This window comes from Scyliorhinus canicula, chromosome 12, assembly GCF_902713615.1.
Source record: "Scyliorhinus canicula chromosome 12, sScyCan1.1, whole genome shotgun sequence".
Lineage (NCBI taxonomy): Eukaryota > Metazoa > Chordata > Chondrichthyes > Carcharhiniformes > Scyliorhinidae > Scyliorhinus > Scyliorhinus canicula.
The window spans coordinates 57407033-57477676 of NC_052157.1; the positions used below are offsets into that span (position 1 = coordinate 57407033).

At 50.6% G+C, this 70644-nt stretch overlaps 2 protein-coding genes and 2 non-coding genes across 8 annotated transcripts; 3 read left to right on the plus strand and 1 right to left on the minus strand.

Annotated features, from left to right (window-relative positions):
* Positions 1–2276: 2276 nt before the first annotated feature.
* Positions 2277–14272, plus strand: LOC119974971. 5 transcript variants are annotated; one of them, XM_038814371.1, is made up of 12 exons: positions 2277–2345; positions 2880–2947; positions 3764–3836; positions 5531–5652; positions 6024–6090; positions 6663–6715; positions 8372–8620; positions 9320–9463; positions 10471–10519; positions 13476–13505; positions 13614–13648; positions 13985–14272. In XM_038814371.1, exons 2-12 carry the CDS (start codon positions 2893–2895, stop codon positions 14053–14055), a joined length of 948 nt encoding a protein of 315 aa, XP_038670299.1. In that variant the 5' UTR covers positions 2277–2345; positions 2880–2892; the 3' UTR covers positions 14056–14272. The 5 variants fall into 5 exon arrangements, with proteins under 5 accessions (XP_038670299.1, XP_038670296.1, XP_038670301.1 ...); XM_038814368.1 differs by having other exon boundaries at positions 9263–9463; positions 13985–14268; XM_038814373.1 differs by lacking the exon at positions 10471–10519 and having other exon boundaries at positions 9263–9463.
* Positions 14273–19341: 5069 nt separating this feature from the next.
* psmc4 (proteasome 26S subunit, ATPase 4) lies at positions 19342–49413 on the plus strand. The gene is made up of 11 exons (XM_038814357.1): positions 19342–19488; positions 20021–20119; positions 25925–26111; positions 29092–29238; positions 29876–29985; positions 30511–30604; positions 32110–32277; positions 32964–33040; positions 42514–42682; positions 47685–47740; positions 49177–49413. Exons 1-11 carry the CDS (start codon positions 19453–19455, stop codon positions 49288–49290), a joined length of 1257 nt encoding a protein of 418 aa, XP_038670285.1. The 5' UTR covers positions 19342–19452; the 3' UTR covers positions 49291–49413.
* Positions 49414–56257: 6844 nt separating this feature from the next.
* Positions 56258–56330, minus strand: trnar-ccu. The gene has a single exon. It is a non-coding gene; the product is annotated as a tRNA-Arg (tRNA).
* Positions 56331–58958: 2628 nt separating this feature from the next.
* On the plus strand, positions 58959–59031 carry trnak-cuu. The gene has a single exon. It is a non-coding gene; the product is annotated as a tRNA-Lys (tRNA).
* The last annotated feature ends 11613 nt before the right edge of the window (positions 59032–70644 follow it).

Here is a 70644-nt window from a genome sequence, read left to right on the forward strand (position 1 = left end):
AAGGAAGGAAAGAGAGACTGCAGAATATAATGTGACAGTTATAGCAAGGTGTAGAGAAAAGTTCAACTTAATACGAGATAGATCCATTCAAACGTCTGATGGCAGTAGGGAAAAGCTGTTCTTGAGTCGGTTGGTACGTGATCTCAAATTTTGGTATCTTTTTCCTGACGGAAGAGAGTATGTCCGGGGTGCGTGGGGTCCTTAATTATGCTGGCTGCCTTTCTGAGGCAGCGGGAATTATAGATTGAGTCAATCGATGGGAGGCTGGTTTGCGTGATGGACTGGGCTACATTCACGACCTTTAATAGTTGCCTGTGTTCTTGGGCAGAGCAGGCTCCATACCAAGCTGTGAAACAACCAGAAAGAATGCTTTTTATGGTGCATCTGTAGAAGTTGGTGAGGGTCGTAGCTGACATGCCAAATATCCTTAGTCTTCTGAGAAAGTAGTTGTTGGTGGGCTTTCTTAACTAGTAGTGTCGGCATGGGGAAGGACCAGGACAGGCTGTTGGCGATCTGTACACCTGAGAACTTGAAGCTCTCGACCCTTTCTACTTTGTTCCCATTAATGTAGACAGGGGCATGTTCTGCACTAGGCTTCCTGAAGTTGATGACAATCTCCTTCATTTTGTTGACATTGAGGGAGAGATTATTGTCGTCGCACCAGTTCACCAGATTCTCTATCTCATTCCTATACTCTGTCTCATCATTGTTTGAAATCCGACCCACTACGATGATGTCATCAGCAAATTTGAAAATTGAGTTAGAGGGGAGTTTGGCCACGCTCACAGGTGTACAAGTATAGTAGGGGGCTGAGGACACAGCCTTGTGGGGCACCGGTGTTGAGGATGATCGTGGAGGAGGTGTTGTTGCCTATCTTTACTGATTGTGGCCTGTGGGTTAGAAAGTTCAGGATCCAGTTGCAGAGGGAGCAGCCGAGGCCAAGGCCACGAAGTTTGGAGATGACTTTCGTAGGAATGATGGTGTTGAAGGCTGAGCTGTAGTTGATAAATAGGAGCCTGACATAGGTGCCTTTGTCGTCTAGGTGTTTCAGGGTAGAGTGCAGGGACATGGAGATGGCGTCTGCTGCGGACCTGTTGCAGCTGTGGGCGAACTGTAGTGGATCAAGGCAATCCGGGAGGCTGGAGTTGATTTGTGCCATGACTAACCTTTTGAAGCACTTCATGATGATGGATCACAGAGCCCCTGGACGATAATCATTAAGGCACGCTGCTTGACTTTCTTTGGTATAGGGATGATGGTCGTCTTTTTGAAGCAGATAGGGACCTCAGATTGTTGTAAAAAGAGGTTGAAGATGTCTGCGAATACCCCGCCAGCTGATCCACGCAAGACCTGAGTGCTCGTCCGGTACCCCATCCGGGTCAGTGGCTTTCCGTGGGTTGACCTTCGAGAAAGCTGCTCTGACGTCTGCAGTGGTGGTCTCAGATACAAGTTCATCTGCGGCTTCTGGGGTGGAGGGCTCGCTCTCACTGACCTCTTTCTCAAAGCGGGCATAGAATGCTTTGAGGTCATCAGGGAGGGGTGCATTGGAGCTGACGATTTTACATGCCTTCATCTTGTAGCCCGTTATGTCTTGCAGACCTTGCCATAGACGGCGAACATCCGTGTGGCTAGCCTGGGACTCGAGCTTGGTCCGCTACTGTCTTTTGGCATCTTTGATTTCTTTAGATCACATCTGACTTTCTTGTAGAGGTCAGGGTCGCCTGACTTGAACGCCTCAGACGTAGACTTCAGCAAGCAGTGGATATCCCTGTTCATCCAGGGTTTTTGGTTGTGAAACACGCAGATTTGCTTCTTTGTCACAGTCTTTGACACACTTACTAATGAAGTCAGTTACCGTCGTGGCGTACCCGTTCAGGCTGGTGGCAGAATGCATTACAATGTGGATTGCAGTGTGAATATATCTAATATCTGGAGGGAGAGTCAGTGTGGATTACAATGTGGATTGCAGTGTGAATATATCTAATATCTGGAGGGAGAGTCAGTGTGGATTACAATGTGGATTGCAGTGTGAATATATCTAATATCTGGAGGGAGAGTCAGTGTGGATTACAATGTGGATTGCAGTGTGAATATATCTAATATCTGGAGGGAGTGTCGGAGGATATGACAATGATTGTAGTATGAATGTACGTCTGGAGTAGAGGCGGTGCTGCGGAAGGGGCGGGGCCAGGAGGCGGTGCTCGGAAAGGGGCGGGGCCAGGAGGCGGTGCTCGGAAAGGGGCGGGGCCAGGAGGCGGTGCTGTGGAAGGGGCGGGGCCAGATCCTATATAAGCGGCCCACGCGCGGTCTGAGCGGCGGCGTTTGTATGGATGCAGTTATCGAAGGTAAGGAACCGCTCAGCGCCTCCCGGTGTCTCTCGCCGCGCACCCCTGCCCCACACCCCTGCCCCACAGCCCCGCCGCGCACCCCTGCCTCACAGCCCCGCCGCGCACCCCTGCCTCACAGCCCCGCCGCGCACCCCTGCCCCACACCCCTGCCCCACAGCCCTGCCCCACAGCCCCGCCGCGCACCCCTGCCGCACAGCCCCGCCGCGCGCCCCTGCCCCACAGCCCCGCCGCGCGCCCCTGCCCCACAGCCCCGCCGCGCGCCCCTGCCTCACAGCCCCGCCACGCACCCTGCCCTACAGCCCCGCCGCGCACCCCTGCCTCACAGCCCCGCCGCGCACCCCTGCCTCACAGCCCCGCCGCGCGCCCCTGCCTCACAGCCCCGCCGCGCGCCCCTGCCCCACAGCCCCGCCGCGCACCCCTGCCGCACAGCCCCGCCGCGCACCGCTGCCCGACAGCCCTGCCCCGCCCCGCCCCACCCCACCCCCCCTTCCTCTTCGGTCCCTCTGATTAATATTGCTTTTATTGATCCAGGGCTGACAGCAACATGTGTTTCTCGAAGAATTCACCGTCCTCGGCAACAGCATCACCAGATGACACAGGTACTTTGCTCTGTATCATCGGTCTAACAACTTTATAGCCAACGTTTTTTAATGGTGAAAGTAATGAACGAGGAAATGGATGACATGTAGGGTGGAGACAGAAAATCTATCAAATACATCTCTTGGATAAGTACTTGCAACCTGAGGACCATGGGCTGATGGTTCATAAATTGATGTGCACTGTGTGCACAGTGCATGGTCTGCATTTCCCTTGGTGAGACCACACTTGGGGCTTTGTGCACAGTTCTGGTCTCCATATTAAAAGTCTGATGTCCGCACTACGGAAGGAGGGAAAAAGCTTTTGGATGATGATCCCATGAAATGAGAGGTTATGATGATCAGGAAAAAGTGAACAGGCTGGGTGTGTGTGAATCTTTTCTCTGGAAAAGAGAAGGCTGAGGGGGTGACCTGATCGAAGACTTTAAAATTCAGAAAGGGTTTTAATAGGATCGACATGGAAAAGATATTTTGACTTGTGTCAAGGGAGGGACCAGAACTAGGGGCCATTGATGTGTGACAGTCACTAATGAATCAAATGGGGAATTCAAGGAGAAACGTCCTGCCCAGAGAGTGGGGAGAATGTGGGGCCCCCTCGCACGAGGGGAACAGTGTCCATGTGTTTAAGGGAGAGAGGAATAGAAGGATATGGTGATGGGGGAGGGTGGGAAATGAACAGTATGTGGGAGGAGGCTCAAGTGGGCAGGAACACCAGCATGGAGCAGATGGGCCGATTGGTCTGTCTCTGAGCTGAGATTCAGTGCGTATATCTTCTGTAAACTGTGTCACTTAACTGAATTGGCATATTGTATTTTTCAGGCTTTTATGCAGATGTTCAGGATCAACTGATTGAGGATTACCAAACACAGTTAGCGTGGCAACAATTTTGCAGGTGAGCTGTGAAGAGAGAATGGGATTGTCAGTTCGGTGAGCAACGTGTGGTGATGGGTGAGCAATACTCAGCATGAGCTAGAATGATGGGCCTGGGGAGTTTCGCATCAGCTCAGCTGAGAATCTGTACTGTTATAGATTGTGTGTTGCTGGTTATGCCTGAATTTATTGCTCATCCCTAGTTTCCTTTTGGAAAGTGGTGGTGAGCTGTCTTACCGCTGCAGTCTGTGTGGTGTAGGTACACCCACTGTGCTGTTGTGGAGGGAGTTCCAGGATTCTGACCCAGCGACAGTGAATGAACGGCTGACGTATTTCCAAGTCATGATGGTGAGTGACTTGGAGGGGAACCTCCAGGTGATGACGTTCCCAGGTATCTGCTGCTCTTGTCCTTCTAGATGGCAGAGGTCGTGGGTTTGGAAGGTGCTGTCTGAGGAACTTTGTTGAGTTCCTGCAGTGTATCTTTTGATGGTACACACGGCTGCCACTGTGTTGGTGGTGGAGGGAGTGAATGTTTGTGGATGGGATATCGATCAAGCAGGGTAGCTTTCTCCTGGTTGGTATCAAACTTCTTGAGTGTTCTTGGAGCTGCACTCATCCAGGCAAGTTCCTGACTTGTGCCTTGTAGAGGTAAACAAGCTTTGGAGAGTCAGCTGGTGAGTTACCACAGGATTCCTGGCCTCCAACCTGCAGCACTTCGGGGTCGCACCCTCAGTGACGGGGACCCGGGTTCAATTCTGGCCTTCGGTGTCCGTTATGTGCAGTTTACACATTCTCCCTGTGGGTTTCCCCGGGTGCTCTGGTTTCCTCCCCACATTCCAAACATGCGCAGGTTAGGAGTGGAGTTACAGGGATAGGGCAGGGGAGTGAGCCTCGGTAGGGTGCTATTTCAGAGGGTTGGTGCACAATCAATGGGCCAAATGGCCACATCCTGTACTGTCAGGATTCTGCTCTCATAGCCACAGTATTTATATGGCTGGGTCCAGTTCAGTTTCTTGTCAATGCACGCCCCAAGATGTTGATTGTGGGGGATTCTGTGATGGTAATGTGATTCAATGTCATGGGGCAATAGTTAGATCCTCTCTTATAGGAGATGGTCATTGCCTGGCACTTGTGTGGGGCAAATGTTACTCACCTCTTCTTCAGTGACTGCTTCAGTGTCTGAGGAGTCACGAATTGTGCAAAATATTATGCAATCCTCTGTGATAATCCCCACTTCTGACCTTGTGTTGGAAGGAAGGTTATTGAAGCAGCTGAAGGTGGATGAGCCTAAGACACTATCCTGGGGAACTCCTGCAGTGAGGTGCTGGAGCTGAGATCTAGGGGATCGGACATGGATCTGTTAAAGTAAAACATCTTCAGCCTTTTTAACATTTTTTTATTTTTCCAATTAAGGGACAATTTAGCATGACCAATCCACCTACCCTGCAAATCTTTGGACGGGGGGTGGGGAGACTGGACCCTAGGTAGGGTGCTCTTTCTGCATGGCATCCTTCTGCACCACCTGCACATTAGGGATTCAATAATTCTACAGAGCACCCAGAGGAACCCCACACGGACATGGGAAGAATGTGCAAACTACACATGGGTCCTCGGTACCGTGAGGCAGCAGTGCTAACAACTGCGCCACCGTGCTGCCCTTCAGCCTCTTTCAATGTTTTCTGGTCGACCCCCTCATGGTCTGGTATTTCTGTGCAGATCGTTGACAACTGAGAATGATGCCGGCCAAGCTCCGAGGGTTGACACCTGGACAGAAGATGCAAATTCCAAGTTGGAGAATGAATGTTTGGAGTCAGAGGTGCTGGAAAATACCCCTTCAGGTGTGTAGTTCTCCCTGACGTCCTGGGACCAATATTTATCCTTCAACCAACAATGTCGAAAAATAACCTGCATCATTATCTCATTGCTCTCTGTGGGATCTTGCTGTGCTCTAACCCAATGCTTTATTCCCTCTACTCCAATAACACAGTTCAGTAAAGATCTCTCGTTCTCTGTTAAACTCTTTGGGACATCCTGATGTGGAGAACGTGGCTGGAGAAACACGAGTTTGACTTTTTTTTTGGTTGTTGCTGGCGGGAGGTTTTTGAAGCCGCAACAGTAACTTTTATATATTATATATTTTATTTGAGGCAGCCTCTCAGCCTGAAGGTCAGTGCTCTCTCGCTAACACCAGTTTCATTCCATGTTGCAGGGCCACTTGTGCAGACCGCAACGACAGGACGCAATCTCAGGAGAGGGACTCCTAAAGGATCAAAATGGTAGAATCTAAATAATTTCTGTTGGGAATGCGGGGCGGGGGGAAAGCTATCGGGATGCACAGAACAGTGGGGACGGGTGTGACAGAACCTTCAAATTGGAGCCAGGCTATCCGGGGGAGGATGTCACAAAATGTTTCCTCACAAAAGGGAGAGTGACAATCTGCAACTTTCTCTCACCCCCACCCCATCCCCAAAATAAAAAGCTGTCAATGATGGGACAATTCATACAAATTTAACCATTTGCTGGGGTTGGTTAAATGAACAGACTCGAAGGGTCTGAATGGGCCTCCTCCTGTTCCTGTATAACAGGCCCGAAGGGTCTGAATGGGCCTCCTCCTGTTCCTGTGTAACAGGCCCGAAGGGTCTGAATGGGTGTCCTCTGGTTTTTTGTACCCCCTGGGGATATCTAGACTGGGTGGCGGGGTGTTCGCTCAGCTTTTTACCTGCGACAGAGTTTGGAATCTGGACTGCCTCTTCCTTCACTGCCCTCTCTTTAGCCTTGGTGTGGTTATGTGGCTTTGTACTTTGATCCTTCACAAATATACATAATTTGTTGCTTTTCTGCATTTCAGGAAACTCTCTGTCTTTGTCATTGTCATCGTCGCCTACATTTCAGGAGTTTCTGGTAGGTACGCCATTGTTTGAAAATGATCGTCTATTATTTTCCCTCTGGTCCGTTAACCCCCTCAGTGGCCTCTTTATTCACTCGGAGCCTGGTTTCTATTGTGGTAACGGGCCAGATCCCAATAGTTACTTGATACCGGACAGGAACCCGAATCTTTTTTTTATTTTGTAAGACAGTGAGGAAAGGATACTTTGTTCCAGGAGTGATTTTCACAAAGAAATGGGGATCTGGTATATTAAAACAAACTTTATCTACTTTTATTAAACTTCCTTGGACGGCGCGGTGGTACAGTGGTTAGCACTGCTGCCTCACACCGCCGAGGACCTGGGTTCGATCCTGGCCTCGGGTCACTGTCTGAGTGGAGTTTGCTCTTTCTCCCTGTGTCTGCGTGGGTCTCACCCCCATAACCCATGTGGAGGTTAGGTGGATCCGCCACACTAAATTGCCCTTTAATTGGGGAAAAAGGAATTGGGTACTCTAAATTTATTTTTAAGCAGCATGGTGTCATGCGAGGGAGATATTAGCAAATTGGGTCCAAATGTAGCAGGCAATTTAGGGGTTAAACAGACTTGAGGGGAGTCAGAGGGATATGTCTACATCTGGCTGAGTTACATTGTCCCAGTCAGACTTAAACTAGTTAGTGGGAATACACAGGTTGCCCCAGATCCATTGTCCTTCAGGGCACTCCTGTCTAACCAGCCGTAAGTCCATTAGAGTCTGAAGGCCTCTGTCTGTCAATGGGAGGTTAGTTGCATATCAATTGCATGGCACTGTTCTTTTATATAAATGGGAGTGGGCAATCAGCCAAGATAAATCTGATGGGTTCAAGTCTGGAAACGTCAGCAGATAAACTTTTGTTTGAGGGGCTAGGTGGAGCTTGGGGAGAAAGAGAAGGAATGCTGTTTTGAATAGTTACAGTGGAAGGATTTGGAAATCGACCGAGAACGTCATGAAAGTTGCCACCAAGACATGCTTTAGAAAGAGGTTCAGAACAAATGTCCCCATCAGAAGAAAAATCGTTTCTTAAATGCAAGTATTGCCTTTGTCTGCCTGTGAAAGTAGCACGAGAGCTGTTTTAATTTGTTTACAAAATAACTGAACCCTGTTTCTTTTATCACTCCTGGAACGAATCAATCTTTCTGCACAGTCTTAAAAAAAACTCATAAATGTTATGATCCTGGTTCAGTCTCTTAGCCACTGTTGAGCTTGACTAGGCGTCTGTAACACATAGAAATGGAAATACCAGTTAAACGCATTGGAGTTTGATCCTGGAGTCCCCCATACTCCCCCAGACAGGCTAAGGGCTGTAGGTTTCGTACGCCCGTTGAACATTGGGGACCTAGTGGGGTTTTCCTAACAATCACCCAGCTACATAGTCACTCAGCCATCCCAGATTGTTAATTGGATTACAATTGCTGGGGTGAGATGAAGGGGCCTCCTGTGCAGCAGCAGAAATGCTGGCACATAGAAGATGGGTCAAATGATCTGTTTGTGATCTTGTGTTTCCTGTATTAATAGCGCAGTGTGCTAAGTCGCATGGCACTATACTCCGACAGTGTATTTATACAAGTACAGTTAGGAAAGATACCTTGCTTGATATCTGATTTTAATCCCCTTCCCAGTCTGATAGATTTTTCTATAACTTATGTCTTCCAGCGGAGTATTGTGAACTTATCAACGCCAAGCGTCTGAAGTGCCCCTGTGTCCCACGGAGTGGGTGCAATGTCTCAATTCACAGCCCGGCCGCTGGAAGTTTTGACATTAAATGCAGTGAGAGTACTGTGAACGACGTGAGCTGCTGGAATGCAATGCTCATTGATGTCCAACCTAATTTCATGGTGCTGGAGCTCAGCGGAGAAAGTCCTAACAAAGTTTACGTCTGTGAGAATCAGTTTGTGACTACAGGTATACGCAAGGGCCTGTCTCAGAGCAATGGCTTTGGGGCATGGGGAGCGGAAGAGCATTCGGACAAAAAGGGAAACATACTTTTGGAGAAATTGTTACCTGACAATGGGAGAAAGAAGCAGACCACTGGGATATAGATTTACTTTGTATCTAACCCTGTGCTGTACCTGTCCAGGGAGTGTTCGATGGGAACAGTGTAGTGGGAGCTTTACTCTGTATCTAACCCTGTGCTGTACATGTCCTGGTTGTGTTTGATGGGCCAGTGTAATGGGAGCTATACTCTGTATCTAACTCTGTGCTGGGACTGTTTGTTGGGGACAGTGTAGAGGGAGCTTTACTCTGTATCTAACCCTGTGCTATACCAGTCCAGGGAGTGTACTATGGGGACAGTTTAGAAAGAGCTTTACTCTGTATCTACACCTGTGCTGTACCTGTCCTGGGAGTGTTTGATGAGGACAGTATAGAGGGAGCTTTACTCTGTATCGAACTCCGTGCTGTGTCTGTTCTGAGAGTGTTTGATGGGGACAGAGCAGAGATAGCTTTGTTTCGAGACTTGCTGTGCTAATTAATATTTGCCTTTCCCTATCAGTCCACCTTGTATATCTTTAAACAAATGTCCCATTTTGATTTTGTGTATCATAGATAATGCACCTCACTCTTTCGATGGAGAAATAGTTGATGAGATATCTGTTCCTCCAGAGACCATCCCAAATAATGGAACAGAGACCACCCCGAATAATGGACTGGAAACTTTAAAGAATGTTCCTCCAGAGACCATCCCAAATAATGGAACAGAGACCACCCTGAATAATGGACCGGAAACTTCAAAGAATCCTTGGTGGGGTCAGTGAAATGCTCACAGTTTACATCCTGAATCGAACAGTGCAGTGTGCCTCTGTCCTACCACCTTATTTACCTGAGTTGCATGTTAGCTGTTAAATGGAGGAAAATCGATTCTGTTTCCCCTTCATCCTGAGATACGGGACGGAGTTGGAGATATCGTCCTGGGTGGAGGCCCAGCTCAGATTAACCAGAATGTTCCTGGTGCTGAAAGGATTATATTCCAAGGACAGGTCGCACAGATAAGTCTTGTGGTCCCCAGGTCAAGAAGATGAAGGGGGTGATCCAATTCAGGGGTTTTAAGAATAATAAAAGATTGGACAGGGTCAACAGACGGAAACTGTTTTCGCTGGGGCAAGGGTGGGTGTGCGGTCTACAACAGAACCTTAAAATTGGAGCCAGCTCATTCAGGGATGTCAGGAAACTCCTTCACAGGAGAACTTGAAAACTGGAATGTTCTCCTTGAAAAACAGCTGTTGAGGATGGGGCGGGTGAATTGGAAATTTTCAAAACTGAGATTGATAGATTCTTGTTCAGTAAGGGGGTTTAAGGATCCAGGGCGGGGAGATGGGCTGAAGCTACAGGTCAGATATGATCTGATTGCTGAAATGGACTTGAGGTGCTGATTGGGCCTCCTCCTGTTCCTGTGCAAAAGGCTCGAGGGGATTGAAATAAGAGATATTTGTGATGGGAGCGGCACAGTAGCACAGTGGTTAGCCCTGTTGTTTCACAGCACCAGGTTCCCAGGTTTCATTCCTGGCTTGGGTCACAGTCGTGCGGAGTCTGCACGTTCTCCCCGCGTCTGCGTGGGTTTACTCTGGGTGCTCTGGTTTCCTCCCACAAGTCCCAAAAGTCTCATTAGGTGAATTGGACATCTTCCTCGGTGTACCCGAATAGGTGTGGAGTGTGGTGACTAGGGTCTATTCACAGTAACTTAATTGTAGTGTTAATGTAAGCCTACTTGTGACATTAATAATTATTATTATAATTATTGTTTTCTCTATTTTCAGCCTTTGTTATTGTTCCATGTTTTGGACTTTGCCTTGTTCCTGTTATCTGGTAAGCTCATCGACACAAATTCCATTTAGTTCCAGTGTAGATTCTGCAGAAACTTTAAAATACTGGCTCAGGGGCGGCACGGTGGCACAGTGGTTAGCATTGCTGCCTATGGCGCTGAGGACCCGGATTTGAATCCCGGCCCTGGGTCACTGTCTGTGAGGAGTTTGCACATTCTCCCTGTGTCTGCGTGGGTTTCACCCCCACAACCCAAAGATGTGCAGGGTAGGTGGATTGGCCACGCTAAATTGCCCCTTAATTAGAAAAAATGAATTGGATATTCTAAATTTATGAAGAAAAAAAAAATAATACTGGCTCAGCAAGATCACAATTATCACATCTAGAAATCCTCCACTGTCACCTTGCTCCGAGTCTCCAGTTCCTGTAACATCCCTGAACCCCAACAAGCCTCCCTATCCGTAACCTGCTCCATCTTTCTGACTTCCGGTGGCGGCCATGGAGTGAATGGTCGCATATTTAGCAGCACCCGCTCATGGTGGTCTTTCTGTGGCCTTGTTTGCCGGTTTGTTGCAGGACATTTGTCGGAACAACTTGCAGAAGAAAGTGACCCCAAGGTTATGGAGCTGTGGTCCAGAAGTGGCTGGTAAAAAACGAACCAGTTGCTTGAGGCGAGTGGGGAGTGCTCCCCCCAACATTATCGCAGGCATCGATTTCCCTTATTTTGAAGCAGGAAAAAGATCCAGAGAGTTGTTGGTCGTGTAGTCCAATTTCCCTGTTAAATGTGGATACGAAATTACTGGCAAAGATCTTGGCCACACATTTAGAGGATTTTGTTCCGGGGGTAATAGGGAAGGACCAGACGGGATATGTTAAGGGACGACACCTGACGTCCAACATAAGGCGGCTCTTAAATGTAATCTTAATGCCTGCGGAGGGCGCGAGGTCTAGGTGGTGGTGTTCATTGATGCAGAAAATACTTTTGATCGGGTGAAGTGGAAGTAATTATGGGGTATCCTGGGAAGGTTTGGGCAGGGATTTGTGGATTCGGTCTGGTTGCTATATCAGGCACTGGTGGCGAATGTAAAGACAAACTGGGTTCGATCAGAATATTTTAGTCTCTGTCGGGGGATGAGACGGGGTTGTCCACTCTCCCCACTACTGTTTGCCATGGGGATAGTGAGGAGGGGGGAGGGGTGGAACAGAGGGTCTCGCTCTATGTGGATAATTTGCTCCTTTTTATATAACTGACCCATTGGGGGGGATTGCAGGAATTATGGGAATAGTGGAGGAATTTGGTCGGTTCTCCGGTTACAAACTGAATATGGTCAAGAGTGAGTTGTTTGCGATCTAGGCAAGGGGGCAGGAGAGGAGACTGAGGGAGCTGCCGTTCAGAGTGGTGGGAGGGAGTTTTGGGTACCTGGGGATGCAAGGGACTGGGGTCAGCTTCATAAACTAAATTTGGGCAGGGTGATTGAGCAAATGAAAGGGGACTGCCGTCAGTGGGACGTGCTCCCGCTGTCATTGGCGGGGAGGGTACAGACTGTGAAAATGACAGTCCTCCCGAGATTGCTGTTCTTGTTTCAGTGTCTTCTAGTCTTCAGCCCCAAGGCATTTGTTAGGAAGATGAATGCAGCAATCTCTGGTTTTATATGGGCCGGGAACGCCCCGAGGGTGACGATGGTTCTTGAGCGGGGATGCGGAGAGGGGAAAGTCTTGGAAATATACAAGGAACTGATGGAGTGGGGAGGTGCAGAAGTGGGAGGAAGAGCTGGGAGGGGAGTTGGAAGTCGGACTATGGGAGAAGGCCCTGAGGAGAATCAATGCATCCTCGTCGTGAGCCAGGCTTAGCCTGATCCAGTTCAAGGTGGTCCACATATGACCCAGCGAGGGTGACTGAGTGCAGAGGTGGCAACATTTGGAGTGTCGGAAGATCTGCAAGCCCAGGGGAGGGAGAGGCTGACGTTTTGGCCTTTGTCTCCCTGGTGGCCTAGAGATAGATTTTGCTGGGATGGAGGGACTCGGAGCCTCCAAAGTCCGGGGTTTGGGTCAGTGACATGGCAGGGTTCCTTGGGTGAGAAAATTAAGTTTACCTACAGGGGTTTGCTTGGACGTGGCAGCAGTTCATTGACTTCTTCAAGGAGAATTGACCGTCAGCGGTGGGGGTGGGGTGCTGAAGAGGGAGGCATGGAAGTGACTAATAAGGGCAGTCAAATGTATGGATAGTTAGGGGTGGGGGGGAGTTGGGTATGTTATTGTGGGGTTATTGCATGTGTTGGATCTCTTGTTTAAAATGTTAAAATTATAAATGCCTCATTAAAAATATTTTCTTAAAAAACACTATCCATATGTCTGTAACTGCCTCTAGTCCCTACAAGGTTATTAGTACAACCCTTCCTGTCTCCGTAACCACCTCCTCCAGCCCCGACAATCCTTCCTATCTCTGTAACCACCTTGATACATGAGCAACCACAATTTCCTTTCACACCACTATTGGTGCAAAGTCCTGATTTACAGTTTATTTTTATTTAGAGTACCCAATGAAGGGGCAATTTAGTGTGGCCAATCCACCTAGCCTGCACATCTCTGGGTTGTGGGGACGAAACCCATGCAAACACGGGGAGAATGTGCAAACTCCACCCAGAGGCAGGATCAAACCTGGGACCTCGGCACCATGAGACAGCAATGCTAACCACTGCGCCACCATGCTGCCCCTTATTTACCATTCTAACCTGATATCTGCATCTATTGATCGCTCTTGATGCTCTGGCTCTCTTTCCCCCTGCTTCCCACTGACTTGTGCCCACCCTCCCCTGCTCGTGCCATCCGTCCCTCCGACTGCTTCCCACCGGCTCGCGCACCCCCATCCTCCCTGGTCGTGCCGCCGCTCCCTCGCACAGGCATGCTTATCTCTTTGCTGTCCGGTAATCGGCACTCTGCCGCGAGAATCTGAAGTTATGGAGTATTGATGCTGAGTAATGTCTATTTGTATTGGGCACAGGTATTGCAAGAAGAATCAAGTCTATAAGGGGTAAGTGCACTTTTTAATTTTTCAGTTGTTTGATAATCGGCACTCTGCAGCGAGAATCTGAAGCTATGGAGTATTGATGCTGAGTAATGTCTATTTTATTGGGCACAGGTATTGCAAGAAGAAAACAGCCAAGTCTATAAGGGGTAAGTGCACTTTTTAATTTTCAGTTTTATGTTACACCAACACCATTCTCAGTTTATTCTGATCGAAACACAGACAGTACAAGTACAACAGGATTCACAAATGGTAATCAGATAATCTGATATTATGGATAAATACTCTTGAGATCATTTTCCAAATCTTACAAATGGTGACGAGGGAATATTTTAAATCCTTGCATCTAACAGTGCGGTGTTCCCTCAGCACTGGCCCTGGAGTATCTCAGAAACAACTTGAGTGTACGCCTTCGATGGATGGGACATCCGAGCCTGCTATCTGTGTGTGTGTGTGTGGTGCTAATTCATCATATTTTCTTTCAGATACTCCACTGGATCGCCAGAGCTGTGACCAACAGGATTTGACAGCAAGCTTTCTCCATCACTCACCCTGAACTCAAACTGACTGTGAATCATGCTTTTTCATGGCTGGCTGCTGCTTATGTTTCGCATTATGATAACCCATTTTGGTTTGAAGTGTTTTGTTCGACAGTGTGGTGAATGTAATATAGATATTAATTCACACTGTCTTTGTAAGCGCAGTAGCACTTTCCTACCACAAGGGGGAGTAGCGCTGGGAGCACTCAGGAACTTGTACTGGGCTCCACCCTTGGCTCCGCCCATGACTCCTCCCCCTAGTGCAGCTGTATAAATACTTGTGTCCAGAGTCGGCCTGAGTTCACTACGAGTTCATCGACATGTAACAGGCTGGCTCTGAAGTAAGTTGATTAAAGCCTAGATTCTTTTTTTTAAATATAGATTTAGAGTACCCAATTCATTTTTTTCCAATTAAGGGGCAATTTAGCGTGGCCAATCCACCTAGCCTGCACATCTTTGGGTTGTGGGGGCGAAACCCACGCAAACACGGGGAGAATGTGCAAACTCCACACGGACAGTGACCCAGAGCCGGGATCGAACCTGGGACCTCAGCGCCATGAGGCAGTAGTGCTAACCACTGCGCCACCGTGATCCCCTAAAGCCTAGATTCACATCGCAAACACGTATCTGGTGAATTGATGGTTCCATCACAGGCAGGGTTAGAATGTTTGTGGTGCATTTATCTATGCAGGCAAGGGCATCTATGGACGTCGGGCAAATGTCACTGGATTACTTATTCAGAGAACCGCGTTAATGCTCTGAGTAACCAAGTTCACATCCAACACAGTTGCAGCCTTGTGTTCCATCTACAAGATGCACTGCGAGAACTTGCCAAGGTTCCTTAGGCAGCACCTTCCAAACCCATGACGGCTACCATCTAGAAGGACAAGAACTGCATTCACCCGGGAACCCCACCATCTGGAGGCTCCCCTCTCAGGTCACTCACCATCCTTACTTGGAAATATACCAGCTATTCCTTCATTGTCACTGGGTCGAAATCCTGGAACTCCCTCCCTAATAGATCAGTGGATGTGCCTACACCTCTCGAGACTGCAGCGGTTCAAGAAGGCAGCTCACCAACACCACCTCACTGAGCAATTAGGGCTGGGTGATAAATGCTGGGCCAGCAATGCCTCATCCCACAATTAGTAAAAAAAAAAAATCCATCACTTTTAATCATCCCTCCCACTACCAACACAGTGGCAGCAGTGTCTGCTTTGCCTCATTGACATATTTGTGTAATTAATAAGATTAAGTAATCATTGTACTGTATATTAACTGGGTACGAAAGGCATTATTTTAAATATATTATTGGAATGCTGCTGATATGGATTGAAGTTGACTTGCTTTCTGGTATTAAAATACTGTACTCTTGCAGTGTGGTTATGCATTTGGGCTGCATTGAGTTTACCTTTGTGTAATGTGAGCCAAAATCGGGCTGCTGAGTGGCTAGAAGAATGGCCTGGAGTCTAGAATTGTCAGTTTAAGCATACCAGGTAGGATTGGGTTGTGGTAGGGAAGCCTGGCAAACTCTTCCCGTTGCTTAAGAATTGCAAATATTTGGTGAGAAGACAATTAGTTGTGTTGACAAAGGTGCAGAACTTGGGCTGAGTGTTGTTAAAAAGTTGCCTGCGGAGAGGATATAAAGGTGAATGCCCTGGGGGTGATTGACAGCTGATACCAAGTAGACACCCCTCAGCCAGGATTGTGTTCTGGAAGCACTTGCGGATACCAGGCCGTCACAAATTCTTTATGAATCACACTTTCACTCATTTATCCACGGAGGCCTCCACTCAAACAAAAGTGAATAGTAGAACCCGCAAGAGTCTTGACAGTCAGAGAGATCTAAGTGTACAGGTCACTGAAAGGGACAACACAGGTGGAGACGGTTGTCAAGAAGACATACAGCATGCTTGCCTTCATTGGCTGGGACATTGAGTATAAGAATTGGCAAGTCATGTTGCAGTTGTATAGAATCTTAGGCCACACTTGAGAGTATAGTGTTCAACTCTGGTCACTACACTACCAGAAGTATGTGGAGGCTTTAGAGAGGGTGCAGAAGAGATTTACCAGGATGTTGCCTGGTATGGAGTAAACTCGGTTCGTTCTCACTGGAACGACAGAGGTTGAGGGTCAACCTGATAGAGGTCTACAAAATTATGAGGGACATAGACAGGGTGGATAGGATGGGAATAGAGGGATACGGATCCGGGAAGTGTAGATTTTAGTTTAGACGGGCAGCATGGGCGGTACAGGCTTGGAGGGCCGAAAGGCCTGTTCCTGTGCTGTACTTAATGAATGAATGAAAGTATCATGCTTTGAATTCAATCTCAGCAAACTAAAATTAAAATTTGAATTTTCAAAGAAAACAAATTAAGTGGATTATGACAGTAGCCTTTATTCGTCTTCTACAAAACTGTAGTTAAAACTCAAAGAAAAGGTAAATTCTTGCAAATATATAAAAGTTTAAACTCTTCTGCAGCCATAGGGGCTTTTCCATTGTCCCAGAATCACCACTCCTGCTCGAATAATTGCTTTACAGCTTGTCCTGCTCCTCAACCTAATTCAAAATATAAATTCATACATACATTAAACCAGCAACTTTTAAATGTTTTCAGTACCACAGAGTTCACTCGGTGACTGGGGTGTTCCTCAATGTCATTCGTCACATTACACCAGCAAAAAACACACACCACTACAGACCAATATTTCAAGTTATGCTTCTGGGTTTTGAGATAACTCTCGTGTTTAACATCAACGTGGTTCATAAGTTTGAGAAGGCCACCACCATCACCTCGTGGCAATTGGGGATGGGCAATGGTACAACCAGTACTGCCCAGGGCCGGAGAGTGAACAATAAATCTCTATTTGCTCTGACTCCCAGCTCCCGCTCATTTTATACCTTTGTTTTGACTCCCAGCTTCTGTTGTTTTTAAATCTCTGCTCTGACTCTCAGCTCCCACTCTTTTAAAATAATCTTTGTCACAAGTAGGCTTACATTAACACTGCAATGGAGTTACTGTGAAAAGCTCCTCGTCGCCACATTGTGGCGCATGTTCGAGTTCTGAGGGAGAATTCAGAATGTGCAAATTACCTAAAAAGTCTTTTGGGACTTGTGGGAGTAAATCAGAGCATGTGGAGGAAACACGCAAACATAGGGAGAATGTGTAGACTCCATAGACAGTGACCCAAGCTGGGAATTGAACCTGGGACCCTGGAGCTGTGAAGCAACAGTGCTAACCACTGTGGTACTATGCTGCCCCATTGTTTTTTTTAGTGAGTCACTGATCTCCATTCTGACTCTCAGCTCTCGCTCTTTTTAAATCTCTTCTCTGACTCTCGGCTCCAGCTCTTTCTACATCTCTGCCGACTTGCGGGACGCTAACTCTGGATCAGAGCCACACAGCGCAGAGAAGGCCCTTCGGCCCATCGAGTGTGCGCCAGTCAAGAACACCTAACTTTTAATCCTATTTTCCAACACCTAGCCCATAGCCTGTATACCCTGGAATCACAAGTGCACATCTCAATACTTAGTAAATGTTGGGGGTCTCTGCCTCTACCACCCTGTCAGGCAGTCGGTTCCACACACACATCACCCTCTGGGTAAAAAGGTTTTTCCTCACATTCCCTTTAAACGTCCTGCTCCTTACCTTAAATCTATGCCCCTAAGTCATTGATTCCTCCACCAAAGGGAAAAGTCTGTTCCTGTCTATCTATGCCCCTCATAATTGTATACATCTCAATCATGTCTTCTTTCCCCCCCCCCCCCCCCCATCTCCTGCTCAAAGGAAAACAATCCAAGTCTATCCAATCTCTCTTCATAACTGTCACTATCCAGCAACATTCCGGTAAATCTCTGCACCAGTCCCCGTGCTATCACATCCCTCCTGTAATGTGGACCTCAGAATTGCACACAATACTCTGGCTGTGTCCTAAGCTACATTATATAGTTCTAGCATAACCTCCCTTCTCTAAAACTCTATACCTTGGTTAATAGAATTTACAGTGCAGAAGGAGGCCATTCGGCCCATCAAGTCTGCACCGGCTCTTGGAAAGAGCATCCTACCCAAGGTCAACACCTCCACCCTATCCCAGTAACCCCACCCAACACTAAGGGCAATTTTGGACACTAAGGATTAGCATGGCCAATCCACCTAACCTGCACATCTTTGGACTGTGGGAGGAAACTGGAGTACCCGGAGGAAACCCACGCACACACGGGGAGGATTTGCAGACTCCACACAGACAGGGACCCAAGCCGGAATCGAACCTGGGACCCTGGAGCTGTGAAGCGATTGTGCTATCCACAATGCTGCCCTAAATAATAAAGCCATGATGTGGAGATGCCGGCGTTGGACTGGGGTGAGCACAATGAACCTGAAGAAGGAGCTGTGTTCCGAAAGCTCGTGTTTGAAACAAACCTGTTGGACTTTAACCTGGTGTTGTAAGACTTCTTACTAAATAATAAAGACAAGTGTGCCATAAGCATTTTTAACCACTGTACCACCTGCTCTGCTACCTTAAGGGACCAGTATAAATGCATACCGAGGTCCCTCTGATCCTCAGTACCTCCCAGGTCCTGCCATTTATCGTGTATTTCCTTGCTATGTTTGTCCTGCCCAGCTGCATTGCCTCACACCTATCTGGATTGAATTCCATTTGCCACTGATCAGCCCAACTGATCAGCCCTTTTATAGCCTTCTCTAATCTAAGGCTATGCTCCTCACTATTTACCACCCCACCAATTTTCACCCCACAAGGTAACTGACCAACCCTCCTACATTCATATCTAAATCATTTATATAATCCCTGGACACCAACTCTGGATCCTGGGTCATTAATTCTGGAATCGGTAACATGAACCATGGATTCCAGGGCACTAACTCTAGATTCTCGCGCTGTGACCTGTTCCCAGTCCAAAAGAACTACAACTCCCACGTCCATAAGGAGCGCGTTCCTGCGCCGTCCGGAAGTGATGCCTGAGAGGGCGTGGTTGTTATTGATTGACAAATGGACTACATATCCCGGCGTGCAGCGCAGCCGGCTTCTGGTATGTAACGGAAGTGCCGATGAGGGGGCACGTTTTCAGTCAAAATTAAAAGAGCATTTGGTGGAACGAAAAAAGAAGCTGATCTGGTGTGGATGAGAAGCCGAAATCAGGCTTTTATTTCGAGAACGGTTCATGTTCAATGTGAATGTGGTGGCAGACGGATGAGGGAACTACAGATCCCGGAAGGGTGTGCGACCGGCTTCCTCTGGCGAGAGGAAGTGAGGAAAGTGTAGGCGGGGCCTGGGGCTGATTGACAGGAGACCCCGCACATGAAAACGTCCCAGCATGGCCAGTGAGGGGCCGGGTTTCCTGGCCGGCCAGGAAGTGACGTTTTGTTGGATCAGGGAGGCCAGCAGTAGCAGCAATGGAGGAGCTGGGAGTGATGCTGGAGAAAGTACAGGTAGGAGAGAAACAGACAGAGGGGAAGAGGATGAATGGATGGATGAACGAGAAGGGGTAAAGCGGGTCACCCACCCATTTGTATATACACAAAGAGAATTTAGACTGGAGGGGGAGAAATACAACACCGAGAAAAACTGCAAGTCACAGAGAGATAGGGAGGGTTGTCGGTGCTGGAGGAGGTTCCTGAGATACAGAGGTTTGTCGGAGCTGGAGGGGGTTACAGAGATAGGGAAGGTTTTTGAATCATAGTGGACGAGGATACAGAAGGGGGGGCGGCTGGATGGGGAAGATTGTGGGGGCTGGTGGAGATATGGAGGGTTGTAAGGGGCTGGAGAAGGTTACAGAGAGAGGGAAGGTTGGGGGAGGGTGGTGTTACAGAAATGGGAGGATTTTAAGGCTGGAGGAGGTTAAGGATAATGGAGATGTTTGTTGTGATGGAATCTATTCTCTGGCATCCTGTGCTGGGGTTTCTCTGTCGTCCTGTGTGTTGTGTGAATTTTAAAATTGTTGCTGTCACTCTGTCTTTCCAGGAGGATATCCCTTCCCTCGTCTCGTCCAGGCCCCACACTGGCCTCTCCTTTCTCGCCCCTGAGCCTGAGGATTTAGAGGATCTCTACAGTCGTTACAAGGTGAGTGAGGACACCTGTCCGAGTCTGTCCTGAACTTGCTGTTCGGCTGATGTCAGAAATTCTGCCGCCAATTTACACAGGGCAAGAATCCACAAACAGCCATCTGGTGATGACCCACATCATCTGTTTCTAGTGGTGTTAGAGCTCCGACAGTGCAGCCCTGCCTCGGTACTGACCCTCCGACAGTGCATCCCTGCCTCGGTACTGACCCTCCGACAGTGCAGCCCTGCCTCGGTACTGACCCTCCGACAGTGCAGCCCTGCCTCGGTACTGACCCTCCGACAGTGCAGCCCTGCCTCGGTACTGACCCTCCGACAGTGCAGCCCTGCCTCGGTACTGACCCTCCGACAGTGCAGCCCTGCCTCGGTACTGACCCTCCGACAGTGCAGCCCTGCCTCGGTACTGACCCTCCGACAGTGCAGCCCTGCCTCGGTACTGACCCTCCGACAGTGCAGCCCTGCCTCGGTACTGACCCTCCGACAGTGCAGCCCTGCCTCGGTACTGACCCTCCGACAGTGCAGCCCTGCCTCGGTACTGACCCTCCGACAGTGCAGCCCTGCCTCGGTACTGACCCTCCGACAGTGCAGCCCTGCCTCGGTACTGACCCTCCGACAGTGCAGCCCTGCCTCGGTACTGACCCTCCGACAGTGCAGCCCTGCCTCGGTACTGACCCTCCGACAGTGCAGCCCTGCCTCGGTACTGACCCTCCGACAGTGCAGCCCTGCCTCGGTACTGACCCTCCGACAGTGCAGCCCTGCCTGGGTACCGACCCTCCGACAGTGCAGCCCTGCCTGGGTACAGACCCTCCGACAGTGCAGCCCTGCCTGGGTACCGACCCTCCGACAGTGCAGCCCTGCCTGGGTACCGACCCTCCGACAGTGCAGCCCTGCCTGGGTACCGACCCTCCGACAGTGCAGCCCTGCCTGGGTACCGACCCTCCGACAGTGCAGCCCTGCCTGGGTACCGACCCTCCGACAGTGCAGCCCGGCCTGGGTACCGACCCTCCGACAGTGCAGCCCGGCCTGGGTACCGACCCTCCGACAGTGCAGCCCGGCCTGGGTACCGACCCTCCGACAGTGCAGCCCGGCCTGGGTACCGACCCTCCGACAGTGCAGCCCTGCCTGGGTACCGACCCTCCGACAGTGCAGCCCTGCCTGGGTACCGACCCTCCGACAGTGCAGCCCTGCCTGGGTACCGACCCTCCGACAGTGCAGCCCTGCCTGGGTACCGACCCTCCGACAGTGCAGCCCTGCCTGGGTACCGACCCTCCGACAGTGCGGCCCTGCCTGGGTACCGACCCTCCGACAGTGCGGCCCTGCCTGGGTACCGACCCTCCGACAGTGCGGCCCTGCCTGGGTGCCGACCCTCCGACAGTGCGGCCCTGCCTGGGTGCCGACCCTCCGACAGTGCGGCCCTGCCTGGGTGCCGACCCTCCGACAGTGCGGCCCTGCCTGGGTGCCGACCCTCCGACAGTGCGGCCCTGCCTGGGTGCCGACCCTCCGACAGTGCGGCCCTGCCTGGGTGCCGACCCTCCGACAGCGCGGCCCTGCCTGGGTGCCGACCCTCCGACAGCGCGGCCCTGCCTGGGTGCCGACCCTCCGACAGCGCGGCCCTGCCTGGGTGCCGACCCTCCGACAGCGCTGCCCTGCCTGGGTGCCGACCCTCCGACAGCGCGGCCCTGCCTGGGTGCCGACCCTCCGACAGCGCGGCCCTGCCTGGGTACCGACCCTCCGACAGCGCGGCCCTGCCTGGGTACCGACCCTCCGACAGCGCGGCCCTGCCTGGGTACCGACCCTCCGACAGCGCGGCCCTGCCTGGGTACCGACCCTCCGACAGCGCGGCCCTGCCTGGGTACCGACCCTCCGACAGCGCGGCCCTGCCTGGGTACCGACCCTCCGACAGCGCGGCCCTGCCTGGGTACCGACCCTCCGACAGCGCGGCCCTGCCTGGGTACCGACCCTCCGACAGCGCGGCCCTGCCTGGGTACCGACCCTCCGACAGCGCGGCCCTGCCTGGGTACCGACCCTCCGACAGCGCGGCCCTGCCTGGGTACCGACCCTCCGACAGCGCGGCCCTGCCTGGGTACCGACCCTCCGACAGCGCGGCCCTGCCTGGGTACCGACCCTCCGACAGCGCGGCCCTGCCTGGGTACCGACCCTCCGACACCGCGGCCCTGCCTGGGTACCGACCCTCCGACACCGCGGCCCTGCCTCGGTACCGACCCTCCGACACCGCGGCCCTGCCTGGGTACCGACCCTCCGACAGCGCGGCCCTGCCTGGGTACCGACCCTCCGACAGCGCGGCCCTGCCTGGGTACCGACCCTCCGACAGCGCGGCCCTGCCTGGGTACCGACCCTCCGACAGCGCGGCCCTGCCTGGGTACCGACCCTCCGACAGCGCGGCCCTGCCTGGGTACTGACCCTCCGACAGCGCGGCCCTGCCTGGGTACTGACCCTCCGACAGCGCGGCCCTGCCTGGGTACTGACCCTCCGACAGCGCGGCCCTGCCTGGGTACTGACCCTCCGACAGCGCGGCCCTGCCTGGGTACCGACCCTCCGACAGCACGGCCCTGCCTGGGTACCGACCCTCCGACAGCGCGGCCCTGCCTGGTGCCGACCCTCCGACAGCGCGGCCCTGCCTGGGTGCCGACCCTCCGACAGCGCGGCCCTGCCTGGGTGCCGACCCTCCGACAGTGCGGCCCTGCCTGGGTGCCGACCCTCCGACAGTGCGGCCCTGCCTGGGTGCCGACCCTCCGACAGTGCGGCCCTGCCTGGGTGCCGACCCTCCGACAGTGCGGCCCTGCCTGGGTGCCGACCCTCCGACAGTGCGGCCCTGCCTGGGTGCCGACCCTCCGACAGTGCGGCCCTGCCTGGGTGCCGACCCTCCGACAGTGCGGCCCTGCCTGGGTGCCGACCCTCCGACAGTGCGGCCCTGCCTGGGTACCGACCCTCCGACAGTGCGGCCCTGCCTGGGTACTGACCCTCCGACAGTGCGGCCCTGCCTGGGTACTGACCCTCCGACAGTGCGGCCCTGCCTGGGTACTGACCCTCCGACAGTGCGGCCCTGCCTGGGTACTGACCCTCCGACAGTGCGGCCCTGCCTGGGTACCGACCCTCCGACAGTGCGGCCCTGCCTGGGTGCCGACCCTCCGACAGTGCGGCCCTGCCTGGGTGCCGACCCTCCGACAGTGCGGCCCTGCCTGGGTGCCGACCCTCCGACAGTGCGGCCCTGCCTGGGTGCCGACCCTCCGACAGTGCGGCCCTGCCTGGGTGCCGACCCTCCGACAGTGCGGCCCTGCCTGGGTGCCGACCCTCCGACAGTGCGGCCCTGCCTGGGTGCCGACCCTCCGACAGTGCGGCCCTGCCTGGGTGCCGACCCTCCGACAGTGCGGCCCTGCCTGGGTGCCGACCCTCCGACAGTGCGGCCCTGCCTGGGTGCCGACCCTCCGACAGTGCGGCCCTGCCTGGGTGCCGACCCTCCGACAGTGCGGCCCTGCCTGGGTGCCGACCCTCCGACAGTGCGGCCCTGCCTGGGTGCCGACCCTCCGACAGTGCGGCCCTGCCTGGGTGCCGACCCTCCGACAGTGCGGCCCTGCCTGGGTGCCGACCCTCCGACAGTGCGGCCCTGCCTGGGTGCCGACCCTCCGACAGTGCGGCCCTGCCTGGGTGCCGACCCTCCGACAGTGCGGCCCTGCCTGGGTGCCGACCCTCCGACAGTGCGGCCCTGCCTGGGTGCCGACCCTCCGACAGTGCGGCCCTGCCTGGGTGCCGACCCTCCGACAGTGCGGCCCTGCCTGGGTGCCGACCCTCCGACAGTGCGGCCCTGCCTGGGTGCCGACCCTCCGACAGTGCGGCCCTGCCTGGGTGCCGACCCTCCGACAGTGCGGCCCTGCCTGGGTGCCGACCCTCCGACAGTGCGGCCCTGCCTGGGTGCCGACCCTCCGACAGTGCGGCCCTGCCTGGGTGCCGACCCTCCGACAGTGCGGCCCTGCCTGGGTGCCGACCCTCCGACAGTGCGGCCCTGCCTGGGTGCCGACCCTCCGACAGTGCGGCCCTGCCTGGGTGCCGACCCTCCGACAGTGCGGCCCTGCCTGGGTGCCGACCCTCCGACAGTGCGGCCCTGCCTGGGTGCCGACCCTCCGACAGTGCGGCCCTGCCTGGGTGCCGACCCTCCGACAGTGCGGCCCTGCCTGGGTGCCGACCCTCCGACAGTGCGGCCCTGCCTGGGTGCCGACCCTCCGACAGTGCGGCCCTGCCTGGGTGCCGACCCTCCGACAGTGCGGCCCTGCCTGGGTGCCGACCCTCCGACAGTGCGGCCCTGCCTGGGTGCCGACCCTCCGACAGTGCGGCCCTGCCTGGGTGCCGACCCTCCGACAGTGCGGCCCTGCCTGGGTGCCGACCCTCCGACAGTGCGGCCCTGCCTGGGTGCCGACCCTCCGACAGTGCGGCCCTGCCTGGGTGCCGACCCTCCGACAGTGCGGCCCTGCCTGGGTGCCGACCCTCCGACAGTGCGGCCCTGCCTGGGTGCCGACCCTCCGACAGTGCGGCCCTGCCTGGGTGCCGACCCTCCGACAGCGCGGCCCTGCCTGGGTGCCGACCCTCCGACAGCGCGGCCCTGCCTGGGTGCCGACCCTCCGACAGCGCGGCCCTGCCTGGGTGCCGACCCTCCGACAGCGCGGCCCTGCCTGGGTGCCGACCCTCCGACAGCGCGGCCCTGCCTGGGTGCCGACCCTCCGACAGCGCGGCCCTGCCTGGGTGCCGACCCTCCGACAGCGCGGCCCTGCCTGGGTGCCGACCCTCCGACAGCGCGGCCCTGCCTGGGTGCCGACCCTCCGACAGCGCGGCCCTGCCTGGGTGCCGACCCTCCGACAGCGCGGCCCTGCCTGGGTGCCGACCCTCCGACAGCGCGGCCCTGCCTGGGTGCCGACCCTCCGACAGCGCGGCCCTGCCTGGGTGCCGACCCTCCGACAGCGCGGCCCTGCCTGGGTGCCGACCCTCCGACAGCGCGGCCCTGCCTGGGTGCCGACCCTCCGACAGCGCGGCCCTGCCTGGGTGCCGACCCTCCGACAGCGCGGCCCTGCCTGGGTGCCGACCCTCCGACAGCGCGGCCCTGCCTGGGTGCCGACCCTCCGACAGCGCGGCCCTGCCTGGGTGCCGACCCTCCGACAGCGCGGCCCTGCCTGGGTGCCGACCCTCCGACAGCGCGGCCCTGCCTGGGTGCCGCCCGTCCGACAGCGCGGCCCTGCCTGGGTGCCGACCCTCCGACAGCGCGGCCCTGCCTGGGTGCCGACCCTCCGACACAGCGGCCCTGCCTGGGTGCCGACCCTCCGACACCGCGGCCCTGCCTGGCTACCGACCCTCCGACACCGCGGCCCTGCCTGGGTACCGACCCTCCGACAGTGCAGCCCTGCCTGGGTACCGACCCTCCGACAGTGCAGCCCTGCCTGGGTACCGACCCTCCGACAGTGCAGCCCTGCCTGGGTACCGACCCTCCGACAGTGCAGCCCTGCCTGGGTACATCTACCGTGCTGTTTGGGAATGAGTTCCTGGATGGTGCCCCAGCGACAGAGAAGGAATGGTGATATATTTCCAAGTCAGGATGGTGAGTGACTTGGAGAGGAGCCTCCAGTTGTTGGGGTTTCCAGGTATCTGCTACCTTCTCCTTCTAGATGGGAGTGATTGTGGGTTTGAAAGGTGCTGCCGAAGGAACCGTGATGACCCAGTGCCTGTAGTGCAGTTATAGTTATAATTGTTCTCAGTCCTCGTGTCTCTTTCTTTCTCTTTCCCCCACTTCCATCTCCCACAGAAGCTGCAGCAGGAGCTGGAGTTCCTTGAGGTCCAGGAGGAGTACATCAAGGATGAACAGAAGAATTTGAAGAAGGAGTTTCTCCATGCCCAGGAGGAGGTGAAGCGCATACAGAGTATCCCTCTGGTCATCGGGCAGTTCCTTGAGGCTGTCGATCAGAACACAGCCATCGTTGGCTCGACGACCGGTGAGACCCATTGTGCGCTGTTCGCTGCCCTGTAGTGCTTGAATGTTTTTTCTGTGATATAAAATAACCTGAGGTGACTTGGGCGCTGAACGACTGTTTATTAGCCCATGGATTAGGAGAGCACAACCTCAAAGCAAGGTCTCCGGAGCTGACTCTATCCAACTGAGAAATCAAGTAATAGTTATACGTAGCAGGTCACGTTTGCGAAGTCATTGATCACAAGATTGTCTGGTTGAAACTTTATATTAAACAGGTTACAGGTGTTCCACAGACCAATCTCCCTCTGGGGGCAGAAATTCCTTGTTTTGATTCCTCCAAACCCCCCCCCCCCCCCCCCCCCCTACACGCGCGCACACACACACACAACCACGAGGGGAGAATGATCCTCTCAGTAACCATCCTGTCAAAGCCCTTACTTGGAATCTGATCTGCCTTAATAAGATCACTTCTTGTTCTTCTGTGCTTAAATTGAAGCAAGACTTACCAGCTTTTATGCTCCGTTCCTGCTTTGCAATAAAGGCCAATGTTCCATGGAATCACGACGGTATGGGCACCATGGCGACACAGTGGGTAGCACTGTTGCCTCCGGCACTGAGGGCCCAGGTTCGATCCCGGCTCTGGTCACTGTCTGTCTGGAGTTTGCACGTTCTCCCGTGTCTGCATGGGTCTTGCCCCAAAACCCAAAGATGTACAGCTTAGGTGGATTAGCCAAGCTAAATTCCCCCTTAATTTGGAAAAATATAATTGGGTACTCTAAATGTATTTATTTTTTTAAACCACTACGGTACAGAAGGATGCCATTCGCCCCATTGAGTCTGCACTGACCCTCCGAAGGAGAACCCTACCGAGGCCTGCTCCCCCAGCCTATAGCTGTAACCCCATCTAACCTGTACATCTTTGAACACTAAGGGGTAATTTTAGTATGGCCAATCCACCTAAAGTGTACACCTTTGGACTGTTGGAGGAATCCAAAGCACGCGGAGACGGAGTGAAACTGCAAACTTCACACAGACAGTCACCTAAGGCCGGAATTGAACCTGGGTCCCGAGAGGCAGCAGTGCTCACCCCTGTGTCACTGTGCTGCCAACAATTCTTCCCAAATGCGGATTTATTTTTTTGTTGAGTTTCATATGATGCTTATTTATGAGGACATCCAGATCCCTCTGTGTATCTCTGCAATCTGCAGCCTCGCTGTCTGTTTAAATAATTTACTGCTTTTCACTGTGTTCTGTCAAAGGGGACATTTTCCTTGCACGTTCCCACCCAGCAATTAGTCTACCCACTTACTTTACCAGCAGCACAGTAGCTAAGTGGTTAGCACAGTTGCTTCACAACTCCAGGGTCCCTGGGTCACTGTCCGTGCGGAGTCTGCACGATCTCCCCGTGTCTGCACGGGTTTCCTCTGGGTGCTCCGGTTTCCTCCCACAGTCCAAAGATGTGCAGGTTACGTGGATTGGCCACGCTAAATTGCCCTTAGTGTTCAAAAAAAGGGTCAGGTGGGGTACTGGGTTATGGGGATGGGGTGGAGGTGTGGGGTGCACTTTCCAAGGGCTGGTGAAGACTCGATGGGCCGAATGGCCTCCTTCTGTCCTGTAAATTCTATGATTATTTGTTCGAGGGATGTAGGTGTCGCTGGCTGGGCCAAAATCTATTGCTCATCTCTAATTGCCCCTTGAAGGAGTAGACCTCACATTGTTGTGGGTCTGGAGTTGCGTGTAGATCAGACTGGGGTAAGGACAGCAGATTGCCCCCTGCTAGCAGTGTGGGGGGAATGATATTCCCCCGGGCTTGCGGTAGAGAGGGAGGTGCTGGGGAAGGACAGCAGATTGACCCCTGCTAGCAGTGTGGGGAGAAGGATATTCCCCCGGGCTTGCGGTAGAGAGGGAGGTGCTGGGGTAAGGACAGCAGATTGCCCCCTGCTAGCAGTGTGGGGAGAAGGATATTCCCCCAGGCTTGCGGTAGAGAGGGAGGTGCTGGGGGAAGGACAGCAGATTGCCCCCTGCTAGCAGTGTGGGGAGAAGGATATTCCCCCGGGCTTGCGGTAGAGAGGGAGGTGCTGGGGGAAGGACAGCAGATTGCCCCCTGCTAGCAGTGTGGGGAGAAGGATATTCCCCTGGGCTTGCGGTAGAGAGGGAGGTGCTGGGGAAGGACAGCAGATTGCCCCCTGCTAGCAGTGTGGGGAGAAGGATATTCCCCCGGGCTTGCGGTAGAGAGGGAGGTGCTGGGGTAAGGACAGCAGATTGACCCCTGCTAGCAGTGTGGGGAGAAGGATATTCCCCCGGGCTTGCGGTAGAGAGGGAGGTGCTGGGGAAAGGACAGCAGATTGTCCCCTGCTAGCAATGTGGGGGGGAAGGATATTTCCCCGGGCTTGCGGTAGAGAGGGAGGTGCTGGGTAAGGACAGCAGATTGCCCGCTGCTAGCAGTGTGGGGAGAAGGATGTTCCCCCGGGCTTGGGGTAGAGAGGGAGGTGCTGGGGAAGGACAGCAGATTGCCCCCTGCTAGCAGTGTGGGGGGGAAGGATATTTCCCCCGGGCTTGCGGTAGAGAGGGAGGTGCTGGGGGAAGGACAGCAGATTGCCCCCTGCTAGCAGTGTGGGGGGGAAGGATATTTCCCCCGGGCTTGCGGTAGAGAGGGAGGTGCTGGGGAAGGACAGCAGATTGCCCCCTGCTAGCAGTGTGGGGGGGAAGGATATTCCCCCGGGCTTGCGGTAGAGAGGGAGGTGCTGGTTGCAGAAACATTGCCCGAATCTCAGAGAGCCCAGTCAGTGAGTATGCTCGCGATAGATTTGGGTGATTCAAGATATAGAGCAATACGGAGAGAGAGTTCAAGGACACCGTGTTGATCGGAGATCGGGTTGAATGGGGGAAACACTCAATTATTCTGACTCACAGGTGTTTTTGAGGCAACGTTTAACCCTCCTTCCTCGCTCCCTCGCTCCCCCCCCCCCCACGCTCTCCCCCCCCCCACGCTCTTTTCACAGGTTCCAATTACTATGTGAGAATTCTGAGCACCATCGATCGAGAGCTGCTGAAACCCAATGCTTCGGTTGCGCTCCACAAACACAGCAACGCCCTGGTTGATGTCCTTCCCCCGGAGGCTGACAGCAGTATCATGATGCTGACATCAGGTATGGGCTCGGGGAGCTACCGGATCGAGCGTCTGAGAGATGGACCAAGCATGCTGGCGGGAGGGGGCAAATCCTTTAAAGAAACAAAAACCGACGGGGTGACCTGATCGAGGGCATTAAATTCGAGAAGGATTTCAATAGGGTAGACGTTGATAAGTATGTTTCCACTTGTTTCAGGGAGTGTGGGGAGACCAAAGCTTGTGGGCATCGATATGTGACGGTCACTAATAAATCCAATGGGAAATTCAGGAGAAATGTTTTGGGGAGAGTGAGGACTCACCCCCCACCCCGGCGGGAGGTGAAGCGAATGTGGGACTTGCTCCCCTCGCGGGGAGTGGGGAGAATGTGGGACTTGTTCCCCATGCGGGGAGTGGGGAGAATGCGGGACTCGCTCTCACAGGAAGTGGGGAATATGTGGGACATGAGTTTTTATTTCACACACAGCGAGTTGTTGTGATCTGGAAGGTGCTGCCTGAAGGGCGGAGGAAGCAGATTCAACAGGAACATTCAAAAGGGGGAATTGGAGAAATACAACAAAATTTGTACGGTTATGATGGGGGAAGAGCAGGGGGAACCAGTGGGATAGATCGGTTGAAGAGTCACCACAGGAGATTCAGTGATTGCCTCTAACTCACAGATCAGAAACCCGACGTTCTGTACTCTGACATCGGAGGGATGGACATTCAGAAGCAGGAGGTGAGGGAGGCGGTGGAGCTGCCCCTCACTCACTTCGAACTCTACAAGCAGGTATGTGTTAAGAGGCAAGCACTATAATTCGGGGACCGTCTCCAGTAATCACGCCGCTCCGTGATCCCCGGTGATCCATTGTCACTCCATATCCAGGTCGCCACTGCTTAACATGAGCAGTTAACTTTCCTTGTCCCTATAGCAGCGGGGAGGAGGGGCAGGGTTGGCATTCAACCCGCTCTCCAGGGCCAGTTTTTGTCCCGTGACCCGTTCTGCCAAAAAGTCACTGGGATCTTGCTGTGTGTACACTCTACTGAGTTTCCAAAATCACAACCGTGACCCACTACAAAAATTGAGTCCCGTGCGCCCGCTCCCCGCCTTGGTGCGCCCGGTGCCTGCCACCCCCTCCTCCGTTTGTTTTGGGGGCCTGGTAGCTGAGGTGAAATTGCACTCCTCCCCCTGTCCTGTCTCCTGGGAAGCCCTGGTAAATGGCTGTTTCGATTCTTTTATTGTTGAGGGTACCTCTTCCCCAAGCGGGGTCGGGCTCAAACTGGATGAGCTGAGCTGTGTTTTTGTGGTTTTCAGATTGGCATCGATCCTCCGCGAGGGGTGCTGATGTACGGACCACCTGGATGTGGGAAGACTATGCTGGCCAAAGCCGTCGCTCACCATACGACAGGTAATTTGGTGACTCTCCCACTGCTAACCCGACTGGGCACCACATCTCCCTGATGCGCTTCCAGGGGTCCCTTGGCTGATGCGGGGAAAGTCCCAGAGAACCACTACCACCCACCCCCCGCTATTTGTCACTTCTCTATTTGTGTCCATTGTCCCTGGGATCGTTCCGTTACTATGTCGCCTATCCCGGAGATTGCCTCATTAGTATGCGGAATGTTCGTTTCGGTGCTGTCTGCTCTCTTAGCAGACAGAATACACATTGGATTGGTGCAACCTGCTTGTGCTGAAACATTGTCCATTTTAACCTGCAAGCTTTACGTTCCTCCATTTTGTATTTAGGGAATGGTCAACTTCGGTGGCTAAACTGGCTCCACCCAGCAATGATCTCATCTCCACAAACAAATTATCTCTGCATGTTGCAAAGCACATAAACTCCCCAGGGACTTTCCCAGTCAAACCACAGTTCATTAGCTCAGCCTGAAAAACACATTCCTTTGTCACTTTCACCTTCTGTCTGCTAAAAGCATCCAGGCCCTGCAAAATACAATTATTTTTGAAAAAACGATGTCCACTGCAGTCAAACACACTCTAATCCCAGTCTTTTAACCCTTACATTGTCGAATACTCCAAACCCAATATTCCTAAAGTCTTCTAATCGTCACAAAGACAATATTGATTGATTTTGATTTATTGTCACATGTACCGAAGTATAGTGTAAAGTATTTTTCTGCTGCCAAGGGGACGTACACAGTACGTACATAGTAGACAAAAAGAATAATCAACAGAGGACATTGACAAATGGTACATTGACAAATAGTGATTGGTTACAGTGCGGAACAAGAGGCCAAACAAAGCAAATACATGAGCAAGAGCAGCATAACGCACCGTGAATAGTGTTCTTACAGGGAACAGATCAGTCCGAAGGGGTGTCGTTGAGTCTTGTAGCTGTGGGGAAGATATTTATCTTGAGGGGTGGGGGTTGGGCAGCTCCGATTCATCAGAATGTTCCCAGGGCTGGAAGGGTTAAATTCCGAGGGCAGATCACACAGATGGGGCTTGTGTTCCCCCCGGTCTGGGAGAGAAGAGGGGGATCTGATTGAGGGGTAGGAGATGATTAAAGGATTCAAGAGGAACTTTCCTCTGGTGGGAGCGGGGATTCTGGAACAGGAAAGGGGCGGGGACAGCCCTCAAATAGGAACCAGAATGTTCAGGGGGTATTTCAGGAAACACTTCCTCCACAACAGGACAGTGGCTATCTGAAATGTTCTCTCCCCAAAATAAGCTGTTGAGCCTGGGAAGGGTGATTTTTGTCGGGTATGGGGATTAAGGGTTAGGGGGCCAAAGCGGCCAAATGGGGTGAAGATACAGATCTGACGTGGTCTGCTAAAGCAAATGAACAGACACGAGGGTCTGTGTGGCCTCCTCCTGTTCCTGAGCAAAAGGCTCGATGAGGCTCCAATGACACGGTGTGATCTATTTCCTGTTGCTTTTCTCTCGCTTACACAGCGGCTTTTATCCGTGTGGTCGGCTCGGAGTTTGTACAGAAGTACCTTGGGGAGGGACCTCGAATGGTTCGGGATGTCTTCAGACTGGCGAAGGAGAATGCTCCAGCGATCATCTTCATTGACGAGATTGACGCCATTGCAACTAAGCGTTTTGATGCCCAGACAGGGGGTAGGAAGACAGCACATTTTCGTCTCCACCTTGATAGCCTACTGACGTGCGGTTGCACAGCGTCGGAAACCCGCCTTAGCCCATAGATATCAGAGAAAATTTAGACTCTAATCCCACATCCCTCTCCCTATCCCTGTAACCTCCTCCAGCCCTTAGAATCCTCCCTATCTCTCTAACCTCCTCCAGTCCCCTCGACCCTCCCTATCTCTGGAACCTGCGTAAGCCCCTACAACCCTCCGAGATCGCGGGGCTCCTCCAAGTCCAACCTCTGGAGCATCCCCTGATTCCAATCGCTCCAACATTGGTGCCCCCCGAGCTCTGGAAATCCTAAAGCTCTCCGCGTCTCTCCCTCCCCATCTGGCCCCGCACCCCATCCAGCCCGCACCACGTCTCTGTCTCACCCTTCCCTTCACACCCACCCCGAATCTCTTGATCCCGGCTCCTGCTCCCACCCACTCTACTCCCTGTCTTCCTCCCTCCGGACCCTGCCTCTCCCCCCTCCCTCCCCCAGTTCCCATCCCCTCCCTGGACCCTCCTCTAGCCCCAGGTAATGTGTTTCGGGTTAAGCAGCCCGGACTGTTGAAGGTGCAGTGTGAATGGAGGTTGTGATGAATCTGAAATGAGAAGCTTTTTATTTGTTTTTTCTTGTCCTGGTGGGTCTTGCTATGAGCTGTTGTGTGTTTCAGCGGACAGAGAGGTGCAGAGAATCCTGCTGGAACTCCTTAACCAGATGGATGGCTTCGATCAGAACGTCAATGTCAAGGTACAGCAGCAAACAGGATGTGGGGTGAAGATTCACAGGGCGAAGTTTCTACCGTACGATGTGACACAGTTTTACGGGTCAGGTGTGATGCGGGGCAGCTCCTGCACAATCTGGAGAATGTCACAGAAATAGGGAGGGTCCAGAAGAAGTTCAAGAGATAGGGAGGGTTGTAGTGGCTGGAGGAGATTACAGTGATAGCGAGGGTTCTAGGGACTGGAGGAAATTGCAGAGATGGGGAATGTTGGGGCTGGAGGAGGTTACAGAGATAGTGGGGTGTGGAGGATGGAGGAGGTTGCAGAGATGGGCAATTTTGTCGAGGCTGGGGTAGGTGACAGGGAGGTTTGTATAGCTGGGGGAGATTACAGGGAGAGGGAAGGTTGTAGAGGCTGGAGGTGGTACCAGAGATAGGGAGGGTTGTAGAGTCTGGAGGAGGTTGCAAAGTTTGGGAGAGTTATATCATAGAATTTACAGTGCAGAAGGAGGCCATTCGGCCCATCGAGTCTGCACCGGCTCTTGGAAAGAGCACCCTACCCAAGGTCAACGCCCCCACCCTATCCCAATAACCCAGTAATCCCACCCAACACTAAGGGCAATTTTGGACACTAAGGGCAATTTACCATGGCCAATCCACCTAACCTAGACATCTTTGGACTGTGGGAGGAAACCGGAGCACCCGGAGAAAACCCACACACACACTGGGAGGATGTGCAGACTCCGCACAGACAGTGACCCAAGGCGGAATCGAACCTGGGTCCCTGGAGCTGTGAAGCCATGGTGCTATCCACAATGCTACCGTGCTGCAGGAAGTTATAGGGTTAGGAAGGGTTGTAGGGCTCGAGCAGATGACAGATTGGAGGGAGGGTTGTCAGGGCTGGAGGAAGTTAGAGAGATAGGGAGGGTTCTAGGGACTATAGAAGGTTAGTGAGATAGGGAAGGTTCTTGGGGCTGGTGGAGGTTAAAGAGATACGGAGGGTTGTGGGGGCTGGTGGAGGTTAAAGAGATAGGGAGGGTTGTAACGGCTGGAGAGGTTAAAGAGATCTGGAGGTTTGTAGGGGCAGGACAGGGTTACAAAGATCGGGAGGGTTGTTGGGACCGGGTAAGCTTAGAGTTGGGGAGGGTTGTAGGTCTGGGGGAGGTTACAGAGATGGGCAGTGTTGTAGGGGCTGGAGGTTAAAGGGAGAGAGCTATTGGGGCTGGAGGAAGTTCAAGAAAAGGGGTTGGGCAGAATACTGGGGCAGTGGTTAGCACTGCTGCCTCATGGCATGGAAGACCCGGGTTTGATCCTGGCCCCAGGTCACTGTCCATTTGGAGTTTGCACATTCTCTCCATGTTTGCATTGGTCTCCCCGCCATAACCCAAAAGATTTTTTTTTTTTTTTATAAATTTAGATTACCCAATTATTTTTTTTCCAATTAAGGGGCAATTTAGCATGGCCAATCCACCTACTCTGCACATTTTTGGGTTGTGGGGGCGAAACCCATGCAGACACGGGGAGAATGTGCAAACTCCACACAGACAGTGACCCAGAGCCGGGATCGAACCTGGGACCTCAGCGCCGTGAGGCGGTTGTGCTAACCACTAGGTCCATAACCCAAAGATGTGCAAGCTAGCCAGATTGGCCACACTAAATTGCCCTTTAATTGGAAAAAAATTAATTGGATACTCATAAGAAAAATAAAGAGATAGGGTTGTTGGGGCTGAAGGAGGTTACAGGCATAGGGAGGATTGTAGGTGCTGGAGTAGGGTACCGAGATGAGGAGGGTTAAGAACAAAAACAATTGCAGCAGAGCAACAGACCATTTGGCCCTCCAAGCCTGCACTGGCCATGATGCACGTCTGAACTAAAACCCCCTACCGGGGACCATATCCCTCCATCCCCATCCTATTCATGTATTTGTCAAGATGTCACTTAAACGTCACTATCGTATCTGCGTCCACTACCTCCCCCCAGCAACAGGTTCCAGGCTCGTCTTGTATATCTCTTTTAAAGCCCCTCACACCAATACCCCCTAGTACTTGACTCTTCCACCCTGGGAAAATACGTCTGACTGCCATGCCCCTCATGATCTTGTAGACATCTATAAGGTCACCCTTTAAACTCCCGTCATTCCAATGAGAACAAAGCAAGTTCCTCCAACCTCTCCTCATATCTAATGCCTTCCATACAAGGGAACATACTGATAAATGTTTTCTGTACCCTCTCCAAAGCATCCACATCCTTCTGGTAGTCTGGCGACCAGAATTGCACACTGTATTCCAAGTGCGCCCTAACTAACGTTCTATAAAGCTGCAACATGACTTGCCAATTTTTAAACTCCATGCCCTGGCCAATGAAGGCAAGTATGCCGTATGCCTTCTTGACTACCTCCTCCACCTGCATTGCCACTTTCAGTGACCTGTGCACCTGTACACCCAGATCCCTCCGCCTATAAATATTCTGGAGGGCTCTGCCATTTACTGTATATTCCCTACCTGCATTAGACCTCACATTTGTCCTGATTAAACCCATCTGCCATCTCTCCGCCCGTCTCCAACTGATCTATATCATCTGTGTCATCTGCAAACTTACTAATCAAACCAATTACATTTTTCCACCAAATCATTTGTCTGTACTACAAACTGCAGAGGTCCCAGCACTGATCCCAAGAACGCCACTAGGCACAGCCCTCCATTCAGAAACGCACCAGTTGTCTTCTGTGACCGAGCCAGTTCTTTATCCATCTTGCCAGCTCATCTCTGATCCCGTGCGACTTCACCTTTTGTATCAGTCTGCCATGAATTACCTTGTCAAAGACCTTACTGAAATCCATGTAGACAATATCCAATGCCTACCCTCATCGATCAGCTTCATCACTTCCTCAAAAAACTTGATCAAGTTAGTGAGACACGACCTCTCCCTCACAAAATCATATTGCCTCTCGCTAATACGTCCATTTATTGGGAGTAAATCCTGTCTCGAAGAATCCACTCCAATTATTTCCCTACCACTGACGTAAGGCTCACTGACCTTAATTACCTGGATTATCCTTGCTATCCTTCTTAAACAAAGGAACAACATTGGCTATTTTCCAAACCGAGGGACCTCCCCTGTAGCCAATGAGGATACAAAGATTACTCTCAAGGCCTCATCAATTTCCTCCCTTGCCCCTCTCACTATTCTGCGGTCTATCCCATCAGGCTCTGGGGACTTGTCTACCGTAATGTTTTTCAAGACCCCCCAATACCACCACCTTTTTGATTTCAACATGACCCCAACTATCTAAAAACCAGAGCACCGGGAGGAAACCTACGCACACACAGGGAGAACATACAGACTCCGCACAGACAGTGACCCAAGCCGGGAATCGAACCTGGGACCAGGAGTCATGAAGCAACAGTGCTAACCACTCTGATACCATGCTGCCCAGTACGGCCCCTTCCCTAGTTGGACTATATACATACTGTTTCAAGAAGCCTTCATGGATGCTGCTTATAAACTCTGATCCATACACGCCCCCAGCACTGAGAGTCCCAGTCAATATAGGGAAAGTCAAAATCACCCACCACAACAATCCTGTTACTTTTACACCTTGTAAAAATCTGCCTACATATCTGCTCTATCTCCCGCCGGCTGTTGGGAGGCCTATAATAAACTCCCAACATTGTCACTACACCCTTCCTATTCCTGAGCTCTACCCATATTGCCTCACTGTATGAGCCCTCTGAGGTGTCCTTCTGCTGTACAGCTGTGATATTCTCCTTAACAAGTAGTGCAACTGCCCCACCCCTTTTACATCCCCCTCTGTCCAGCCTGAAACATCTGTATCCAAGAGCGTTAAGCTGCCAATCCTGTCCTCCCCTTAACCAAGCCTCTGTAATGGCAACAACATCATAGTTCCAAGTACTAATCCAAGCTCTCAGTTCACCTGCCTTACCTGTTACACTTCTCGCATTGAAACAAATGCACTTCAGTCCACCAGATCCTCTTTGATCAGCAACCACACCCTGCCTGCTCTTTCTCTGAGTCTTACTGACCCCCTTCTCCAGTTCCTCTTCAGTTAATTCACCGTTGCTTTTATTCCTACCCCCTGCCAAACTAGTTTAAATCCTCCCGTGTGACACTGCCCCTGCAGTTTAGATTCAATCCATCCTTCTTGTACAGGTCCCACTTGCCCCGGAAGAGATCCCAATGGTCCAGATATCTGAAACCCTCCCTCCTCCACCAGCTGTTTTGCCACGTGTTGAGCTGTCCTATCCTCTTATTTCTAGCCTCACTGGCACATGGCACAGGGAGTAATCCTGAGATTACAAACTTAGAGGTCCTGCTGTTTAACTTTCTACCCAACTCCCTAAACTGCAGGACCTCGTCACTCTTCCTACCTATGCCGTTAGTATCTATGTGTACCACGACCTCTGGCTGTTCACCCCCTCTTCAGAATGCTTTCTGCCTGTTCAGAGACATCCTGGATGCTGGCACCAGGGAAACAACATAACATCTTGGAGTCTATTGCTCTTGTGCTCTTTGTCCCTCCCTTCTTTACAACAGAGCCAGCCATGGTGCCACTGTTCTGGCTGCTGCTGTTGTTTCCCCCTGATAGGCCATCTCCCCCCAACAGTATCCAAAACGGTATACTTGTCAGAGAGGTGGACGATCACAGGGGATTCGTGCACTGACTGCCTGCCCCTTCTAGCGGTCACCCATCTATCTGCCTGTCCCTTATGTGTCACCACATCACTAATAACCCTGTCTATGATGCTTTCTGCCACCTTCATGCTCCTAACTGCATCAACTGCTGCCCCAACCTAACCATGCAGTCTGAAAGGAGCTGTAATTGGGTGCACTTCCTGCAGATGCAGTCATCCGACACGCTGGAAGCATCACGTAGCTCCCACATCTCACAAGTGCAGCATTTAACCCCACTGACCAACATTTGTATCACCAATTAAATTAGTTAAGAAAATTTATTAGACTTTTACCTTCACTTATTGCTCAGATACCCGTGGTAAGTCACTTACCTTCCCAGGATGCTCTCTGGATATCCCTGCAGATTAGGGGCTGGATGAGGTTACAGAGATGAGGGAGCGTTGTAGTGGCTGGAGGAGGCTACAGCGATAGAGAGGGTTGTTGGGGCTGGGTAAGCTTAGAGTTGATGAGGGTTGTAGGTCTGGGAGAGGTTACAGAGATAGGAAGGGTCATCGGGGTTTGAGGAAATTAGATGGGAGAGGGTTGTAGCGGCTGGAGGAGGTTAAAGAGATAGGGTTGAGCAGTACAGTGGCGCAGTGGTTAGCACTGCTGCCTCACGGCCCTGCGGACACGGATTCGATCCTGGCCCCGGGTCATGGTCGTTGTGGAGTTGGCTATTCACCCCATGTTTTCATATGTCTCACCTCCCACAACCCAAAGATGGGCAGGCTAGCTGGATTAGCTACACTAAATTGGAAAAAATAATTGGATAGTCTAAATTTATCAGAAAAGTCAATAGAGATTGGGTTTAAGGGGATGGAGGAGGTGACAGAGATAGGGAGGGTTGTCGGGGCTGTGCAGGTTTCAAAGATAAGGAAGGGGTATAGGTGCTGAAGCAGATTACTGATAGGGGCTGGAGGAGGTTACAGAGATGGGCAATGTTGCAAGGCTTGGAGGAGGTTCAAGAGATAAGGAGGGGTGTTGGGGGATGGTGGAAGTTGTAGATATAGGGAGGGCTGGAGGAGGTTACAGAGATAGGGAGTGTTGTAAGGGATAGAGGAGGTTACAGAGATGGGGAGTGTTGTTGGGGCTGGAGGAGGTTACAGAGATGGGGAGTGTTGTTGGGGCTGGAGGAGGTTACAGAGATAGGGAGTGTTGTTGGGGCTGGAGGAGGTTACAGAGATAGGGAGGGTTGTTGGGGCTGGAGGAGGTTACAGAGATAGGGAGTGTTGTTGGGGCTGGAGGAGGTTACAGAGATGGGGAGGGGTGTTGGTGATGGAGGGCGTTACAGTGAGAGTGAGTTGTAGGGGCTGGAGGAGATTTCCGAGATGGGGAGTGTTGTCTGCTCTGGAGGAGGTTCCAAAAATGGCGAGGGTTGTAGGGGCTGGAGCAGATTACAGACAGGAGGGAGGGCTGCTGGGGCTGGAGAAGGTTAGAGATAGGGAGGGTTCTAGGGGCTGGAGGCATTTGCAGTGATAGAACATAGAACAGTACAGCACAGAACAGGCCCTTCGGCCCTCAATGTTGTGCCGAGCCATGATCGCCCTACTCAAACCCACGTATCCACCCTATACCCGTAACCCAACAACTCCTCCCCCTTAACCTTACTATTAGGACACTACGGGCAATTTAGCATGGCCAATCCACCTAACCCGCACATCTTTGGACAGTAGGAGGAAACCGGAGCACCCGGAGGAAACCCACGCACACACGGGGAGGACGTGCAGACTCCGCACAGACAGTGACCCAGCCGGGAATCGAACCTGGGACCCTGGAGCTGTGAAGCATTTATGCTAACCACAATGCTACCGTGCTGCCCACTGATGGGAGTGTTGTAGTGCCTGGAGAAGGTTACAGAGAAAGGGAGGGTTGTTTGGGTTCGAGGAGGTTACAGCGACTGAGTTATTCCCATAATCTGCCTTAAATGATGCACAGATTATTGATTCATGAGTGTAAAAACTTTCACTTTGGAAATGTGGCATGGTCAGTAAACGGCGATGTCAGCTTTCCCTCGGTTGGTGGCGCTGTTGCCTCTGTTTTACTTGGAGTGTTTTGAGTAAAAGAATGTTTTGTTCGCGTCAGCGATTATAATGCATCAGCAAGGAACGAGAGCTGGACAAGGCCAATTGGCCCCTCGAGCCTGCTCTCCCTGGCCAATGCTATAGAAACAAAGAGAGAGAAAAAATTACAGCACAGGAACAGGCCCTTCGGCCCTCCGAGCCTACGCCAATCCAGATCCTTTATCTAAACCTGTCGCCTATTTTCCAAGGATCTGCTTCCCTCTGTTCCCCGCCCGTTCATAAATCTGTCAAGATGCATCTTCAATGATGCTATCGTGCCCACCTCTACCACCTTCGCTGGCAAAGCGTTCCAGGCACCCACCATCCTCTGTAAAAAAACTTTCCACATCTTTGGGGTGTGGGGGTGAAACCCATGCAGACACTGGCCTTTATCCAATGTCACTGAAAACCGGTGATCTGGGGTATGGAGGTGTGTGGGTCCTTGCTGTGCGGAGATTGGGATGTACCAAAGAAATGTCCCTATTGTCCTCCTGCAACCACACACACACACACACACACACACATATTTAGTTGCCGATCTTGCCCTTCCCTCAACCAAGTCTCAGTAATACCAATAACATCATATTCCCAGGTACTAATCCAAGCCCTAAATTCATCTGCCTTACCTGCTAAACTTGCATTAAAACAAATGCACCTCAGATCATCTGTCCCCTCGCATTCATCATCTCATCCCTGTCTACTCTTCCCCTTAGTCACATTGGGTTTATTATCTAGTACCTTATTGGCTTTAGTTGCTGCCTCTTCACTGACCTCTAACTTCCTAATCTGGTTCCCATCCCCCTGCCACATTAGTTTAAAACCTCCCGAACAGTGTTAGCAAAAGCATCCCCTAGGACATTGGTTCCAGTCCTACCCAGGTGTAGACCATCTGATTTGTAATGGTCCCACCACCCCCCAGAATCGGTTCCAATGTCCCAAAAATCAGAACCCCTCCCACCTGCACCATCTCTCAAGCCATGTATTCATTCTGACTATTCTTGAATTTCTACTCTGACTGTCTTGTGGCACTGGTAGCAATTCTGCGATTACTACCTTTGAGGTCCTACTTTTTAACTTATCTCCTAACTCCCTAAATTCTGATTGTAGGACCTCATCCTGTATTTTACCTATATCGTTGGTGCCTATATGCACCACGACAACTGGCTGTTCAACCTCCCCTTCCAGTATATCCTGCAGCCGATCTGAGACATCCCTGACCCGTGCACCTGGGAGGCAACATACCATTCGGGAGTCTCGTTTTCGATCACAGAAGCGCCATCTACTCCCCTTACGATTGAATCCCCTATGACTATAGCCATGCCAGTCTTTTTCCCGCCCTTCTGTGCAGCAGAGTCAGCCACGGTGCCATGAGCCTGACTACTACTGCCTTCCCCTGGTGAGTCATCTCGCCCAACAGTATCCAAAACGGTATACCTGTTTTGGAGTGAGATGACCGCAGGGGACACCTGCACTGCCTTCCTGCTCTTTCTCTGCCTTTTGGTCACCCATTCCCTGTCTCCCTCACCAATCCTAATCTGTGGTGTGACCAATTCGCTGAACGTGCTATCCACAACCTCAGTATCGCGGATGCTCCAAAGTGAGTCCATCCGCAGCTCCAGGGCCGTCATGCGATCTAACAGGAGCTGCAGCTGGACACACTTCCCGCACATGAAGGAGTCAGGGGCATCGGCCGTGCCCCTGAACTCCCACATTGAGCACGAGGAGCATAACACAGGTCTGGGATTTCCTGCCATTTTTACACTTTACCTTAACTGATTACAAATGTAATATCAAATAATGAATAAGTGAAAGGAATAAAGATTTTACTTGCCAATCACAATACTTACCAACACACAGAGTTAAATTTCTCCCAGCAACTGCTAATTGGAGTATTTTCCTTACCAGCCAATCAGGTCACTGCTTTGCTGTGATGTCACTCTTCAAAGTAAGTTTTTAAAGAGGTAAACTTACCTTCCCGACGACCCTGGCCGCTGTTCACGCCGAAAATCTGAATGCCACTTCTCCGGCAGCTGTGTCCCCGCTGCTCTCCTCGCGCTCTTTCACTGTGTCCCCGCCGCTCTCCTCGCGCTCTTTCACTGTGTCTCCACCGCTCTCCTCGCGCTCTTTCACTGTGTCACTATAGATATACTCCACGTTGAGGCCCGGGCCGAATAGTCCCACCATCCGAATGGCTGACGCTTCATCCTGGGACTGTGGTGCCCCTTCATCCTGGGACTGTGGTGCCCCTCCCCCCAGTTCCAGAGTGCGTGTGTGCGTCCCCCCCCCTCGGTACTGACAATGCAACATTCCCTCCGAACTAACCCTCTGACTGTGCAGCACTTCGTCCATACTGACCCCCTCTGACAGTGCAGCACTCCCTCAGTACTGACTCTTTGACAGTGCAGCACTCCCCCAGTACTGACCCTCCGACAGTGCAGCCCTCCCTCAGTACTGACCCCCTCTGACAGTGCAGCACTCCCTCAGTACTGACTCTTTGACAGTGCAGAACTCCCCCAGTACTGACCCACTGACAGTGCAGCACTCCCTCAGTACTGACCCCCTCTGACAGTGCAGCTCTCCCTCAGTACTGACCCCCTCTGACAGTGCAGCACTCCCTCAGCACTGACCCTCTGACAGTGCAGCACTCCCTCAGTACTGATCCTCTGAAATCTCCACACTCTGTTGTTTCTCTGGCTTTGCTGACAGTTGTTGAACAGCCACCCTACTCTCCTGTCTCTCATCCTCTACAGGTGATCATGGCGACGAACCGAGCGGATACTTTGGACCCAGCCCTGCTCCGACCTGGGCGCCTCGATCGTAAGATTGAGTTCCCGCTCCCGGACAGGCGCCAGAAGCGACTGATCTTCACCACCATCACTGGCAAGATGAACCTGTCGGAAGAAGTGGACCTCGAGGATTGTATCCTTTTCTGCACATCTCAGGGAGGTGGCTGGGGGGGTTGCACGGTTGCTGGCGCGTGGCAGGGGTGTCCTGTAATCACTACTAATCACCCAGCAGAGTTAGAGTTATTTGTACCAGCAAAACCACCTGACATAGAACCACGCTATCTCCCCTCGTTATTTCCTCCACCCTGCTGGGTCTGGGGGAGAGGGGGGGGGGGGCGTCTTATTACAGCGAGTCGCATTTATATAGTGCGCAAACATCCCAAAAGCAGCCTGTGGAGTGCTACCCTCGGTGCCCATCAAAACTGCTGAGAGGATGTTTTCCCTCCTCCAGGATCAGAGGGCATTATCCCCGAATGAGGAGGATCGTCCCATTTAAGACCGAGATGAGGCAAGTGGTGAGGGTGACACTTTGGTAGGTAGAATAAAGGAATACTTGAATAATCGGATCTCTACGGTGCAGAGGGAGACCATTGAGCCCGTCAAGTCCGCATCAACCCTCCAAAAGAGCACCCTACCCAAGCCCACTCTCCCCTGCCCTGTCCCCTAACCAAACTGCACATCTTTGGACTGTGGTAAACTGGAACACCCGGAGGAAACCCGTGTAGACATTGGGAGAGCATGCAAATTCCACTAAATGTTACCCAAGGCTGGGAATCAAACCTGGCGCTGTGAGGCAGCAGTGCTGACCACTGCCACCATGCCGCACCAAATGGAGAAAGACTGCAGAACGTTACAGCTCATAGGGATTTGGGGGTCCTCGTGCATAAATCACAAAAAGCTAGCATGCAAGATCAGCAGGTAATAGGGAAGGCAAATGGAATGTGAGCCTTTATTTCAAAGGAATGGAGTATAAAAATAGGAAATCAAGCTAAAACTACACAAGGCACTCGTTGAACCACACTTGAAACACTGAATGGTTTTGGTCCCCTTATGCAAGGAAAGATGTACTGGTATTGGAAGCAGTAGTGAAGGTTCACTGCGTCGAACCCTGGTACGGAGGGATTTGCATATGAGGAGCGGTTGAGTGGGTTAGGTCTGTAATGGAGAAGAATAAGAGGTGACCTTGTTGAGACATAAGTATTCTCGGGGGGCTTGACAGGGTAGATGCTGAGAGGTTGTTTTCCTCTTGTGGGAGAGTCTCGGACCAGAGGGCATAATCTCAGAGTAAGGGAGTCGTCCATTTAAAACAGATGAGGAATATCTTCTCTGAGGGTAGTGAATCTGCGGAATTCATACCTCAGAGAGCTGTGGAGGCTGGCTTGTTAAGTATGTTCAAGGCTGAGAGACAGATTTTTAATCAGAGGGGATAAGGCGGGAAAGTCAATTTGAGGATTATCATATTGAGGCAGTGTCGTGGTAATGTCGCTGGATTAGTAATCCAGAGGCCCGTGTTCGAATCCCATCAGGGCAGATGGGGCAATTTGAATTTTTTTTTAAATGTTGAATTAAAAGTCTAATGATGACCACGGAACCATTGCCGATTGTTGTAAAGACCCATCTGCTTCACTAATGTCCTCTTTAGGGAAGGGAGGCTGTCATCCTTGCCATGTCTGACCGACATGTGATTCCAGATCCATAGCAATGTGGTTGACTCTTAAATGACCTCTGGGATAGGCAATAAATGCTGGGCCCAGCCAACAACCCCCATATTCCATGAACGAATGAATAAAAGATCAGTCATTATCTCATTGAATGGAGCAGACACGAAGCTCCTTCAGCTTCTACCTGTGGTCTTGCGGTCTACTTCATCACGGACGAATAGACACCGGTTCACAGTAATGGTCAAAGGAAGTAAAAGTGATGTGAGGACGGGTAGAATGTTTTTCAGCCAACACACATCCATGGTCAGGACATGCTCTCGCATTCGGAAGTTTATTAATTTACGGGCTGTGGGCATTGCCCATTGTCGTCGTTGGGGCAGTTGAGAGTCAACCACGTCGCTGCGAAGGGGATCTGGAGTCACATTTGGGCCAGGCCGGGTTAGAGTTCCCCCCCCCCCCCCCCCCCCCCCTTGCAGGAGTGCCAACAAGCGTACGAGTTTTACAATCGCTTCGCGGTCGCTGATTGTCAGACTATTTAAGTTTTATTTGAGTTCAGATTTCACCGTCTACCTTGGCGGGGCTTCGAACCCAGGTCTCCAAAACTCACTATCCCCTAGATTTTCCCCTGGGGAAAGGATATTGCAGTTGAAAGGCAGAGGAAGTGGGCGGGGGCAGTGCAGGGTAACGGGTCTTTTGGTCCCCTCGCACTTTTCCGCACCTCGGGACATCCCGAAGACATCCATGGCTGACGCAGAACCTTTCTTTTCAAATTGGGTCACTGTTCAAATGTAGGAAACGCAGCAGCCAATTTGCGCAAAGCAAGATCTCAAAAGCAGTGTGGTAATGACTGAGTCATTCATGGATGTATATATATATAGATTTTTCTTAATATAAATTTAGAGTACCCAATTATTATTATTTTTTCAATTAAGGGGCAATTTAACGTGACCAATCCTCTTAACCTGCATATCTTTGGGTTGTGGAGGCAAACCTACAGTCACGGGGCGCTATATGATTGACAACTCCAAATCCCCTGCCCACTCAATCAACCCCAAACCTGACAGTGCAGCACTCCCTCAGTACTGACCCTCTGACAGTGCAGTGCTCCCTCAGTACTGACCCTCTGACAGTGCAGCGCTCCCTCAGTACTGACCCTCTGACAGTGCAGCGCTCCCTCAGTACTGACCCTCTGACAGTGCAGCGCTCCCTCAGTACTGACCCTCTGACAGTGCAGCGCTCCCTCAGTACTGACGCTCCGACAGTGCAGCACTCCCTCAGTCCTCACCCTCTGACAGTGCAGCACTCCCTCAGTCCTGACCCTCTGACAGTGTAGTGCTCCCTCAGTACTGACCCTCTGACAGTGCAGCGCTCCCTCAGTACTGCCCCTCTGACAGTGCAGCGCTCCCTCAGTACTGCCCCTCTGACAGTGCAGCGCTCCCTCAGTACTGCCCCTCTGACAGTGCAGCGCTCCCTCAGTACTGACCCTCTGACAGTGCAGCGCTCCCTCAGTACTGACCCTCTGACAGTGCAGCGCTCCCTCAGTACTGACGCTCCAAGGTGCCGAGGGTGGAGAGGACCCTGCTACAGAGTCAGCAGGGGGGGTTGTTGTTGCCGAACTTGCTTCATTGTTATTGGGCGGTGAATATGGACAAGGTGCAACGGTGGTGGGAAGGAGAAGAGGTAGAGTGGGTTAGGATGGAGGAGGAAGCTTGTAAGGGGTCTAGTTTGAGGGCTACAGTGACAGCAGCATTGCCGATGGCTCCGAATAGGTATTCAGCACAGTAGTGCAGTCCACGGTGAAGATATGGAACAGTTGAGGAGGCATTTTAGCGTGGAAGGGATGTCGGTGCTAACTCCGCTGTGTGAGAATCATGGATTTGAGTTGGGGGGGGGGGTGTGTGAGGATGGATAGTGTGTACAGGAGGTGGAGGGAAGTAGGGCTGGTCAAGGTGAGGGATTTGTATTTGGAGGAAGGGTTCGCCAGACTGGAGGAGCTAAAGGAGAGGGTAGAGCTGCTGAAGGGTAGTGAGTTCAGATATCTGCAGGTTAGGGACTTTGGAGGAGTTCCCTGGGTTGTCGGGATAGACCCTGCTGGAGTGACTGCTGCTTCCGGATGTGGAAGTGGAGGGAAGAATTGGGGATACATACAAGTGGCTGGGGGGACAGGGAGATGAGCTAGTGGTCAAGGTCAAGGAGAAATGGGTAGCGGAGTTGGGAATGGAGATCAATTGGGGAGTACGGAGTGAGGCACTACTCGAGCCAGCGAATCGCGCACATGTTGTGAAAAATTGGGAATTTTCTGGGCGGAAGTGTGCGCCGTCATAGCTAGGATAGTGGAGGAGGAGGTGGACCTGGAACTTTTGGTGGCAATATTTCGGGTCTCCGAGAAGCCGGAGCTCATGGAAAGGAGGAAGGCCGATGTCTTGGCCTTTGCCTCTGGTTGCACGATGGCGAACTTTGCTGGAGTGATGGTCGGCATCGCCACCGGGGGTAACGGCTTGATTGGGTGACCTGTACCACTTCCTGCAATTGGAGAAGGTAAAGTGTGAGTGAAGGGGCTCAGCAGGGGGGGTTTGCAAAAAGGTGGGGGATGTTTGTAACCATGTTTGAGGAGCTGTTTGTCGCAGCAAGCTTGGGGGAGGAGGGGAGGGTGAAAAAGGAGAAAAATCTGCACAGACTATAAAATTGATTGTTGGGAAGTATGTTTCCCGGGGTGTTTATTTGCTGTAATTTGCTTCGATACATGTTTGTAATAAAATACAATTTTTTAACAAAGTACTGACCCTCTGACAGTGCGTTGCTCCCTCAGTACTGAATCTCTGACAGTGTGTCGCTCCCTCAGTACTGACCCTCTAACAGTGCAGTGCTCCCTCAATACTGACCCTCTGACAGTGCATCGCTCCCTCAGTACTGACCCTCTGACAGTGTGTCGCTCCCACAGTACTGACCCTCTGACAGTGTGTCGCTCCCACAGTACTGACCCTCTGACAGTGTGTCGCTCCCTCAGTAATGACCCTCTGACAGTGTGTCGCTCCCTCAGTACTGACCCTCTGACAGTGTGTCGCTCCCTCAGTAATGACCCTCTGACAGTGTGTCGTTCCCTCAGTAATGACCCTCTGACAGTGCGTCGCTCCCTCAGTACTGAATCTCTGACATTGCATCGCTCCCTCAGTACTGACCCTCTGACAGTGCGTCGCTCCCTCAGTACTGACCCTCTGACAGTGCATAGCTCCCTCAGTACTGACCCTCTGACAGTGCGTCGCTGCCTCAGTACTGACCCCCTGACAGTGCAGCACTCCCTACCTAATGTGCTTATGTTTTTGGCTCCATTTTTCTCTGCAGGTCCCTTGAGTGGGACTTGAACCCACTGTCTATCCATTGCCAAAGTGGCATCCCAAAGTCGCCCAATAGCCATTGGGGGGTTGGGGTTCTGAACAAATCATGGTTTGACACTTCCTTGACGGGATTCGGCAGATATCGCTCGGCCGGACAAGATTTCCGGAGCTGACATCAATTCCATCTGCCAGGAGGTGAGTACGCAATTGTTTTGCCAAGTTTGAACAGCACTCTTGGCAGTGGAGAATCTGGGCCCTGGCTGCCTGTCCCAGAAGGGGTAATCAAATGCTTTCGCATGTAGCTTCATCCAGTTCCAGCTCTCAGTTGGCAGGCCAGCCGTGGTTAAGAAAGCTTGATGGATCTTTGGCTCTGTCGAGGCTGGCCTCTTACCCACAGAATGAAGCCTGGCCTCAATTCCCAGGGATGATGGAACTTCTGTCCATGAAGAGAGACTGGGAGACGCTGGGCTCGTTCTCCTCAGAGCGGAGAAGTTGAAGGGGGGAATTGAATCGAGACATTAAAAATCATGGAAGGTATTTTGGATAGAGTCGATAAGAAGAAAATGTTTCCCAGCGGGAGGAGGCTCGGTAACAGAGGGGACTCGGATTGAAGAGAATCGGGATAAGAACCAGAGGGAGGGGAGATGAAGAGAATTTTTATTTCACAAACAAAGTTGTTGTGTCTGGAAGGTGCTGCCTGAAAGGGCGGAAGAAGCAGATTCAACAAGAACTACCAAAAGGGGCAATTGCAGAAATACTGGAAGGAATTTGCAGAGATATTGGGAAGAGCAGGATGGAGAGTGGGGACTAATTGAATAGATCGCATTTCCTTCCTGGTTCTGACTGTCCTCCAGGTTTACCTCAGCAACGTCCACCATTTTGAGCCCCGCTGTCAGAGTTTGATATAATCCCTGGACTGCACTCAATTTATCCCTCACCCACTCGCACAAACTTGAATATGTTCTCTCTCTCTCCCTCCTCCCTCCCACTGTACAGTTCTCTGGCGGATGTTTCTGACTGCCCAACTCTCTTTTCCTCTGACAGCGCAGTGCTTCCTCGGTACATTTTTTTAAATTTCCAATTAAGGGGCAATTCAGCATGGTCAATTCACCTACCCTGCACATCTTTTTGGGTTGTGGGGGTGAGACCCTCTCAGCCACAGAGAGAATGTGCAAACTACACACTGACAGTGACCTGGGTTCTCGGTGCCATTAGGCAGTAGTGCTAACCATTGCACCACCATGCTGCCCTTCACTTACTTGGTCCTGACCGTCTGACAGTGCAGCGCTCCCTCAGTACTGACACTCTGCCAGTGCAGCACTCCCTCAGTACTGAGTCTGTGATAGTGCAGCACTCCCTCAGTACTGACCCTCTGACAGTGCAGCACTCCCTCAGTACTGACTCTCTGACAGTGCAGCACTCCTTCAGTACTGACCCTCTGACGGTGCAGCACTCCCTCAGTACTGACTCTCTGACAGTGCAGCACTCCATCAGTACAGCCCCTCTGACACAAGAACATGAGTGGGAAGGTTGAAAGAGCCAAATGGCTTCCTCCTGTTTTCTTTTCTCTCTCTAGTGATGTTTCTTTATTTTCACTCTGCCTCCTCTCTCCCCCCTGTCCCCCGGTACAGGCTGGTATGCTGGCTGTGAGAGAAAACCGCTACATTGTGCTGGCAAAGGACTTTGAGAAGGCTTACAAAACAGTCATCAAGAAAGATGAACAGGAACATGAATTCTACAAGTGAATACGGAGGGGATGGAAATGTCAGTGTGTGTATGTTTGCTTTCTTCCACCACCCAAATCTTAACATGTTAGAGAAATGCCGAGAGTTGGATGGCGCATCTCCAATAAAGTTTACTTTTGAGCGTTGTGGCTCCTTTTTTGGTTTTGCGCTCGTAGTAACAACCTTGCTGCTGAGGGAGTCAGGTTTGCGACTTGCCACTGGCGCACTGATGAATGTCACGGTGTGGGGGGGTGGTGGTTGATCAACGGTTGAATGTGCTGAGGTGAAAATCTATTTTTAAATTCCCAAATATTTTCTTCCAATGACGGGGCAATTTAGCGTGGCCAATCCACCTAACCTGCACATCTTTGGGATGTGGGGGTGAAACCCACGCAGACCACAGAAGATTGTGTAAACTCCACACAGACGGTGACCCGTGGCCGAGATCAAATCCGGATCCTTGGTGCCATAGGCAGCAGTGCTAACCCCTGTGCAGAGGTGAAAAGTGTGCTCCAACACCTTTCCACCCCCCTCCCTTGGCTCACCACAAAGCCTTTGGTGCCTTATGTTGTTTTTTGAAGGGAGGTCGCTGTTGCGATGCAGGAGACCCACCAGATATTTTGTGCATAGCAGTGACTCCAAATTATCTGCATGGGGACTGTTCTCCAAGGGAGTTTTCCGATTCCCAGCTGTTTTTCCAGGCACTCTGAAGCAAACAGAAGCAGCGCTAGCGGTCCATAGCTTTCCAGACTGAGGTGGTACCTGTGCGATTGTGGACAGATCTGTGGAAATTCTGTTTACCACGTGCAATGTGGTGATCAATGGCTTTGATGCTGGTTCCATCGATTCTGTCCCCGTCCAACACTACCAGAACAAATACACTGTCCCCATCACACACTCCCAGGACAGCTACAGCAGGGCGTTAGATGCAGAATAAAGCTCCCTCAACGTTGTCCCCATCAAACACTCCCAGGACAGGTACAACATAGGATTAGATACAGAGTAAATCTCCCTCTACACTGTCCCGATCAAACACTCCCAAGATGTTGACCTGTGCAGGGACCTTCCTCTGAGTACTGGCCACGACCCCACTCCCATTCACCCAGCCAAGTACTGAAGAAGCCCAGTGGTGGTGGACGTGCTGAGGATGTGGGATCAGACATCACTTTGGTCTGGTTGCAATCAACCCCATCTGCAAGAACTATAAGTTTACCCCATGCAATGGATGCCTCCTTCAAAATGTTGCGACAGGACGAAGGGGTATTAGGGGACCTATATGTGGATGGCAGAGTGGCAACCTTGGGGAAACTCATGGTTAAGCTGCTTGAAAGGGAACTTGCTCCAGTATGTGCAGAGAAGGAACTTCTTCCACAAGGAGAAAGCAATGTTCCGCCATCTACCAGGACATTCTCACTGGACAGATTGCTAACTGCGGGTGAACCTGGGCACGGTAGCTGTGCGGACATGTACAGACGACTACTGGAAGAGGTACGGTCACCGCTCGACAAGACACTGGAGAAGTGGGAGGAAGAGCATGGAGATTTGGGGGGTGGGAGGGGGATCTCTGGATCTGCATTAGGCAAACTTCACCTCGTGCAGGACTGAGCCTAATGCAACTAATGGTGGTGCACAGGGCACACTTAACCAGAACACACATGAGCTGGTTCTTCCTGGAGGTAGAGGATAAATGTGAATGGTGCCAGGGAGGCCAGACCAACTACACCCACGTGTCCTGGGCCTGTCCCAGGCTCGTTGGATACTGGATCGCCTTTATTGAGGCCATGTCCAAGGTTGTAGGGGTGAGGGTGGAGCCGTGCCCACTAGTGGGGGTCTTCGGACTGCCAACAGTCAGAGCACTAAATTGGATTGGATTTGTTTATTGTCATGTGTACCGAGGTAAAGGGCAGCACGGTGGCCTAGTGGTTAGCACAACCGCCTCACGGCGCTGAGGTCCCAGGTTCGATCCTGGCTCTGGGTCACTGTCCGTGTGGAGTTTGCACATTCTCCCCGTGTCTGCGTGGGTTTCACCCCCACAACCCAAAGATGTGCAGTGTAGGTGGATTGGCCATGCTAAATTGCCCCTTAATTGGAAAAATAATTGGGTAATCTAAATTTATAAAAAATAAAAAAAATGTGTACCGAGGTACAGTGAAAAGTATTTTTCTGCAAGCAGCTCAACAGATCATTCAGTACATGGAAGAAAAGGGAATTAAACAATATTCAAGAAAATACATGAGAATACATAATAGGGCAACACAAGATATACAATGTAACTACATAAGCATTGGCATCGGATGAAGCATACAGGGTGTAGTGTTAATGAGGTCAGTCAATAAGAGGGTCATTTAGAAGTCTGGTGACTGGGGAAGAAGCTGTTTTTGAGTCTGTTCGTGCGTGTTCTCAGACTTCTGTATCTCCTGCCCGATGGAAGAAGTTGGAAAAGTGAGTAAGCTGGGTGGGAGGGATCCTTGATTATGCTGCCCGCTTTCCCCCGGCAGCGGGAGGTGTAGATAGAGTCCATGGATGGGAGGCAGGTTTGTGTCATGGACTGGGCGGTATTCATGACTCTCTGAAGTTCCTTGCAGTCCTGGGCCGAGCAGTTGCCATACCAGGCTGTGATGCAGCCCGATAGGATGCTTTCTATAGTGCATCTGTAAAAGTTGGTAAGGGTTAATGTGGACATGCCGAATTTCCTTATTTTCATGAGGAAGTATAGGCGCTGTTGTGCTTTCTTGGTGATAGCGTCGACGTGAGTGAACCAGTACAAATTTTTGGTGATGTGCACCCCTAGGAATTTGAAACTGCTAACCATCTCCATCTCGGCCCCGTTGATGCTGACGGGTGTGTACAGCACTTTGCTTCCTGAAGTCGATGACCAGCTCTTTAGTTTTGCTGGCATTGAGGGAGAGATTGTTGTCGTTGCACCACTCCACTAGGTTCTCTATCTCCCTCCTGTATTCGGACTCATCGTTATTCGAGATCCGGCCCACTATGGCCGTATCATCAGCAAACCTGTAGATTTGGAGTTGGAACCAAGTTTTGCCACGCAGTCGTGTGTGTACAGGGAGTAGAGTAGGGGGCTAAGTACGCAGCCTTGCGGGGCACCGGTATTGAGGACTATTGTGGAGGAGGTGTTGGTGTTCATTCTTACTGATTGTGGTCTGAAAGTCAAGGATCCAGTTGCAGAGTGAGGAGCCAAGTCCTAGGTTGTGGAGCTTTGATATGAGCTTGGCTGGGATTATGGTGTTGAAGGCGGAGCTGTAGTCAATAAATAGGAGGCTGATATAGGAGTCCTTGTTTTTGAGATGCTCTAGGGATGGGTTTAGGGCCAGGGAAATGGTGTCTGATGTGGACCGGTTGCGACGGTATGCGAATTGAAGTGGGTCAAGGCGTTCTGGGAGTATGCAGGTGATGCGCTGCATGGGGACAGGGCAGATGCCCTGAACGTTGCCTGCCGGAGATTCCTACTCGGCTGGAGATCAGCAGTGCCACCCAAGACTGGCTGGCCGAATCCTTTAAATTAGAAAAGATTAACTTCTCAATTGGAGGATCAGAGGAAGGATTCCGCAACACGTGAATGCTATTCACCAGCCTGTGCCAAGACGTGTTTGTGACCGGTAGTCAATAGGGGCGGGGTGGCGAAAGGAAAGGAGGGAGGATAGAAACAGACAATGGAAGGAGAAAAGAAAGCGGGAGGATAGGGGTAGATAGGAGGTGGGAAGGACACCAATCAGAATACAGGGCAGAGGGGACAAGGGGTGAGGATGCTCACAGGTATAACCACAAAACCAAGATACATCTGGTTGGTACCAAACAAGCCCCTAATATGTTTCACATGTATATAATTAACACAATACAGTTGTGACAACTGATTGCCGGAGACCCCATATCTATGCATTCAGGTGCATACATACCTGTTTATTTTTGCTTTTTTTCCCCCATTGTGTAGATTCCCTTTTATTGTTGCATGATATCCTTTGCAATGTTGTCATAAATAATTCTTGTGAAACCAATAAAAAATATTTTAAAAATAATACCCCCAGGAAATACACAGCATGGGGTTAGATGCAGATTAAAACATCCTCGCTTTACATTTCCTGACGACAAGGTGTCATGTTTTTTGATTGTTCACTCGGTCTGTGACCTTTTCTGGAATGTGCGAACAGTTTTCCACCCTGTGTTCACACTCCGTTACAGTCAATTAATGTCATTCCTTGTTGGTGTTGAAACCCTGATATGCTGTGGAACCTGTTCAGCCACTTTGCCAGTGAATGTTTGGCAGCTCCCCTCCCTGCTACTACTTAATTAAGGTGTGTTTAAGATCACCTGGAGTGCAGGTTACCGTAACAATGAGGACTTTGACGCGTGGGTTGTGGACTGGAGCTCAGGATGCACAATGTGTGGCAGCATTCCATATTGCCCCAGGCGGCAGTCTATCCATCTCACTCAGGGTCCATGTTGCAGTCGCTGGCCTTCACGGTCTGCTGTCCAAAAACCTCTTCCAGTATTAAAATCCTTAGAATCCCGATCGTGCAGAAGGAGGCCATTCGGCCCATCTGGTCTGCACCGACCCTCTGAAAGAGCATTCTACCCAGGTGCACTCCCGCACCCTTTCCCTGTAACCCCATCAAACCTGCACACCTTTGGACACTAAGTGGCAATTCATCACGGCCAATCCACCTAAGCCGCACATCTTTGCTCTGTGGAAAGCGGAGCACCCGGAGGAAACCCACACAGACACAGGGAGAAAGTGCAAACGTCACACTTGTCGTGTAAAGCACACTTGAGGGCAGCACGCTGGCACAGTGGGTAGCATTGCTGCCTACGGCGCTGTGGACCCAGGTTCGGATCCCGGCCCTGGGTCACTGTCCGTGTGGAGTTTGCACATTCTCCCCTTGTCTGTGTGGGTTTCACCCCCACAATGGGTGGCACAGTGGTTAGCACTGTGGCCTCACAGCACCAGAGATCTGGGTTCAGTTCTGGCCTTGGGTCAGTGTGTGGTGGAGTTTGCACTCCACCCCAGTCGAGTGCGGTACACTGGCTGCAACAGGATGCAGCTTAGATCAGAAAGATACTCCAGACCTTGAAGTTAGTTCAATCAGGTTTATTGTACAAATAGCACAATAAGCACAGTTCTCTGTGAGTTCGACTCTCTGCTAACTTAAGTGTGGTTACTCTGTCTGACTGAACCAGGCTAGCTCTTAGCCACGTGGTGGGGGTGTGAGATTGTTATAACACCCTTGACTGACTTGACGTTCATCAGTGGAAAGAGGCGGAGTGTGAGAGCCTCGTGTCTTTTATAGTCAGATTCCACCCCTGAGTGTCCTACCTGCTTATTGGTCATGTCCTGCTCTCTGTGTCCATTAGCTGCTTGTCTGCCATCACTGGAACGACGGAGGTTGAGGGGCGACCTGATAGAGGTCTACAAAATTATGAGGGGCATAGACAGAGTGGATAGTCAGAGGCTTTTCCCCAGGGTACAGGGGTCAATTACTAGGGGGCATAAGTTTAAGGTGCGAGGGGCAAGGTATAAAGGAGATGTACGAGGCAAGTTTTTTACACAGAGGATAGTGGGTGCCTGGGCCTCGTTGCCGGAGAAGGTGGTGGAAGCAGGTACGATTGTGATGTTTAAGGGGCATCTTGACAAATACATGAATAGGATGGGAATAGAGGGATACGGACCCCGGTAGTGTAGAAGATTTTAGTTTAGATGGGCAGCAGGGTTGGCACAGACTTGGAGCGCTAAAGGGCCTGTTTCTGTGCTGTACTTTTCTTTGTTCTTTGTTTGTCATTGTGTGTGTGTCTGCATATCATGACAACTCCCTTCCCACCCTGAACTTAACGTCAGCCCCTTTGCTGTTTCCAATCTGGGACCATCTAAGAGCAATTGACAAACCTGAAACACTGCATGTTTCTCAACTTTCAAAGTGCTCATCATGAGTGGAATCTGTTGTCGCCAATAACATCCTTGGAGCTATCTGCAACAGCAACCTGCCTTTATCTAGCCCCTTTAATGTCCCAAGGCTCTTCACAGGAGCGTGCTCCAACATAATGTTACATCTAGCATCATCTGGACGATATCAGGAGAGGTGATCAAAACCGAGGGCCAAAGGGCAAGGTTTAAGCAGAGTTGAGATCTGGTGGAGACAGGGGTAGAGAGCTGGAGGGGGTTTAGGAATGGAATCCCAAAACATTGGGCCCAAGCACGGCCGCCAACGACCGAGCGATGGAAGTCAGGGAAGGGCAAGAGGGCAGAATTGGAGAGACAGAGACTGGGGAGGGTGGCAAATGTAACTCCGCTATTTAAAACAGGAAGGAGGGGGAATAAGGGAATTACAGACCAGTTCCTACCAGAGCAAGGATGTCTTACTGCGGCTGTACAGAGCCTCAGTGAGACCACACCTGGAGCATTGTGGGCAGTTTTGGTCTCCTTACCTAAGAAAGGACACACTTGCCATAGAGGGAGTGCAGCAAAGGTTCACCAGACTAATTCCTGGGATGGCAGGATTGGCATCTGAGGAGAGATTGAATCAACTGGACCTGCATTCCCTGGAATTTTGAAGAATGAGAGGGGATCTAATTGCAATTTATAAAATACTGACAGGTTTGGACAGACTGTGTTTCCTCTGGCTGGGAGGTGTCTAAAACAAAGGGTCACAGTCTGAGGATACAGAGCAGGGCATTTAGGACTGAGATGAGGAGAAATCTCTTCATTCAGAGGGAGGTGAAAGCGTGGAATTCTCTACCACTGTGTATAAGGAAGTAGATAGATTTCTAGACTCTAAAGGCAGGAAGGGGTGTGGAAAGAGCGCGGGAGAACACCTTTGAGATAAAGGATTAGCCATAATAGTATTGAAGGGCAAGACAGGCTCGAAGGGCCAAATGGCCTACTTAAAGAGAGCAAGCTTGTAGCTGAAGTGAATTTGAATTGAGATAAAGTTACACAGGGCTGTGATGAGCCAGAGAGTGAATGTTTAAAAATGAGCTCCACCCCAGATGGGACTTGAACCCACAATCTCTGGCTTAGGAGGCCAGTGCCTTATCCATTAGGCCACTGGGGCTACATGTTACCCTGCCTCAATCAAAGCACAAAAGAAAAGAGGCTGCCGATGGAGACCTAACATCTCTGCAATGTGAAAAAATGAAAAACCGCTTATTATCACAAGTAGGCTTCAATGAAGTTACTGTGAAAAGCCCCTAGTCGCCACATTCCGCCGCCTATTCGGGGTGGCTGGTACGGGAATGTCTCGTGTTTCTCAAAGTGCTCATCATGAATGGAAAATATTTCCATCCGCCATTGCTAACAACATCCTCTATTGGAATTTGAATTTATTTTATTGTTACATGTACCAAGGTACAGTGAAAAGTATTGTTCTGCGTACAGTCCAGACAGATATGTTCCGTACATGAATTAAGTATAGGACATGCATAAGTACAAACTAATGTATTCTTGGAGCCATCAACAACAATAGCCTGCATTTATCTAGCCCCTTTCATGCTCCAAGGCTCTTCTCAGGAGCCTGTTCCAACCAAAAACAGATTGTTTAGCTTAGATGGCTGGAGAGTTGGCGTGATGGGGATAGGGTAGATGCATGGGGTGCTCTTTCCAAGAGCCATTGCAGACTCGATGGGCCAAATGGCCTCCTTCTGCACTGTAAATTCTATCTATCTATCTAAAGTTTAACATCCAGCCACCTCAGGAAGATATACGGAGAGGTGATCAAAACCGAGGTCAACGAGCGGTGTTTGAAGTAGCATTCAGATCTAAAGCACACAGTGGGGAGAAAGGTGGAGAGGTTGAGGGAGGGAATTCAAACACATCGCGAGCAGGACAGAATATTATATGAGATCAATTCTTGGCCAAGAGTTGGTTTGGTGATGTGGGTGGGCCGGTGACAGCAGATTTGATAGAGAGGGGGACAGTACCCAGGGAGCAAGAACCATTGACTATCAGCTGGCACGGCCGGGCAAAGTGTTGGGTATCAGAGTGTTGGGTATAGGGCTGAGGCACCGGGATCCGGTTCTCATGAACAAGAGGGTGTGAGGGGAAATTGGGGAGCAACTAGAAAAAAGGATACGGGTTCAGCACTCGGACAGCAGGAATCTCAGTGGAGGTTTAGCCCAGTTACCGAGGGGGGAGGCGGGAAGCAACGGAAGCAGCTTATTGGATGTGCCCTCATGGCCAGGGGCTTAATGAAGAAAATCACAAGTCAATCTTCATCATTCTTCACACATTGTTGGAGGTGAGGGCTGAGGGGGAGAGGTGATATTTTGTGGAGGAGAAGTGGCTCTCATTGCATCCCAGGATGAACAGCAGCCAGATCGAGCCAAGGGGAGTACCACCTGATAGCGTCCTCAGGTAGGTATCAGTGCGCGATGAACCTCATGGATGGAATGGTAAGGTCCGAGCCTCCTGAGCCAGGGACAGCGGGTTTTAGTCCCCACTGGAGTGATGTCCACTTAAAGATTGACACCATGGTGTTTTCAGCAGTGTGTGTAATGGATGGGGTCAGGGTCCTTCCTTTGGATTCCTGTATTTCCCATTTCTTTGACTTTGTCACTATCATTTTTGATCCATGGATATTTAATGGATAGACACCTTTAAGTTGAGCAGAAAAAGTGAGTAGGCAAAGGCGGAGAGAAGGCAGGAACGTGAGCTTAGTGAGTGTCAGAGCAGCCATGGTCTTATGAAATGGCACAGCAGGCTCGAAGGGCTGAATGGCCTCCTCCAGTTCCTATTTCTTGTGGTCTTATGGAAGGAAAAATTTGCAAGGTAGAGAAGGAGGGCATTGGGATTACTTTGGTGCTAGTACAGACACACTGGGCTGAATGGCCTGTCAGATTCCAGTCAAAGTAATTCACCTGAAATGTTACATGTTTCTCTCACCTGAAGCAGCCTCTCCTGGTATTTGAATCCCCTGCCCAGATGCAGAAATCTGATCCACAATTTAGCAATAAATCTTCACACAACACAGCATTGACCCATTCTTTCCGTCCAGTCTGGTAGCTTCTCCTGAAAGGTTGGCTGTGCAGGGTTTAAGTTTGGGGGGGCAGGGGGTGAAAACGACATCAATTCATTCCCCACCCAACAATTTGCATTTTAAAGTTGGAAGAAAGAGGCAATGGTCCTGAAAGGTAAAAGTCTCACTGAAAATACTTGCTGTCCTGATAATGAATCTCAAATCACAGCATGGGACTGAACTCAGCCCAACCCATCACACTAGCTCGCCACCCTCCCATTGATTCTGTCTACACCTCCCGCTGCCTCAGGAAGGCAGCCAGCATTGTCAGAGACACCTCCAACCCAGGCTTTGCCCTCTTCCAAACCCTTCCATCAGGTAGAAAGTACAGAAGTCTGAAGACTCGCACATCCAGACACAGGAACAGCTTCTTCCCCACAGCTACAAGACTCCTCAATGACTCCCCCTCGGACTGATCTGTTCCCTTTAAGATCACTATTCACAATGCCCTATGCTGCTCTTGCTCATGTATTTGCTTTGTTTGGCCCCTTGTTCTGCACTGTAACCAATCACTGTTTGTTGATGCACTTTGTGGTTTATTCTTTTTGTCTACTATGTACGTACTGTGTACGTTCACTTGTCTGCAGAAAAATACTTTTCACTGTACCTCGGTACATGTGACAATCATTCAATCAGTCAAGTCTTCCAAATTTCCCACATTATAAAGTAGCCCCAGTGGCCTAATGGATAAGGCACTGGCCTCTTAAGCCAGGGATTGTGGGTTCGAGTCCCATCTGGGGTGGAGTGTGTTTTTTTTAAAACATTCCCTGGCTCATCATAACCCCTCACTTTAACCTCAATCTCAATTCAAATTCACTTCAGCTCCAATCTGCTCTCTTTAAAAATCCCCATGACAGGGTGTCACAGTGGTTAGCACTGCGCGTCACAGCACCGAGGTCCCAGGTTCGATCCCGGACCTGGGTCACTGTCCGTGTGGAGTTTGCACATTCTCCCAGTGTCTGCGTGGGTCCCCCCCCCCCCCCCCCCCCCCCCCCCCCCCCGACACAACCCAAAGGTGTGCAGGCTAGGTGGATTGAACACGCAGATTGGAAAAAATAATTGGGAACTCTAAATTTAAAAAAAAGATTCCCCAGAATGATTCCAGGAATGGGGGAGGTACATCAGTTGTCAAGGCAGACTGGAGAATTAGGGACTGTTATCCTTGGAGACCTGGAAAGCTGAGAGGAGATTTGATTGGGACAGCATGGTAGCATAGTGATTAGCACAGCTCCAGGGTCCCAGGTTCGATTCCTGGCTTGGGTCACTGTGCGGAGTCTGCACGTTCTCCCTGTGCCTGCGTGGGTTTCCTCCAGGTGCTCTGGTTTCCTCCCACAGTCCAAAGATGTGCAAGTTAGATGGATTGGCCATGATAAATTGCCCTTAGTGTCCAAAAAGGTTGGGTTGGGTTACGGGGATAGAATGAATGTGTGGGCTTGGGTAGGGTGCCCTTTCCAAGGGCCGGTGCAGACTCGATGGGCCGAATGGCCTCCTGCACTGTAAATTTTCTGATAACACGGGCTGCAACTGGATGCAGCTATAACTGAAATAGACTCCAGACCTTGAAGTTATTTCAATTTGATTTATTGCATCTGTCACAGTTCTCTGTGAGTTTGACTCTCTGTGAACCTAAGTGTGATCCCTCCATCTGACTGAACCAGACTAGCACTTAGCCACATGCTGTATGCGTTACGTGATATATACACCAGACTCACTCTGTAGATATCCCTCGTCGAACGAGGCGGAGTGTGAGTGTCTCGTGACTTTTATGGTGGGAAACCACCCCCAAGTGTTCTGCCTGCTGATTGGTTTATCCTATTCTCTGTGTTCATTAGCTGCCTGTCTGTATCTCATTAAGTGCATGAATGCACTCCCACCAGAGGAAACAATTTCTCTCTATCGACCCTATTGAATCCTTTAATCATCTCCTACCCCTCAATCAGATCCCCATCTCATACCCCTCAATCAGATCCCCATCTCATACCCCTCAATCAGATCCCCCTCTTCTGCAGCAATGAGAGGTGATCCAGATCAGGCAAGTGAATGGCTGGAAGAGTCGTCCGCAGATCCCTGTTCATCAGGAGTTGAGCCGGTGACATGCCGGTAGACAGAGGGGTTGACCTGTACGCAAGCAGCTCAAGGTTGACGTCAGAAGCAGAATCTGCGGCCTTGCGGATGAGCTGCTTCACTCTGTGTACTCCTTTCTCAACCTTCCCGTTGGACTGCGGGTAATGTGAGCTGAAAGTGACGTGATGAAACTGATATAGCTGGGCAAATCTTGACCACTCTTGGCTGCTGAAGCAAGGACCGTTGTCACTCATGACAGTGAGTGGAATACCATGCCTGGAGAACGTCTCCTTACAGGCCTTGATGATGGTCTTGGATGTGAGTCCGAGAGCTTCACAACTTCTGGGTAGTTCGATGATGAGCACATAATTACGACCATTGACGTGAAAGAGGTCGATGCCCATCTTGGACCATGAGGAGGTCACGATTTTGTGCTGCTGAAGCGTCTCCTTGCTCTGTGCTGGCTGGTAGCGTTGACAGGTCAGACAGTTGAGGACCATATTTGAGATGTCCTGACTAATCCCTGGCCAGTAGACAGCTTGCCTGGCTCTGCGCCTGCATTTCTCGACACCCAGATGCCCCTCATGGATTTGCCGGAGCACCAAGCTCTGGAGACTGAGTGGAATGACAATGCGGTCCAGCTTGAGGAGGATACCATCAGCCACTGTCAGGTCGTCCTTCACATTGAAGAATTGAGGGCACTGCCCTTTTTGCCAGCCGTTGGTGAGGTGGTGCATGACTTGCTGCAGAAGCAAGTCTTTAGCCGTTCCGTTGCGAATGCGATCACCTTTTCATCCGCGCTGGGAGGTTGCTGGCCCACAGCTGCACCTGTGATTTGATCTGTTGGATGAATGCCGGCGGGTCGGCAGGCAAGGTTATGGAGTGGGTCAAGGCATCCGCAATAATGAGCTCCTTGCCAGGTGCGTACACGAGCTCAGAATTATACCAACCGAGACTGAGGAGGATGCGCTGCAGCCGGGGTGTCATGTCGTTCATGTCCTTGTGGATAATGTGGACCAGAGGCCTGTGATCCGTCTCGACGGTGAACGTCGGCAGGCCATAGACATAATCACGGAACTTGAGAATTCCAGTAGGAAGGCCCAGGCATTAATTTTCAATTTGGGCGTACCGCAGCTCGGTGGGTGTCATTGCCCATGATGCATAGGCAACCCGTGCCCAGGATGAGGTGTCATCGCGCTGAAGCAACACCACGCCGATGCCGTCCTGGCTCGCATCTGTCGAGATTTTTGTTTCCCTGTCAGGGTCAAAAAATGCCAATACAGGTGCAGTGGTGAGCTTGGCTTTCAGCTCCAACCACTCTGCCTGATGAGCTGCCTGCCACTCAAAGGCAGTGGACTTTTTCACCAGGTGTCTGAGGGCTTCGAATGCCGTGACCTTGTCTGTGTCCGGGCGCATACCCTGCTGAGATATCTGGTCACCTAAGAACTTCAGTGTCGACCTGCCAAAGCAACACCTGGCCCTGTTCAGCTTGAGGCCATAGGCATGGACATGGCGGAATACCTGCTGGAGACGGGAGATGTGCTCTTCGGGGGTTGTGGACCAAATGATAACGTCGTCCACATACACACGAACCCCTTCAATGCCCTACATCATCTGCTCCATGATTCTATGGAAGATCTCCAAGGCCGAGACAACGCTGAATGGCATACGATTATAGCAGTAGCTGCCAAACGGTGTGTTGAAGGTGCAGAGCCTTCTGCTGGACTCATCCAGCTGGATTTGACAGAACCCGTGTGATGTATGTAACTTTGTGAAAAACCGGGCGTGCGCCATCTCACTTGTTAGTTCCTCCTGCTTCGGGATTGGGTAGTGTTCCCACATTATATTCTGGTTGAGATCCTTGGGATCAATGCAGAAGCGCAGCTCCCCAGAAGGCTTTGTTACACAGACCATCGAGCTGACCCAGTCAGTCGGTTCCGTGACTTTGGAGATGATGCCCTGGTCCTGAAGATCCTTCAACTACACCTTCAGACGCTCCTTCAGTGGAGCCAGGACCCAGCGTGGAGCGTGGACCACAGGCGTGGCATCAGGCCATAACCGGATCTTGTATCGATATGGGAGAGTGCCCATCCCGTCAAACACATCCGGATACCGAGCGAGGATGTCGTCAATACCGGCTTGAAGATCCACATTGGGGATCACTCTTTCTCACACAGACACTCCAAATTACCGAACAGCACGTCTTTCAGGACTAGATAGAGTGTGGGTGTGTGCAGATGGGTGTCTGTGTGAGAGTATGTGTCTGTGGGAGAAAGAGTGTGCAAGTGTATGTAAGTGCGTGTGTGAGAGAGAGAGTGTATCTGAGAGAGTATGTGTGTGTCAGAGAGTGTATGTGTCTGAGTGTGTGTCAGTTGGTATGTGTCTGAGTGGGTGTGTGTGAGAGGGCCTGTGTGCCTGAGCGTGTGTGTGAGAGAGAGTGTGTGTGTGTGTATATGTGGATGCAAATATGAGTGTGTGGATGTGTGCGAGAGAGTGTGTGTATGAGAAAGTGTGTGTGTGTGGGAGAATGTGTGTGACAGTGTGTGTATAAGAAAGAGTGTTTGTGTGTGTGACAGTGTGTGTGTGTAAGTGTGTGAGAGAGTGTGTGTGAGAGTGTGTTTGAGAGCGATAATATGTGAATAATGTGTGTATGTGAGAGTGTGTGAGTGAGAGAGTGTGTGTGTGTGTGAAAGTGTGTGTGTAAGAATGTGTGAGAAATAGTGTGTCTCCGAGTGTGTGTGTGTGTGAGAGGGAGTGTGTGAGTGAGTGTGTGTGAGAGAGTGTATGAGTGAGTGTATGTGTGAGAGAGAGTGTGTGTGATAGTGCATGTGTGAGAGAGTGTGTGTTATGGCAATGTTCCTTTAAGGAAGGATTTTGTCTTATTACATGGCTTCAGTGATGTCATTGGGTTGGTGGAGTTGGGCTGTGGCTCTGTGGGTTTTATTTTGGATTTCATTTTTGGCTGCTGCGGACTCAGAGAACCAATGTGTTTTGACCTGTCTCTCTATTTTCTTTTGTAAAGAATTGTTCCAAGGGAAAAAAAACATTGATTATAGCTACCTGCTGTTTTGGTAAAAAAGGTTTTTTTGGTGTATGGGATTTTGTTTCTGAATTGGAACAGTTAAGGGGTAATTCATTAAGGGTTATACATAGATTACTGTAACTGTGTGGGGTCTTTATGTTTGTAATTGATAAACATTCTTGCTGTTTGTTTATATATAAATGTTAGCTAAGTCCTTATTTTGATTGAAGTGTCTAGGCAGTCTGTTGAATAACACCTGAAGGGTAGGCTCGTGTGCTCATCCTAGCCAAATTCAACAAAACATTATAGGTTAAGTGAACTGCAAAATATCCTTTGGAGTTTTCAAGCCCTGGCCCATAACAAGACTGGGGGTCGTCCTGCATAAAAGTTTATCTTTCATGATTGGGTTAGCGTAGTGAACTTAAATACAGTGAGGGGTGAGCAGATTTATGTTTGGTTTTCAGATGCTGTATTCAAGTTTAAATAGGGAGTGCGTTATGGACAATGGCTCATTCAGAGGCTCAGACGTTTTTGGGGGTGGAGAAGGTCACGAGCTGTACCTTACAAATGGAGACCATAAAACGGCTTTTAGATTTGGCAAAAACGTTGCAGTTAACATTGCCTGACAAAATACAAAAACAAGAGGTAATTGCAGCGGTAGCTGAGCATTTAAAATTGCCCTGGACCCAGTCAGAATCCAATTACAATTGGCAAGAATTCAATTACAGATCAAGCAGTTCGAACATGAAAAAAAAAATAGCCCAAGCAGAACAAAAAGCGAGGAAAAGGGAGGTACAGATCAGGGAAAAGGTAAAGGAGAGAGAGGAAAGGGAAAAAGAACTAATAGCCCAAGCAGAACAAATTGCGAGAGAAAGGGAGGTACAGATCAAGGAAAAAAAAAGAGAGAGACTTTGAACTTCAGAAACTGGCCATGAAACGTGAACGTCAGTTAAAATTGGCGGAGGTAAAGAGAAATGTACAGTCTGAGGATAGTGATGAGAATAGTGAGAAAGAGCAAAAGCATCATGGTCAAAGGCTGGTGGGGATCTATTTAAATATATCCAAGATTTGCCAAGGTTTGATGAGAAGGATGTAGAAGTCTTTTTAATTTCATTTGAGAAGGTGTTTAAACAATGAAATGGTCACAGGACACGTGGGTATTACTGATTCAAACAAAGCTGGTAGGTAGAGCTAGTGGCGTGTTTGCATCACTATCAGAGGAGGTATCTGGTACATATGAGGGGGTGCAAAATCCATCTTAGGTGCATATGAGCTAGTGCCTGAAGCCGACGGACAAAGGTTTCGAGATTTAAGGAAAGAATCTGGTCAAACATACATAGAGTTTGAAGGGGTTAAGTACAGTAATTTTGATAGGTGGATAAGGGCTTTGAAAATAGACGAAACATATGAAGCTCTCAGAGAAATTATAATTTTGGAGGAGTTGGAAAATTCACTTCCCGATGTAGTGAGAACTCATGTGGGAGCGCAGAGGGTTAAAACTGCGAGATTAGCAGCAGAAATGGCAAATGATTATGAATTAGTTCACAAATCAAAGTTTGGTTTCCAACATCAGTTTCAGCCTGTGAGGGATAGAAACTGGGGAAAAGAGAAATACTCAGGTGTTAAAGGTGAAGGGGATCTGATGGGAGATAATAAGGAGGGCAGCGCGGTAGCATAGTGGTTAGCACAGTTGCTTCGCAACTCCAGAGTCCCAGGTTCAATTTCTGGCTGGGTCACTGTCTGTGCGGAACCTGCACGTTCTCCCCGTGTGTGCGTGGGTTTCCTCTGGGTGCTCCGGATTCCTCCCACAGTCCAAAGATGTGCGGATTGGGTGGAGTGACCATGATAAATTGCCCTTGGTGTCTAAAAAATGTTATGTGGGGGTTACTGGGGTACGGGGATAGGGTAGAAACGTGAGCTTGAGTAGGGTGCTCTTTGTAAGGACCGCTGCAGACTCAATGGGCCGAATGGCCTCTTTCTGCACTGTAAATTCTATAATAAAGGATAGTGTATCTCAGATTTAAAAAGAAATCCAGGAGGGTGGAAGAGAAATGAAAAGTTTCAGATGATTTTACTGCAATAAACTAGTCCATGTAAAGTCAGTGTTGGTGGTTGAAGAAAAGAACTGGGAAGGCTGATGTGGTAAAACAGGTTAAGCCAGTGTGGTTTGTTAAAGTGGTAAAGGAAAGCCCAAGGGAAGCAAAGAAGGTGCAAAAGATTGTACAGCCTGATCAAGAGGTGATTGATAAGAAGGTGCGGGTAAAGTTTACTCAGGTGTACCAGGAGGAGGAGGCAAAGAAGTCAGAATTTTAAGAGATATGAAAGCGAGTCAATCTTTAATGGTAAGAGATGAGGAGTTATATAGTTTGGGAGGAACATTGCCCCTAAAGGTGGTAATATATGGAATTCAGGGTGAGAAGAGTAGTGCTCCATTATAAAAGGTGAGATTGGAGAGTCCAGTGAAGACTGGTGAAGTGGTAGTACGAGTAATAGAGAAACTATCTTGTCCAGGAATTTAGTTTATCTTGGGTAATGATATAGCGGAATTCCAGGTGGGAGTGATGCCTACTGTGGTTGATAAGCAAGTAGAAAATCAAACAACTGAATTGTTGAAGATGAATATCCTGGGATTTTTCCGGATTGTATAGTAACAAGGTCGCAAAGTCAAAGGTTAAGACAAGAGGAGAAATCAAAGAGTGAAGATAAAGTCGAAGGTCAATTATCAGAAACGATTTTTGATCAGATGTTTGGAAAAGAACAAGAACAGGTGGAGGATGAAGCGGATATTTTTTATTCAGGAACATTGGCGGAGTTAAAAAGATTTAGAAATAAAACGGATGTATCGAAAGCATATGCAGAAGAAGAATCTGAGTGTCTACCAGAATGTTATTATCTGAAAAATAATGTCTTAATGAGAAAATGGAGACCTTTACAAAAGCAGGCGGATGAAAAGTGGGCAGAAGTTCATCAAGTAGTATTGCCGGTAGGGTATAGAGAGGAGGTGTTGCGAGTTGCACATGAGGTACCAATAGGAGGTCATTTGGGAGTAAGGAAAACTCAAGCTAAAATACAAAAACATTTTTATTGGCCTGAACTACACAAAGATGTAGATAAATTTTGTCAATCATGTCACACATGTCAAGTGCTAGGGAAACCTCAAGCGGTGATAAAACCAGCGCCCTTAATACCCATTCCTGCATTTGAAGAACCTTTTACAAGGGTCTTAATTGATTTTGTAGGACTGCTTCCTAAAACGAAAAGTGGGAACAGATGGACCACTTAAATTGATAAGGAGCAATTGGTAAGTGAGCAGTCTGAAATTACATTATTGGATCAAATGTTAGCGAACAATTAAATAGAGCAGGTGAATTGGATAGGCAACATTTAAAAGTTGCACAGCATGTGATGAAACAGGTAGCAGACAAGAAAGCAAATGTTTGTAGTTTTGCAAACCGCTTCCTAAAACGAAAAGTGGGAATCAATATCTTTTGACTATAATGGATGAGTCTACTAGGTTTCCAGAGGCCATTCCAGTATGTAATATTACAGCTAAAAAGATTGTGGAGGAGTTACTTGCAGTTTTTACAAAATATGTACTACCCACAGAAATACAATCGGATCAAGGATCAAATTTTACCTCAAGGTTATTCAAGGAAGTTATGGATAGCTTAGGAGTAAAATGGTTTGAATCAACTGCGTACCATCCAGAATCACAGGGAGCGTTAGAAAGGTGGCATCGGGCATTAAAGACAATGTTGAGGGCTTATTGTCAAGATTATCCAGAGGATTGGGATAAAGGAATTCCATTCGTACTGTTTGCAATTAGGGATGCACCTAATGAGTCTACCAAATTCAGTCCTTTTGAGCTAATTTTTGGTCATGAGGTAAGAGGACCACTTAAATTGATTAAGGAAAAATTGGTGAGTGAGCAGTCTGAAATTACATTATTGGATCAAATGTTAGGGAACAATTAAATAGAGCAGGTGAATTGGCTAGACAACATTTAAAAGTTGCACAGCATGTGTGAAACAGGTAGCTGTCAAGAAAGCAAACGTTTGTAGTTTTGCCAGTGGAGATCATGTTTTAGTATTGTTCCCAGCGGTAGGTGAACTTTTAAAAGCATGGTTTTGTGGATCTCATCAGATTGAAAAGAAATTGAGTGAGGGGAATTATTTGGTAAGAACACCAGACAGAAGGAAAACTCACCGAGTGTATCATGTGAATATGCTTGAAGGTATTTTGAAAGGGAAGGAGAGCAAAAGGAGGAGTTTTTAGTGATTCTAACTCAACGTGAAGAACTGAATTCAGGTGATTTCTGAATTTGGCATTCCTCAAATTAAATTTGATTACATAGATTACATAGAATTTACAGTGCATAAGGAGGCCATTCAGCCCATCGAGTCTGCACCGACTCTTGGAAAGAGCACCCTACCCAATGTCAACACCTCCACCCTATCCCCATAACCCAGTAACCTCACCCAACACTAAGGGCAATTTTGGACACTAAGGGCAATTTATCATGGCCAATCGACCTAACCTGCACATCTTTGGACTGTGGGAGGAAACCGGAGCACCCGGAGGAAACCCACGCACACACGGGGAGGATGTGCAGACTCCGCACAGACAGTGACCCAAGCCGGAATCGAACCTGGGACCCTGGAGCTGTGAAGCGATTGTGCTATCCACAATGCTACCGTGCTGCCCAATTCTTAAAAATTGGGATAGATTATTGGGAAGGTTTTTAATTGGGGGAGAGGAAAATATACTGCTATTAGACAGGAGCTGAGGAGCATAAATTGGGAACAGATGTTCTCAGGGAAATGCACAACAGTAATGTGGGGATTGTTTAAAGAGCACTTGCTGCGAGTGCTGAATAGTTTTGTCCCACTGAGACGAGGAAGGAATGGTAAGGTGAAGGAGCCTTGGATGACAAGAGAAATGGAGCTTCTCATCAAGAGAAGAAGGAAGCTTACTTAAGGTTGAGGAAGCAAGGATGTGGCACGGCTCTAGAAGGTTACAAGGTAGCCGGGAAGGAACTCAAAAATGGACTTAGGAGAGCTAGAAGGGGGCATGAAAAAGCCCTGGAGGGAAGGATTAGGGAAAACCCCAATGCGTTCTACACTTATGTGTGAAATAAGAGGATGATCAGAGTGAGAGTAGGGCCAATCAGGGATAGTGGAGGGAACTTGTGCCTAGAGTCTGAAGAGGGAGGGGAGGCCCTAAATGAATATTTTGTTTCAGTATTCACTAGAGAGAGGGATCGTGTTGCTGTTGAGAACAACGTGAACCAGGTTAATAGGCTCAAACAGGTTGATATTAAGAAGGAGGATGTGCTGGAAATTTTGAAAAGCATCAGGATAGTTAAGTCCCCTTGGCCTGACGGGGTATACCCAAGTTTACTACGGGAAGCGAGGAGGAGATTGCTGTGCTATTGGTGATGATCTTTGCATCTTCACTCTCCACTGGAGTAGTACCGGATGATTGGAGGGAGGCGAATGTTGTTCCCCTGTTCAGAAAGGGAATAGGGAAATTCCTGGGAATTACAGACCAGTCAGCCTTACGTCTGTGGTGAACAAAATACTGGAAAGGATTCTGGGAGATAGGATTTATGACTATTTAGATAAACATAGTTTTATTAATAATAGCCAGCATGGCTTTGTGAGGGGCAGGTCATGCCTCACAAGTCTCATTGAATTTTTTGAGGATGTGACGAGACACATTGATGAAGGTCGGACAGTGGGTGTAGTATATATGGATTTCAGTAAGGCTTTTGATAAGGTTCCCCATGGTTGGCTCATTCAGAAAGTCAGAGGGCATGGGATACAGGGAAATTTGGCTGTCTGGAATCAGAATTGGCTGGCTGGAAAGAAGACAGCGAGTGGTAGTGGATGGAAAGTCTTCTGCCTGGAAGTCGGTGACCAGTGGTGTCCTGCAGGGATGTGTTCTGGGCCCTCTGCTCTGTGTGGTTTTTATAAATGACTTGGATGAGGAAGTGGAAGGGTGGGTTAGTAAGTTTGCCGATGACACAAAGCTTGGTGGAGTTGTAAATAGTGTTGAGAGCTGTTGCAGGTTACAACAGGACATTGACAGAGTGCAGAGCGGGGCTGAGAAGTGGCAGATGGAGTTCAACCTAGATAAATGTGAAGTGATTAATTTTGGAAGGTCAAATTTAAATGCTGATCACAGGATTAGAGGCAGAATTCTTGGAAGTGTGAAGGAACAGAGGGATCTTGGGGTCCACGTACATAGATCTCTCAAAGTTGCCACCCAGGTTGATAGGGTTGTTAAGAAGGGGTATGGTGTGTTGGCTTTCATTTTTTTTCAATAAATTTAGAGCAGCCAATCATTTTTCATTTTCCAATTAAGGGGCAATTTAGTGTGGCCCATCCACCTTACCAGCACATCATTGGGTTGTGGGGGTGAAACCCATGCAGACATGGGGAGAATGTGCAAACTCCACATGGACAGTGACCCAGGGCTGGGATTCAAACCCAGGTCCTCAGTGCCGCAGTCCCTGTGCTAACCACTGCACCATATGCCGACCCGTGTTGACTTTCATTAACAGGGGGATTGGGTTTAAGAGCCGCAAGGTTTTGCTGCAGCTTTATAAAACTCTGGTTAGACCACACTTGGAATATTGTGCCCAGTTCTGGTCGCCTCATTATAGGAAGGATGTGGATGCTTTGGAGGGGGTGCAGAGGAGATTTACCAGGATGATACCTGGACTGGAGGGCACGTCTTATGAAGAATGGTTGAGGGAGCTAGGCCTTTTCTCACTGGAGCGAAGAAGGAATAGAGGTGACTTGATAGAGGTGTACCAGGTGATGAGAGGCATGGATGACATAATTGAAGTGGGTTGCAGCCAATGGAGCTCACCTATAGTGATGGTACCAAAACCAGCGGTCTAACGATTGTGTGTGGACTATAGAAAGGTTAATGCAGTTACAAGAACAGACTCCTATCCTGTCCGATGCTTGGTGGACTGCATTGAGAAGGTGGAACAATGCACGACATTTATGAATGAAATTCAGAACATCCAGTCAAATTTGACATCAATGAATGAGATTCAGGAGTCACTGAAAACACAGCCAGTGTCAGCTATCTCCAAATCTATGGCATCTCACATGGTTGACTACCGAACACGATGGGAAAGTCTGAGCAACCAGATTAAGTCTCAGCAGACTAGATTGCCTGAAGGGCAGGAGAAGATATTGAACTTGAGGAAAGATCTTCGAGAGATGCGTAAGTGGACCATGCTGGTCGAAGAGG

Coding starts and splice junctions, on each gene's coding strand:
- psmc4 (XM_038814357.1), top strand. CDS start 19,453: ATGGAGGAGCTGGGAGTGATGCTGGAGAAAGTACAG. Junction 29,986..30,510: donor ACTTCGAACTCTACAAGCAG/GTATGTGTTAAG, acceptor TGTGGTTTTCAG/ATTGGCATCGATCCTCCGCG. Junction 30,605..32,109: donor CGTCGCTCACCATACGACAG/GTAATTTGGTGA, acceptor TCGCTTACACAG/CGGCTTTTATCCGTGTGGTC.
- LOC119974971 (XM_038814368.1), top strand. CDS start 2,893: ATGTGTTTCTCGAAGAATTCACCGTCCTCGGCAACAGCATCACCAGAT. Junction 3,837..5,530: donor GCGTGGCAACAATTTTGCAG/GTGAGCTGTGAA, acceptor ATTTCTGTGCAG/ATCGTTGACAACTGAGAATG. Junction 6,716..8,371: donor CTACATTTCAGGAGTTTCTG/GTAGGTACGCCA, acceptor TATGTCTTCCAG/CGGAGTATTGTGAACTTATC.